The sequence below is a fragment of the Semicossyphus pulcher genome, unplaced genomic scaffold (genome assembly GCF_022749685.1).
Source record: "Semicossyphus pulcher isolate SPU_LCO1_2020_fin unplaced genomic scaffold, fSemPul1.0.p SCAF_4, whole genome shotgun sequence".
NCBI lineage: Eukaryota > Metazoa > Chordata > Actinopteri > Labriformes > Labridae > Semicossyphus > Semicossyphus pulcher.
In genome coordinates, this window is record NW_027211715.1 from 12,710,273 (window position 1) to 12,782,361 (window position 72,089).

The following is a 72,089-nucleotide window of genomic DNA, read 5'->3' on the forward strand; positions in this document are numbered from 1 at the left end:
GTCAATAAAGATAAAAAAATAAAATTTAAAAAAGTATGTATTTAAGGCAGTAAATGTCGTAAAACAAGACTACTGGTGTATATTTTCATAAGCCATATGGGGGTGGAACATGGGCGATACTGGTGTGAGAGTCTAATAATAGCATATCGCTTCCGAGCGACACCTTTGGTTGAAAAATGACTGACATGCCACTTTCAAGCCCGGCATACCGGTCCAGGGACCAGCACATGCCACTGGCCCCCTAGTGGCATGCCATTGGGTAATGGCACATGCCACTAAACTACCGGCACATCAAGATGCCGTGGCATGCCACCTGCCACTTTTCGATCTCGCTGTCACTCATTAAAAATACACACAGCATTCACTCACTATCTGAAAACTGCCTTAAATACAACTAAAAATACACACATCATTCACACATTCTCTGAAAACAGCCTTTAAAACATTCAAAAATACACACAGCATTCATTCACTCTCTGAAAACTGCCTGTAAAACAATCAAAAATATACACAGCACTTTTACTACTACAGTTAGCTTCCTAACTAGCAACACCAGGCAGACTTTTTTTACTCACTGTGTGTCCAAAATGTCCTTGAGTCCTCGACAAGGCTGGTGAAAAATTCTGGAAAATTTGTAATTTTTGTAAAAATGGAAATATATCCTTCTCTCCCTGTCTCTCTCTTTCCCTTGCTCTCTGTGTCTCTGTCTCTCAAATTTGCAGGAAACAAAGGGGACAAACTGCTCGAAGCACACAGCTTTATACCTTCCCTTCTGTTTCAAACCATGTATCAACCAATCACAACGCAGTACAAGTAAAAAGCTTCATATATTATACTTTAACCTATTTTAAATTCTAAAGCAAAAAAAAAGTGTGTTTCCTCAATCACTTTTCAGGCCAAAGGTGTACAATGCAGCACACCCCTCAAACATTAAAGTCGAGCTGAAACGGCATTTCGCGAGTATCTAGCTTCCGTATCGTGACGTATTTCCGAGTGAAACAGGACGTGCAGGCGGGACATATCATTAGAGGGATTTGATTTGATCGTTGATAAGTGGGCGTAAACAGACGTTCTCCACAGTGCAGTAGCTAGCTAACTGACTGAACGGTCTTAGTGCTCTGTGGCTAAATGTTGCAGATTGATTGGTTGAAATTGGTTGGTTCTAGCTTACGTAAGCACACGGGATATTTTTTTTTTTTACAGGAAGAAAAAATCATTGAATTTTGATATAAGAATACGAAGAAATGGATTTTCTGTATTTTTTTTGGCCTATATTGTCAAAAAGATGCACAATATTACCGGGGATGTGATCTAAAAGGATTAAAATGACATTTTTCATTTCACCTCGACTTTAAGTGGTTCAGTCTCACCTCAAGTTAAAATGTGTAGAGACTTTTAGTAAAGAGCTGCATGGAGAAAATACATACAGGAAGTAACAAACTAGAAAAAGGAAATTGTCACAATAAAAGTCTTCTAATAATCTCTTTCATTGTAAATGATTAAAGGTATTAAAAAATAATACTAAAATGCCCCAAAATGAATGGCAAGAATTAAATAAATTTGAGGAGTTATTAGGTTACTTATGTTAATGTGATTTACACATTTAGACATGACATTAAATAAAAGGCTAGACAGAGGACATTATCAAGATAAATGTCCTCTAATAACATATTTTACTGTATATCAGTTAATATAAATAGAAAAATACCATTCATTAAATGCCTGTAAATAAATAGAGAAAACAGATAAACCAAAACAATTGTCACATATAACCACATAATCATCTCAGATTTAGGATTTTCATCAAGTTTCCTATGACCTATACACTGCTTTTCCCACAGTAATGACAAATACTGCCACCTACTGACTTTAAATATAACCATACTAAAACATTTCTAATGTACCTTAACAATGCTAAAGTGGCATTTCACTGATTTAACGTAGAATTTTCTCTTATATATTATTGTGGATAAAATTATTACTGCCACCAAGTTTATTCATTTCATTAAATAATGAATGGAATGGAGATTTTACTCCTTTTTACAATACTTAATGTTCACCTGTTTCTAACTCTTTCCAACAACTCCAAAATTCACCATTGCTTAGAAATAATACACTTACAAATGATCAACAACAATGTAATATAATATTTATTTTTTCAAACAAAGAACAGAACACTTAAACAACCTAAAACAATTTTTCTCTGCCCTCTCCTCTGTCTGGGATGACGCCTCAATCAGATCTACAAATGTAGAAAAACCATGCAAACACATAAATTGTCACACAACAAACATAAAGTCACTCACTCACAGCCTCGTCATTTGCGACATTTCATCCAGAACACAAATGGAGTCAGCACTGGAACATTATTATTATTATCATACCATGACATTCATTACATTTCAAACAGGAAAACAACATGAATACTGAACATCCTTTTGGAGTGCGAGGCACGCCACCAACCCATTGGCCCTCTCCACCATTTGGGATAATTTCCCCTGCATCCGGGCTGCCTCCTGCTCTTTGGCAGTGGCCTTTTTCTCAGCGGCCTTTTTTTGCCTGCTAAATTTATTTATTTATTTGCTAAATTTATTTAGCAGGTCCATGGCCATTGAACCCATGGCTGTGGCCTGGGAAAAGAGCTCAGCCCTGCTCATGCCTTCATCCAGGCACTGGTACTGCAAATACAAAACAAAGTAAATATCATTCATAGCAAACACTTTCTAATACTTTAACCAGACAATCCTCACACATCATACAAAGATATCACATGCTTGTAACAAGAAATCTATATATTTTTGTGGAGATATGCAATTATCGAATTATAATAAATATGTATCAAATAATTACACTCTTTGATTAATATTTACAATAATCATATCAAATATATAGATGTCATTGTTTTCTCAACACAATTACAGAAGCATTTTTAAAAGAAGGGTTCATACATGAATACAAAATCAATATTATTGTCATGGTTAAGGTTTTAAACAAATGGTTGAGGACCCAGATGCGGACTGAAATAAGAATTTATTTAAACAAAGAGGCAGAAGGCGGAACAAAAGGCTTACTCATATGAGGAATCCAAGGGGGGCAGACAAACAAAATCCAATGGTAAAAAGGTCCAACAAAAGTAATCCAAATAAAACAGAAGGTGAAAAATCCAGGGAACACTGAGATCACAGAGAATAACAGGATGCATGGACATGAACAGACGACAAAACTCCAGAGAAGGACGACACAGGACGGACTACAATGAACAGGCAACGAGACAGGGGAGCACAAAGACTAAATAAACTTAGGAGGTGAGGCTAATCAGACACAGGTGAGACAATCAAACAGGCGGGAAAACACACAAAGGCAGGAAGTAAAACAAGACAAAACATACAAAGGGCAAGAACTACAAAATAAAACAGGAAACCCTAATAACCAAACTCAGGACTGTGGTAGCAGAACTCAAGCAGAAAATCTCTAGACAATGGGTCATCAAGACAAGAACACAATATATTAAATACAAAATTAAACAATATGAACTCATGACAATTATAAAGATGATACATGTAACTTTCAGAAAAAACTTAATTCCTAGCGATACGGTCGACTGTTGAGGGAACTGCAGTCAATCTTCTTGATATTGCAATAAGTTGTGGGTCTGTTTTGGGTCTGACATCAATCACATTCCTCTTTGGCCAGAGGGGCTAGATAAAACTTTTTTAAAGTCTTACTCATTAAAACTTAAATTAACTCTAATTACTCAAACACAAACACATTTCCAACTTACGCTCAATAACTGGAACTTCTCTCTCATCTTGTTGGTTTCTTCTTCCTGCCCAGCAGCGAATTTGGCGGGGAAATATTTGGCCATTTTCTTAAATAAAAAAAGGACTACATATAACAACTGCAACATACAACATTTATAATACATTTGAGCTAGCTAAGTTGGTTCAGTGAAAACGATGCAGCATCAGCCGCATGTGTAAACCTGAACACTGAAACACTTGACATCAGTAATCCTAGCCATTATTAATTACATTTCATCACTGCTTTAACAAAAAAACCCGCAAATTATTAGAGTCAAAACCGCGTAGAATTTTAACAATATTATCATATTGTATAAAATGTTAACATATAACCATGTAACAACACTACTTACCTCTTGAATTCCTTTTTTAACAAAGACTCTAGAAAGCAAAAATGATAATATAAATGAAAAATATAAAACAAAATAATTAGAATTCGCATAATAATAATGCACCTTGGGGGCTATACAAATACAAACTGACTAGACATACTTATTTTCGTACCATAAACAGCATACATGCCTGTCACTAGTACTTTGCAATGCTTAAAACTATGCTATTAGTGTAGTAGGAAGGAGGAATCCCAGTGTCCCCGAGACAAACATTTTTGAAACATGGTTTTTTAGGACCCTTAAGGTGTCTACTTAAGATTGTTGCTTGTTGCCCGGGTCAACTAATGTCCCATGAGGGTTTTTTGGTGGCCATTTTGAATTTATGTCCACACTTATGGCGAAAACACCAATAAAACGCCAATTTTCATAACTCCTAAACCAGACATCATAGAAAGACAGATTCTGATAATTTTGACACAAGGAATCAAATGGAAAGGTCACTGAGATGGTAGAACCACTCTTTATCAGATAAAAATGAACTCTGAGTAATATTTTAGTATAAATTACTCAAAAAAAGTTTGGAAATGTTTTTTCAGTCCATAATTTCTCCCTTTTAATAATTCAGGTTGGTGCTGTCTTTTAGACGATGGAAAGACTGATTAGTCACCTTTCCAACGAGGTACAACTTATAAGGATTGTGCATTCATGGAGTGAGCAACAAAGCTAAACGTGTGGGATTGACCAATTTAGAATTCTTACAATTTCAAACACCAATAAAACGCCAATTTTCATAACTCCTAAACCAGACATCATACAAAGACAAATGAACACACTTTTTCTGATAATTTTAACACAAGGAATCAAATGGAGGAAGGTCACTGAGATGGTAGAACCACTCTTTATTAGAGAAAAATGAACTCTGAGTAGTATTATAGCAAATAATACTACATAATTGACAGCCAAAACGGGTCATTATCTTTGTCAATCTCATAATCAATTTGTCCAACTTGCCCCCCCCCCTCCCCACCACGCACACTCACACACTTAGCTTCCCCCCTCACCTCCTCTTGGTCCTGGCCAGGTTCACAGATGTTAGACGTGACTGGCCATACATCAGACCTGGAAGCCCTCATGTTGCTCCTGCACCTCTGGTTTGACCTTCCACTCATCGCCCAGCTGACTGTAAAAAGATTGTTGTGATAATTGCTAGGTTTGCTCTTTTTAAGTGTTGTATTATATTTAATACCTAACATACCAAATTCAAAAATATAAAATAATAATCCACCAACCTGAAGGCCCTTTGGAATTTGGGGTTCTTCTGGAGCTTTTTGAGTGGGGCCACCTTGCCTTTACCCTTAAAGGCACTGGTGCAGTCCTCTCCAGTGAAGACATGAAAGCCAAGCAGGGTGCTGCAGTACGGCTGCCCAAGAGAGGTAGCCAGCTCTGTCTGATCAGCTGACGGTGCTTGCCCGTGCCAATGTCAACGTAGACGGTGAGGCTGATGGTGTGAGCGTGGTGAAGGAGGATGACAAAGATGTCAGTGTCTGGGGTCCACACTATTGCAGACTTAAAGCCCAGCTTGACAGCATGATGTAGGTAGAGGACCACCCGGCTGTCAGTCTCCTCCTGGTTAGAGCGGAGAGCATGGATCTCAGTGACCTCCACCTGAAAAAGCACAAAATACATGATACAATAGCTTGGCAGAAGATGACCTTTCCTAGGTATGGACCAATTAACTTACTTTTCCTCTTGATGATATTAGCTGATGAGCTCTTCCCTCTACAATGAGAGTAGCTGTTTCGCACTTCATCAGCCGAGATGCTGCCTCCTTACTCCCCCAGACCTTGAGCATCAACTGGCAGAGCTGCTTCTTGTTCTCCTCATTGCCCAGAAAGAGTTTGAAGTCCTGGGGCTTCCTTGTAGCTGTACCGTGCACTATAAACTTCTCAGAGAAGCCACGCCTCAGCCTTTCCTGTCCCTTGATAGAGTCATGCTGGTAGGAGTCAGTGGAAAAGTTTTTCTTGGCTACCATCTGGTCTAGTATCTGCAGGCAGATTTCTCCAAATGTGTGAGGCAGGGTTGTGAGAGCATGAAAGAGGGCATTCCCATCTTGGATGAAGATGGCATCCTTGGGGTAGGGTACTTCATCAGTGTTTTCATCTAAGAGGAAGTGCAGCATGCTGGCTTTGTTGGTCTTGGCAAAGAACCCATCAGGAGTGCCATGGGAGTGAGGGACAGGTGAGAGGGAGTAGCGCATCAGTTCATCAAGATCAACTGGCTCCTCCCGGACCTGGGACTTGACAAGCAGCTGGAAGGCTATGTTGCTTTGCTCTTGATATTGGATGAGCTGCAACACAAGAGCAATGTACCAGAGTATTAAACTAAACAGGCGATTCTTATAGGTATTGAGCAAATAATATATCAAAGCATAGAACATATGAATAGCTTTACCATTCCCTCTGAAGACGTGAGTTTGACCAGCTTGTTGCAGGCCTCCATCGTTAATAGCTTCTGCCTTTTGATGGGGTCAACAGATGAAAGAATATGAAGATGATATTAGTGTTATGGAACTGTTTATAAACTGTAAATTACTTGATAGTATAGTTCACACTACCTTTTTATGGGCAATACAAAATGGTAACAATGTACAATAAGGGTACATTAATTAGAATTCTTGATTGTCAAGCAATGCACAAAAATGAAGACCATGGAGGGTGTGCACTAATCCCAACCACTGGTATCAGCTTAATAATAAAATTAATAGCTTAGTTAAAATAAACAGTAAACACTATTAGTAAATGATTAATGCAGACATAAGTTAATTGTAAATATAAAATATAAGCCAACACAGTCCAATTAAGGTTAGGGTTAGCGTCAGGGCTAACCCTAATCGCTAACCTAGCTAGTTAACATAATAGCTAGCTAGTTAGCTAGCTGTCTAATAATAATAACAATAATAATAATTATAGGCCCTAATGATAATAAAATAAGAAGAAGGATACAGATCATTAAACATTTACAGTTGTACAAACTGTAGAAAATACTTGCAGATGTTAAAGTCTACTTGCAAGATGGCAGTTGATATGTGGCAGTTGGTAAAGTAGTTACCATGGCAACTGAGTAGAGGATCCCATTTGACTGCTGGTGTCAAAATCATCAGAAAAAGTGTGTTCATTTGTCTTTGCGTTTTATTGGTGTTTGAACTTCTAAGAATTCTAAATTGGTCGCTCACACACATTTAGCTTTGTCGCTCACTCCATGAATGCACAATCCTTACAAGTTGTACCTCGTTGGAAAGGTGACTAATCAGTCTTTCCATTGGTCTAAAAGACAGCACCAACCGGAATTATTAAAAGGGAGAAATTATGGACTGAAAAAACTATTCCAAACTTTTTTTGAGTAATTTATTATAAAATACTACTCAGAGTTCATTTTTATCTGATAAAGAGTGGTTCTACCATCTCAGTGACCTTTCCATTTGATTCCTTGTGTCAAAATTATCAGAAAGAGAGAATCATTTGTCTTTGTATGATGTCTGGTTTAGGAGTTATGAAAATTGGCGTTATATTGGTGTTTTCGCCATTGGTGCGGACATAAATTCAAAATGGCCACCAAAAAACCCCCATGGGACATTAGTTGACCCGGGCAACAAGCAAAAACCTTAAGTAGACACCTTAAGGGTCCTAAAAAACCATGTTTCAAAAATGTTTGTCTCGGGGACATTGGGACCCCTCCTTCCTACTAGACTATTTGTATGTATACATCATGAATGTATATGTCATGTTTATTCAGCATTCACCATAGCAGAGCTTTACAATAGCTAATTGACTTCTTTTTGACACAAGCAAAACCCAGCAAATGTCCAATAACAGCATACAAACACAGAAATCCTACTCACTCCCATCCATTTTTGGAGGAATTCCTCCTTCCCGTGAACAGGTGCTCGTTCGCGGCACGCCATTCAATGAGCGCCCTGGTTTCATCAGATGACCCATTATTTCAGTAAAAAATGTTAAACTTTCCCAGAATGTAATTACAGAGTAACAGCGGTACGCAAAATATTAATATCTTACAGTTGTGGGCCTGGCTTTCCTCTGCCATTTTGCTGCGGTTCTTTGTGTTACTGTGGGGGCAAGAGGAGACGTAAATGACCGGCCTGCTAGCTAGCGGGCCCGCTGGACCTTGTGGAGCTTCTTAACTCCGAAACCAACTTCTCCATTTGTCGTTTATTTTCGTAAAACCCTCAATGTTCATACTCTCCACCATTAATTTCTCCCCTCAAAAACTCTCAGAAGTGTATTTAATGATAAAATACTATACGAAAATCATGAAAAACGTAGTTGTTTGCTTCGTCCTTTGGCTCTCTGGTCCTGGGCTTGGATGCCGAAATGTATGCTGGGATATTTGTGCTGACAAGTTAACACAAGTCACCAACTGATGCATCCTCTGTAAAATGGGCATGTCAAGAACACTTCGGGAAATACTTACCGTTCTTGACAAAATGCGAACTTGTGTATTGGGACAGTACTTGGGCCACATAGGATGACGTTTCACAGGGACACAAGAAGACAAGAACGCATATTGAGAAAGGCTGTCAGTCGTCCATGATTGTCCATCAAAAACTGGTACATGGACACTCTTCTGCTTGAAACCTTGAACTCAGATGTTCTCATAGAGGGAGAAAGTTCAGTTTTAAGCTTGGCATTGTTTGACAGGGTGAACAGTAACTGCTGTTTCAGGCGCTGCTTCAGAAAACATTTCTCCTTGAAACACTGTTGTGCTGGCAAAATCCTGGATGATGGATGACTGCTTCTTGGCAAACATGAGGTTGGTATAAAATGGATGTAAAAGATATAACATCATTGATCAGCTTACATTTTGAATAAAGCTAAGTCTATATAACAAGCTTTATCCATGGCGACAATTGTTTACCATAGCACCGCAAGTTGTTTTAACTCTCATCTGCTTTTTTGAATCTGATCTAAATCTTACTTGTATTTATCAGTGTTACCACCTAAACAGATCTTCATGCCTTTAGTCACTCATAGTCATACCACCCCTGTTAAGAGCCTGTATCAACTCTCATATACAATGTTCGATCAGCTTCTAATTTCATATGAATGATGACAGTCCCGGCCTGAACATATCTACATATACGTTTTTCACCCATAGTCATAGCGCCACCTACTGAACAGAGCCTGTATCAACTCTCATATACATTGTCCCATCTGCTTTAAATTTCTAATGTATGATGCCAGTCCCGGTCTGAACATATCTAGATATACTTATTTGTTTTCATACTCACAGCGCCACCTACTGGTAAGAGCCAGTAATGACTCTCACATACAATGTTAAAGCATCTCAGCCTGAACCCTCAACAAAGCCAGTCTGATCAAGTTCTTGGTTGACGAATGGAAACGACCCAAGCACAAAGAGAAACTACAAGACAAGACACTGTATTACCTGTGAAGAAGTCTGCTTTAAAATCAGCAAGGAATAGTGGGAAATGGTAACACAGCTCAAATCATCCCAGGAAGAAGCTGACACCTGCATACTATTGCATGCTCTCCATGCAGCAGAGTCTGACTACAAAGCAGTGATCATTACAGTCGATGACTCAGATGTTCTGGTGCTGACTCTGGGTTTGAGCAAGAAAATCCCATGCCTTTTGTACCAAAAATATGGCACACCGAACAGGACAAGATCAGGACATCACCAAACTATGCCAATCACTAGGTGATAGTGTTGCTGGTGCCTTGATCGGCATGCATGCATTCACTGGCTGTGACATTGTCAGTGCATTTGCAGGATGTGAGAAAATAGGAACCCTAAAACAGTTAATGTCAGACAGGACATATCAAGAAGCCTTCCTTCCGTTCGGCCTTGCTTGGGATATATCCAATAAGCTCTTCAAAAAGCTACAGGAGATCACATGTCGCATGTATGTACCTTCTACTGACACTAAAGATGTAAACCATCTTCGATACCAACTTTTTTGCACCAGACGTGGGGAGGTCAAGTCCAGCCAGCTTCCACCATGTGATGATTGCCTATTTATGCATTGTATTTGTGCCAAGTATCAGGCTGCAATATGGAGACGGTCTCTTCAAACGCAGCCATCTGTACCAAGATCCAAGGATCATGGATGGACCACAGATGATGAGGGGCAGCTAGAAATCCAGTGGATGCACGGTTCCCCAGCACCAAGTGCCATCTTGCAGTTTCTCGCCTGTAAGTGTGTGAGGTTGTGCAAACCACCAGAGTGCACATGCATCAACAATGGCTTGTATTGTACACACCTGCGCAAACTACAAACCTGTGCCAAAAAACGCAGTGAGGAAGAGCCGTCTGCACAGCTGAAAGACTCAGATGTGGATGAAGATGATGATGTTGACCTACCTGTGTGGCATGGTGTCTCAGGAAGGGTAGACTAATATTATGCTAAAAGACTGGACATATTTTGAATGCAGCTGTTCATATGCATCTATACTTTTACATGTTTATAATGATTGTTTAAATGAAATATGTTGTATTTTATGAAATAATAATAATAATACTAAAGAAGACTAATACACAAATATGCTTTTTTCACTTTAAAGCAAAATATTTTGGCTCTACAGAAAATGAAATAAGGTATTGAGAAAAACGATTTGTGAACAAGTATCCGTAATTAGAAAAGACTTGGCAATGATTCAGACCTGTAAATCTGCCGAAGGTAGCATAAATATCTGTGTATTAGATATTGTTACTTCGAACAGTACTGAGGAGCTTTCTACAAGTATCTGTAGATGGCCAGTAGTCCAGACACACCCCAGGAAGTGGAGTGAAGGCACCTTCCTGATTTTGAACGACAGCAGTCTACTACTTTGAGAGGTGATAACCACTAATAAGCTGCAAATCAGCAAGGTCTATCATATCAAAACATGATCTAGGGATGTATAGGAATTCAAAAATCACATCTAGAATTTGCCCACCCAGATGGTACCGATATGTTAACAAGTGAGAGAGATACAGGGAGTCTACTGGCACATTTGAGCCAGTGAGGACCCTCCATATCTCCAAGGTAAGGAATAAGTTAAATAATATGTTTCTTTAAATTCTAACCATCAGGTGATATTATACATGTATTTAGTGTGTTTTATGCTTTAGAAAGACATGGGGGTTAAAGGTGTTCTCTGGAGGGAGGCCAGTTTGACTACTACTATTATTGGGACACCCATTAGGTTGTCACACATGATGAAAAGGAGCAACGGAAAATACAATTCTCTCTCTTCTCCACAAACACCACAGTTGTTCAGGTGAGTAAATATATTTTCTTAATGTATTTTACTATTGCTGTACTGATGATTGGTAGTTTGACAACAAGAAGACTTAATATATTAATTTTCTGTAGGTTGCTGATGGAGATGCTATAATAACTGTAAAAGGGCTCGGAGAGTGCGTCAATGGGGACAGGGAGGTCCTGGACGGCGGACATATACCTTGCACGATACAATGAGAAATATTTTTCCCAAAGTTTAAAGATCAAATCCCAGGGTTTGTTTCTCTCCCAGAAGAGAAACTGATTCCCATCTGCTGGAAAAAGAGAGCAGGGGTCCGTTTCACAAAGCAGGTTTATTGAAAACTCTGAGTCTGTTAACTCTGAAATGAGGGAAACTCTGAGTTTTCCGTTTCACAAAGGGAGGTAACTTAAGCTCTCGGTCAGTTACCGTAGTAACAGACTCTATGACCCTAACCTGGTCGCGAGCAGGTTTTCTTCAGGAAACTCAGAGTTTCTCTCTGTCTCCTCCCTCTAGAATATAAAACCCTCATTCGACTTCCTCATTCATTCAGCCCGTCTCACGTGTGTGTTTGTGCTGTGCTGCTCTGACCGCTTTGCAAAAGTCTTTTATAATTATAATAAAAACAATCAAAAGACAAATCTGTATCAAAGTCATCATTTTTAGATTTTCCACCACCACTGCCGAGAGCACTCAGATAAGATACCGTAAGTTATGGGAATTTTTTTATTTATTTAAACTAACAAATTCAGTTTAATCAACATGAATTATAATGTATGTGAAGTCAGCATCATGTTAGGGATAAAGCTAATGCACATTAAAACAGCCACTGAATGATATTTCATTAGTTAAATATGATTGAAGCGCTTCCATGTATGTTTTTTTCTCCCGCTGGATTGCTCCTAAATGAATATAAATTTTAGCTTGCGGTCGTGATTAAGTATTAAATAAATAGACCAGTTCAAACTTGCAGATTTACTCGAGCAGCAGTTTCTTCCCACGCCGCTTCTCTCTCTTTTGCAGCTGCAGCCGTGTTACTTTATTTTTCTAAAAATATGCTCGTATTCGCTGAACGTCCGCGTGAGGATTTCGAGCTCCACTGGTGTTACGTAGGAGGACCTCTTTTTGTGTACCGTTGCCATGGTGAATCGTGGTGTCGGGGCTCCATTAATGCTGGCTTTTTACAGTCAGCCTGCACGCACTTAACTTCGGGTGAACCTACTCAGAGTTGATTGAACTAACTCTGATCAGCTGTTCTGGAACCGAAAACTCAGAGTTTCCTATCTCAGAGTAAGTCAACTCAGAGTTCAGGGTTAGACTCATTGTTTGTTGAACCTTCTTTGTGAAACGGACCCCAGGACACTAGAGCTGTTGTGAATAAATAAAATATTATATAAAATAACAAAACTCCATAATGTTATGTTATACTCCAATGTCTGTCCGACCTAATTTCAGCTAATTAGTGATAGATTTGTGTCCGTTCTAACAGACAAACAAGCGTTTACAAGTTCATTTAAACACAATGTGACGGACAGAAATACATTCCGTCAGTTTTCTCCCCCTTTTTGTGATGGTTTAATGAGGCCAAGCATTAGCATTATCAATAGTTAGCGTTAAATTAGCTTTACCAGTTGCGTTAGCTTATTAACAGCATAATCACATCACAAAACGGAGAGGAGAGAAAATAGATGGAGTTTCATTCCGTTATGTTCGTTTTTTAAATGAATTTTATAAACCGTAATCGTGCTTGTAAACAGACACTAATCTACCGGACACATCATCAGCACTGCACAACAAACGGATACTTCTCATTGAGAAATATTTGTTTATCCATAGAGGAGACCGGAGATGTTGTAACTTCCTGTAATTAATCATGTGAGCTACACAAACCGTGGCATTGGCTGGCTGGCTGCCCCCAATGACGTTTTCACAGAGCATGCCGTGCATCATAACATAGACCCAACTAATCGCTGATGAAATTTGTCCACGGTTCCAGCGGAGTTGGGCTACTATTAAGGACCGGAGAGCAGACCATTCCCGTTGTGCCGTGACAATTAGCACTCCAGTGCGATCATATCCCTTTCAGAAGCGCTGTAATCCAGCCTGAACTAATCCAGGGGCGGGCAAAGAGGCAGAGCGCAAACGAACAGGGACCTATGTCTGAGGACTATGGGCGGGCCACATGAATGTTTGCTACTGAAACCACAAGCCCATTTAGCTCGAAGCTACCAGGCCAGTTACGGATAAGAAGCTAGGCTATGTTTCACAGCGTAGCTAGCGGTTATTAGCCCTCATACCGTGTGTTCCCACTCTGAATTCACCTGAGCTAAAAGTACTTGAGGTAAATTATCCTGAAACTGTAATCCAAACCTGAAAATATGATTTATCTGTCAAAGAAATGTACCATAGACGACTAACAATGATTCCACATTTTTTTTGATGTTTAATTATGGTTACATTTATTTTTGTTTAAGAATTAAACACTTAGTGTAACATAAAAAACTTTCAATAACTACAGTGTAATAAGCTAATTTAACCTTATGTGATATTTGCCGTTTTGAGTTCTCACAAAATAAAAAGGATTAAACGTTATACGGCCCGCCCCTCTTATTCATTTTTTTATTTATTTTTTTACCAATTGAGGAATCATACCAGTCCTATCAAACTGCATACAGTTTTTGTTGGTGCAACAATGGTTACTGTCTGAAAGGCTTGTATACTGCTGCCAACAACATTGTGTTATATTATCTTGAACATGCCAGTTGAGAAGAAAATGATTTCATATTTGTGACAAGATATTTATTATAGAATATTGGTTCATCATGGCATCCTCCTCCTGTGATGACAGCACGCCACCTGCTATAAACAGAAAAAACTGTAAGCATCAGTCTTAGCATCTTTACTTTAGGCAGCTAATATTGCATATTCTGTCTATGAGGGACATGAACAAAATATTTAAAGACTGACATCTATTAAGTTGCTGGTCCCTTGTTCCATTTCATCCTGCAGATGCGACTTTAAGTGAATTGAATATATTTTTTACTGGGCATTAATTTTTCATTTATTTTCCTGCTATAGACACTGTGTGGATCATTGGTGACAGCAATGTCCGTTGTGGTGCCCAGAGCGCTGCAGAGACCATGGGAGGCAACCTGCCAAACATCTGTGTGAGTTGGTTTGGCCAGGGTAGACTGAGGTGGAAAGGCCTTCTACCCTTCCTCTCCAACTCACTGTGAGGACGATCAGCTCCAGACGTCCTCCTCATCCATGTGGGCAGCAATGACATGGGGGAGGTCAGCAGTGTCATGCTGCTCAACCTAATGAAGGAGGACCTCCAACATCTTCATGCTCAGCACCCTTCCTGATTCTCATTACTCTAGGTCTCATGTGTGCCACTCTGTATCCCAAGTGCACCACCGTGGCATCCAATCACAAGGCTCCGTCTCCCTGAGCGAGGCAGCGATCTTGGATCCTCGCTACGGATCGCATTCTGATGGCAGGTAATCGTTTGTATTAAATATTAGCAGAAAACAAGCTTTTAAGCTGTACATGTACTTTAATCTAACTTGTGTTGTCCTATCTGTTCTATTATAGATTATGCTTTCTTTCACAAAAATAAAAAGCAAGTGTCACATCATTTCTTTATAATAATTTGCATTTCCTATTCTTTCTTCTCATCTTGAAGTATTTACTGCAGTATTCTGCTAATGTTCATTCTCTCATTAGATGGAACATCCCACGTTAAGGAGGGCCAGTAACGGGACCCTCCTTATGAAGGCTTCACTTGGGACCCAAGCCCAAACCCCATATATGGCCAAAAAGCCGGTGGAGGCTGAGGCCAGGGCCCAGGTCGGCTCAGAGGGCGGCGATGCCACCAACGCCACCCTCATCCTGAGCCGGTGGGAGGTCAGTACCAAGGCATGACCTTCCACTGGCTCCTTGAGAATGATGTGTGCTACAGCATCAGTCTGGTCGCCTCCCACCAGCAGGAGCGAGAGAGGACAGGTTCTCAGTCCCCGCTGATGGCCAACAAGGTGGAGTCCTTCAGTCTTATTCACACAATACAATTAAAAGAGTGATGACTATTTTAACCTCTCTCTGTGAACTCGCAGGATGCCTTCATCTGCTACTCTTCAGCGTACCCTGACTTTGTGGAGGCAGTCAGGTTCCACCGTGCGCTTAAGGAGGCACAGGTGAAGTCCCTCCAGCCCGGTCAGGAGGGACAGGCCCTTGTTGGCTTCAGGGACTTCAAATTTGAGACCCTGCAGAGCCTGTACAAGTCTGGGGACTCCAAAAAGATCCGGTAAAGTATTATTACAGCATTTGGATTCTAATATAGTTGCAGTACTGATAATTGATGATAAGAATGGTGTCAATTTGTGTGATAATGCCATCCAGTACGTCAAAAACAGAGACAGAGAGAGAGCGAGGGCTGCAGCTGCATCCACCAGCAGCAGCAGCATAGCCTCTCTGCCAGCCGCAAGCCAGACAGAAAGGAGTGCATCACAGTATGTGTTTCACTGTAAAGCTGTCTTGAGTTTGATGTACCTAAATGACCTCTCTGTAGAAGTGTTAGTATTTGTCATGTTATTACATTATAGATGTTGTTGTGTGTCACTATAGGCCTCTTGGGTCTGCGCTTGCGGCCTTCGTCTCTGGGCGGCGTTCTCTGTCTGCATTGGAAATGCAGGCAAAACTAAGGAAGATTGTGGCCCCTCCTAAGCCTGCATGTCCAGGCATGTCCTGCATAATCCTGAGTTTAGTAGTCCTTTTTTGTATTTCTTCTGTTAAATGTTTATTATGTGTTTCTTCTCTCTCATGGTATGATTACAGCCTCCTCCTTTGCACCCTTCGGACCAGCTCTTCATTCACCTGAGGAGCCTTCGGATGAAGAGCGGGTCAAGGCAGTAGTTGTCCTAGAAGTACTAAGTACGAACTAATATCAAATTTTAAATAACTGAGATGGTTGAATTCATTGTTGACCCTTTTATTTATTCTGCTTTTATAAATGTTTCAAGAATCAGGAGAGGAATCGACAGCTAAGTTTTGGTGGAATGAAAAACCATCTGCCTGGTGCACGTCTCAAATCATCAACAGACATGCCGTCTGATCAGCTGTCAAAACATCACGGGTTTATCTGTGGATAACGTTTCATCTATCATCTTTCCCCTAGTAACCTGTAGTAACCTGTATTAACCCCTCAAGCCGCAGCATGCTTGTCTCCCTCATTTTGTCTCCTCGTCGCTTTCTCTCTTCAAAACCACCATGCGTGCTCCTGTAGTTTTTACAGCATGTGCAGCTTGGCTCTGTGTGTGCCTGTCAATCAATATTAACACAACAATTTTATTATTTTGTGTTTCTGAAACATTTTATTTCTCTGAAAGCCTCAGGTGTACAGGCCACACTCTTGTTCCATCAGCAGCCATCTCCTCCCACCTCAGCAGCACCACAGGGGGCTGGGGAGCCCACTGATGAGGAGCTGCTGGAGGCCACAAAGGACCTGGAACAACTCCTGCAACCTCCAGCAGCCCTCGTCACAGACAGGTCACCAGCTCCCTCACCGGCGTCTGCAGCCGCCACTGCCCGCCCGCCCGCCACCTGCAGCCACTGTCGCCCGCCCACCGCATGCAGCCACTGTTGCCCGCCCGCCGCCTGCAGCCGCTGACGGCCCGCTGACAGCTGAGGAAGATGGTCAGGAGGGGTCGCCTGGGCCAGCTTTCCTCCCTCCCCCATCGCCTGCTGCTCATGCCGAGTCAAATATCAGGACTCAGATGTCACTGCTGCCCTCCCCATAAAGTGATGTCCTTAGTTATTAAAGTGCTCAGCTTGTTCCTCTTATTGTCTCCCCAGCTGCTGCCTGGGTCTTGGCGGGCAGCTCTCACGGCAGAGCAGCAACAGTGGATCGGTCGGGTGCTGTTTTGCAGGGACAGCTGGGGGGTCCTAGACAACAACGGCTGGTATCTCATGGTCACTGAGTACCTGGAGTGCTGTCGATGTAAGAAGAAGGTCGCCGGATGGTCACAGGGCATCCTAAGGCAGCTGTAGTGGCTGAATAAGCAGGTCAATATTAGGAGATTTCCTGTGATGCTTCTCTGCTCTGTCTCTTACTCTGCGGCTGCTGAAAGAGGCGACTCAGCTGAAAGTTTGGCAAAAAAATACATTTATGTGCATCCTCCGGGTCTTTAGAAGCCATTAATGCTAATGAACATTCATGAGCTCTAATAAGTTGTCGAGAGGGACGCGTGCCAAAACTGAGTAGAGAGGGAGCTGGAGCTGCTTTGTTTACCTAGACAATATTGGTCTCCTGAAGAAACACACAGACAGAAACTCAGGAGCACAAACACAGACACAGGCAGATACACACACATTTCCCCAAAGTTTCTAAGCCTGGAAGAGGCTGTTTAAATCAAATACCAGCCAGGCATCTCTCTCTCTCTCTCTCCATATGCTTTTGTGTTCAACACTCAGCAAATCTCCCTCCTCACTGGCAGGCTGAGAGATGAGGGAGTGATTTGTTCTCATTCGAGCTGCTTAATTAGACAGAGTTCCTGAAGCAACTGTCATTCTCTTCTCCGGAGCAAAGGAAGAGCAGGCAGGAGAAAAGACAGAGATTATGAGTGAGAGAAAGGAAGCTTCAGAGCAGATGCTATAACAGATGTAAAGAGAGACAGAGATGGAGAGAGAGTCTGAGTTCCACTGTTCTGGACATTATGGTTTAAACAAGCAGCCTGTCTATGGAGATATTTACTGAATTCTAACAGCTTGTGTTAACTAAGCTCCGGTATCTGACTGCATCCAACACTCAAAAAAAGTTCAGTCCATAACTGAAGGCTATAACCAAGCCAACGCCAAGCGTTGAGTCGCTGATTTCTCCTCTGATAGAGGCTATTCACTTCTCCACATGTCCTGCCCACGCAGCAAACTTACTTAACCATCAACAGTCTGTCCTCTAAACAAACAGAGGAGCAGCTAAACCTGAAATGATCAAACTTCCAACAGTCAGAATCAATTCGACCCTAAAGTAACAAAGCATAACTGGGATTTAGTAACCATGATGTAGTAACTAAAATTCAAATTGTAATGTCCCACACTGGTCCTCGGAACTACGGTGGCCCTGAAGTGCAAATCACAACGGCAAAACAGAAAACACGACAAATCAGAAAACACTACGGCAAAACAGAAAACACGACGGCAAATCAGAAAACACAACATTAACCAAACCGGAAAAGGTAGGTACCCTCGGGCGACATGAAACGTCGCTGATTGGTCCCACCTTTGAACCGGAAGGACATGGTTTACATGTTATGAAAATATGAGCGCCGCCAGTGACAACGTACTCGCTGCTATAAAAGTTTACTTTGAACATCGCAGCGTGTTCCTTTCTTTCCGTTTGACTACCTACCCTTTCCGGTTTGGTTAATGCCGTTGTGTTTTCTGATTTGCCGTTCAGGGCCACCGTACGGAACTCACCGGCAATTGTCTGATGATGATATGCCTCTGGGAACAATGGCCAGCTTCTCTGTATTTCCGGTGTAGCCGGCAGTTAGCAATAAGCAACTGTTGTCAAAGACTTCATTTTCCACGTGCTGCACTGTTTACAGTCCAATGAGCTACTTGAGAAGCAACTGAGGGCGGAATTCACGAAAGGTTTGCACGCTTTTGCGCCTCTTAAACCTGTGCAAATGACACTAAAAGACTGTGTCATGTCCGCCCATTAGGTTAAGTTTTCTTTTATTTTTCCTAATGTTTCATGTCCGGTATTGCCTGTTTTATATGGAAATCACTCACCCCTGTCCCTGTTCCAGATCTGTGTCCTGCCCTTCCCCCGTTGTGTGCTCACCTGCTTCTGATTGTGCTCTCCCCAGCTGTGTCTCATCAGCCCCATTACCTCGTGTATTTTACCCTCTGTCTTCCCCTGTACCGTTGCCAGTTCGTTTGTAACTCTGTAGCATTCCAGCATTCAGTTTCCGAGCTCTTCCTTGCCTTTTTTTCTGCCTCACGTTTTTGGTAACCTCTGCCTGATCTGACTGCTCATCTGTGTACCGAACCCTACCTGTCATTAAACAGTTTCTGAATTTAGATCTCCCGTCTGTGTGTTTGCATTTGAGTCCTTCCTCTTGGTCCCCGGTTCCTGACACTCCGCCTCATTCTCCAAGCACACGCAGAGGATTAAATGCACCCTAAAGTGTGCTGCAGAGCAAACAGCGTCTCGTGCTCCGGTGCCCTTTGTGTGTATTTAAATTAGTCATTATGCAAACATTTGGGGAAAATGTGTCCCCTTTCTATGAGAATGAGCCTCGTGGCAAAAAGCACCTAATTCACAAACATCAGCGCTAACAGCACCGCATTGATAGAGTGAAAATGTTATCGTCTGCAGAGAGCTGGCAGTATTGAAAGGGATTTGATGCTCAGAGTTTCCACTGATCATGACGTCAATTTCACAAAATGTGTTTGCCCGTAAATATAGTCTGTAAATAATATATTGTCAGTATTATTATAATTGGGAGATCAATCAGTCTGGGGCTGTGCGAGGCTCAACCCCGGCACACGGGCACACTTTGTCCACATGTGTGGAGACGGTCTGGAGCTGTTACGCGTGACAGGGATTATTATCTGGACAAGCTGCCGTTGCGCGCTCGTTTACAAAATGAAGCTGCATTACAGACAGTAAAACTAACACCTGTCGAGTCTGGACTTTACAATAAACTGTTAAAAGAGCTGCCCCCCGATCAGTAGGTGGAGTTGAGATCCGTCAGTGTGCACTCAACAAATGCCTGAGAGCGCAGCACCACGCAGCGCTGAGTGGAGGTGCAGACAGCTTCTTTCCACAATCAGACACAAAACAAGCAAACTGCACAGATCTGCAAAACTTTATGGCCGTGTTTGTGCTTGAATATCATCAGTGCAATTCGCTTTGTGAATCGGACCTTGAGAAGGAGCAGATAGCGGGGGCAAATGATACTCAATTTATGGAGCAGCTGCCGCAAATCATTGTTGATGAATTCCCCGCTGAGTGTTCAGATCAAAAGCAAAGCAATTTCGCCCCTCCATATGTGTCAGCAAAATAAACGCTGTCATTTCTTGGTTCATTAAATCCCCAGGAAGAGCGCCCGTTCCCGTACAGTACCACTGTAAACAGTAAGTTACACACAGGCTTCACTCTGGCTAACTACAGCGGTATGAACCTGAAAAAGAAACCAACTTTCTTGTGATTTACTTGTAAGTAACAGGTCTTAAGTTTACAGAATTTACAACATTATGATGTAGATGTGTACAAATAGATTTAAAATTAAAAAGTAGTTACATTTTGTAGTTCTATGCTAATCTACTGCTCTCTGTTGAGATTCAAAAACAGTCATTCTCCTGTCAAACTATAAGTTAGATAAAACTAACCATAAATATCTGATCTGTTCACAAGTAGATCTTTTTTTTAAATTCCTAGTTTTGAATCAGGCTCTTAAAATTCCTGAACATTTATTTCTGCACATATTGGAACAAACAGGGAAACAACCTGGACTGATATAACTAACACTCAAAAGGCCGAGGATAACAATATAGACGGATACTGTGCTCATATTCAGAAGTAGATTACCGTCCACACTGTGCATTGTGAGAGTAAGTCTGAATAGGAAGTTACACCAGGCTAATCTTGTCGTTGAGGCAGCAGTTCTGACCAGTGAGCCAATGAACCACCAAGAGGAGGCTGCAAGTGTTACAGTGGATAATTGGGTTTCATGTCATTAGCGTTGGGGTCGTCAGGTTAAATCCCCAGACAACCTGGATAATTTTGTACAGGCAAAGTAATTTTTTAAGCAATTTTCTACATTTACTTTTACAATAGTCGACACAGCAGCTTACATCGATGCTCAGAGGACATGAATACTGTAGATTAAGAACAGAAGTGAGGCAGAAGTCCAGTCCAGTATTATCTGCATGCATTTCAAGATTGTTTTGTAAATGACATCAAAGAAACAAATAGGAATATTAAATTATTGTGTTCTTGCTAGACCCAACATACTACTGCAAAAAGTAGCACGACTAAAGCAAAAGACTGAAAAGATGATTCACCACTTGTAGTTTGTGTGTATGACAGATCTTGGTCTCTATTGAAGTTTGATTTCAGACGCCTAGGTCAGTGTCCGAAAAGTATTGTGCTTTTTGTTAATTTACCCGACCTGTGATTCTCTTAAACTGGGGGAAAAGTGTTCTTCTTTAAAAAGTATAAGGACTCTATTTAGACAGCAGAAGGCACACAGTCTAAAGCGCATGGTGCTAAGTGATTTGGGGCGTGCCTGATGCACTTTTGCTAGTTAGACGGCGCACAATCTGGGCGCAAATCGAGGCGCATGGCGCAAAGAGGTTGGCTTAAATCCCTGAATTATTCATAGGCGTGTTTTCAGCCTAACATGAATCAAACCAATCCGAGTGTCAGCTGTTATTCACTTCAAGAGCCCTGTCAGCCTTTCAGTCATTCTTCTTATGTAAACTGGACTCCAACCGCATATTTAACTTTAAACTTTAAATTTCTTTCCACTGTGTCCTTGAACACAGAGAAAAAAACACAGGTTACTATACATAACATGTCGAATCACGGATTGATGTTAAAGCCACTGAAGCAATCCCACTGCCCAGCAGAAATGAAAATGAAAAGAGGCATGCAGTATACATTTATGCACGAGGCACAGAATTAATTATTTTAATCTCAGGACAGACAGGATCTTATGTTTATTAAAGTTCTGTGTGCTGACCGTCAAAGAAAGGTAGGCTTTAAATGTTTATTTACTCATTGTTGCTGCTGGATCACGTGGCTGTATCGTCTCCTGCATAATTGACTCTGGGCAGTGTTTTAATATTATTATGTTTGAGTATGGTAATTAATTTACCTCTTAAGTGTGTGTGTCTGTTTCTGCCGGTATTAGGCTATGCAGGCTAGGCATTAAGGCTATGTTTTAGAGTACTTGTATGACAAAAAACATTATATATGTATACGTGTGTAGGCTAGTATACACGCGCACGTATACTAGCCTACATTACTACTGATTGATAAATCAGGCCAGCCTAGGCTATAACTCTGAGAAAGTTACAACATTGTTGGAAGTTGTTGGAAAGACAAAAAAAAGAGGATAAAAGAAGTCCCTCATTTTAGAAATTTTGAACTTTAAAGTTCGTAACAGCTCAACTGCTAAATGTACCAGCTAAAATACCAACAATCACAACAGAAAATTGTAGGATAAGTGACTCTTTTATTTTATTGGGTTTAGGGTTTATTAACTGGAATAAATAACTCAGAATATGCTAATTTGCATTTTTGTACTTCAGGTTACAACAGAAATAGTGGAGGGACTACTGGCAAGGGGAAACATTTTTGACGGACTGAAAAATCAACGAAGAGTACAACAAAATGTTCAAAAAAGCCAGGACAAAATTCGGAAAAGGAAGCTGGAAAAGGGTTAGGACGACGACTTCGAGGTCGGTGACCTTGTCCTAAAAAAAAAAACAGAAGAGAGGAGCATTCCTCATGTTCGATTCAGACTGACCACAGTGGTCACAATTGCCATTAGGGTGTTTACCTATTTTATGTAGTGTGTTGTTCAGTCCTGTGTACCCTATCCTGAGTCGTTTGAGGACTGCCTCTTCCCTCCGGCTCCTGCCCTTCCGTCTTACCACCCCAACTTGTTTTTGTATATTATAAAGGTGTCTTCCTGTATCTTGAAAGTCCCAGTATTCTTGCCATACTTTTCCCACATGTTTCTTAATTATTGATTTACCCTCTGCCCTACTTAACGGAATTTCTATGTCTACCGTGTGTGATTTAAGTGTTTGTTTGGTCAGAATATGTACCTCTTCATTTCCCTCTATTCCTACATGGGCAGGAACCCAAATAAAGCAGACAGTCAAACCCCTTTTGTGTATTCTGTATAGTGTATTATGTATTTCGATTATAAGATCTTGTCTACATGATTTCATGGTTTTGATGCTTGTGAGTGCAGCCCAACTGTCTGATGCTATTACTGTATTCCTGTAGTTATTTCCTTCTATCCACTCCAAACCGAATATGATAGCTAAAAGCTCAACTGCATACACTGATAACTGATCTGTGGTCCTTTTCTTAATGTGTATTTTGTATTGTGGAATGTAGACTGCAGCTCCAGTTCGTCCAGTATCAGGGTCTTTTGACCCATCTGTGAAAATCATTGTGTTGTCTGAGAAGTGTTTTTCCAGATAACTTTCAGCTACCCTCCCGGGAGAGACTTGCTTATTCTTTTTCAGCTGTTGTTGTATTTCAAAATTTACTGATGGTTCTATGAATAATCAGGGGGGAGTATGTGAGTATGGGACTGTCGGCCTGAATTGTATTTGAGCCAAACCTGCTTGCTCTGCTTTTATATTTCCTATCCAGCCAAAGCTTGTAAAAATAGAGTCATTATGCTCCCGGTATTCCTCCAGGATGGCTTTAGCTGGATGTGATTTATCATGCCCTTGAAGATTTACCCAATACGCTAACAGAAGTTTCATTCTTCTGATCCTTAACGGTTGTTCACCCATTTCTACTTGTATGGCTGCTACTGGAGAGGATTTAAAAGCTCCCCTGCATATCCTTAGTCCCTGTGCCTGCTGTACATCCAGTTTTCTATGATGGCTTTCTGCTGCTGATAAATACCCTATACATCCATAATGTAATGTTGCTCTCATAATGGCCTGATATATGTTCAACAGTGATGTTCTGGTTGCTCCCCAGTCTCTACCTGACAGGTATCTTAAGAGATTGTTGACCTTTTTGCACTTTTCCCTTACTATTTCTAAATGATGCCTCCACGTCAGCTTTTCATCCATCCACATTCCTAACAACCTTATGACCCTGACCTGCTCAATTGTTTGCCCGTATAATTTCAGGGAAATATCTTTGTGACGTCTAGAAAAACATATGCCTTGTGTTTTTGTAACTGATAGCTTGAAGCCCCATTCATTTGCCCACTGCTCCACCTTCACAATTTCTGCCTGCAGTTTCTTCTGTATATATTTCTTATTCCTCCCTCTTATCCGTAAAGCTCCATCGTCAGCATACAATGACTTCCCTATGCCTCCCTCAACATTCCCAAAAATATCATTGATCATAATGTTAAACAGAACCGGACTGCAGACACTTCCCTGAGGTGTTCCATTCTCCACTTGATAACTTTTTGAATACTCTGTACCCACTTTGACTTCTATTGTTCTCCCATACAAGAAATATGATACCCAATTGAATCATTTCCCACTTACCCCTAATTTATGAAGTTTGATAAGGACTCCCTCTTTCCACAACATATCGTATGCTTTTTCAACATCAAAAAATACAGCTATCGTCATTTCTCTGTTGGTCTCTGCTTTCCTTATTTCTGATTCTAGACATAATACACTATCCATCGTCCCTCTTCCCTTACGAAATCCACTTTGATAAATTGAAAAAAGTTTTTTGCTGTGCATTATTGTGCATTAATCTCTCTGTTACCATCCGCTCCGTCATTTTTTCTAACTGTGTCGTAAGTGCAATGGGTCTATAACTAGAGGGACTGGATGAATCTTTGGGATAACCCTCAAGCCTCCTCTTTTATAAGACTGTGATGGTACCAAGAGTCACAATTGACAATTAAACATAATTTAATTAAACAGGACATAAATACACAACAAAGATATGTCCTGAGAAAATACTGTTTACCAAACACTTTTGAGGTAGGTTATTATTCAGAAATTAAATTCAAATAACATTATTTATTTGTTGGCATATGAAACACCCCTCCACCTCTACCATCATGGAGCCTTCCATCGGGAACACTCCCTTCTTAAGCCAATCACAGGCTTTCCCTCTGTTTGGCACTTCCTGGTGGTGAGCATGGCAGAGGAGGAAAAGGTATCAAACAATTTGTATGACAACACGTTTACACTGAATAAAATACTGTTTTATTACTTACTGTTAGTAATGTTTGGTCTGCTTTTGACATAAAGTAACAAAGGTAATTATTACAATGCTAACATATAGCACAGACCTCCCAGCCAGCTTGATGTAATATAAAGAGAAGAGCTGCGTAGTATTTCTGCATGCATGTGTTCAGCTACATTAGAGGACACAGGGACAAGACCAGATACCCTTCAGAGGTGCCAGAAACTTATAAGGTAAATGGCTCTTTTATTTTATCTTATTTTTTTAAGTTGGGGTTTATTAACTGGAATAAATAACTCAGAATATGCCAATTTGCATTTTTGTACTTCAGGTTACAACAGAAATAGTGGAGGGACTACTGGTATGGGAAGGCGTTTTTGACAGACTGAAAAATCTGGCGGAAACCCACCAAAGAGTACAACAAAATGTACATAAAAGCCAGGCCAAAATCCAGAAAAGGGTTGGGATGACAGCTTTGAGGTCGATGACCTTGTCCCCCCCAAAAAAAGAAGAGAGGAGCAACGAAAAGGTGGCAAGATGACGGAGGATATTCTGGGCCCTTTCAAAATTACAAAGTTGTTGCTCTGGAAAACAGCTATTCAAATACTATAGCTAATCTTTACCTGAAGCCTGAAGACAATTCCGGCAAAGATAGCAAGGCAAGCAAGCCCCTCTCCTACACCCCTGCCCAACATGCAATCACGGTCTTGCCTCTCCAGCCCTGCCAAACAAAAAAACAAGTCATCTTACCCCCACCAGCCACAAGCCCAGAGGAGAGTCAACTCAGCCAAATGGTACATACCCTTCATCAAGTGTAATTTGCTGTTAAATCTGTTCAAACACTGAAATGATTTTAATTTACAGTTGTAGAAGACATTTGGAAAATGCCAGGAGAAATTATATGGGCCAAATTTGGGTCTTATAAAGTTTTGTCAGATTTTTTTCTCTCTAAAGATTCACATGTATTTAAATATTTTTCTATGTAGATTATCAGCTCTGTGAAGATTATCGACACGTGACGAAGCGACAAGATGACGGCTATTTGGGAAGACACATCAAGGGGGATGCGAAAGGTAAGGAAAGTAGTTTAAAGGTAGTAGTGACAATTACAGTGTCTTAAAAACTGAAATCATCACTTGCAGCTTGATGTTACTGAGTGGCACCATATTATTTGGGGCTGTTTGCAAAAAACGACATTGGACTGTTGTGGCAAGTGCACCTTTGATAACTGAAATTTATGCAACTATATTTCCAAATCTGACATTCTTGTTAATTAATTATCCTGTTTGTACAAGTTTATGTATCCCATGGAAGGACGGATCCACTTCAAACCAGAGTAAAGTGGATTCAACAAGGTATGCAAATCTCGTGTTTGATTTCTTACACTAGCCAAATATTTTTGATGTTATGTAAATATAGCTAATAGAATAATTTATTGCTTCAGGGCATTAATGCTAAAAAAGAATGTGAATACATAAAGATGAACATGTGAAACCATCTCTCAACCCTGCCAACAAGATTCAACATCCTGTGGAGTGTTGGTCTGCAAAGTAAAAATTTGCACCCTACACTCAAAAAAATCAACTCAGTAGTTCAGTTAAACTAACGCACCTATACTGAAATTAATTAATTTGTCCATGTAAGTGTTTTGAACCCAAGTGACTTTAGTAGGTTAAACTTAATCTGAAGACTTGTTTATGTAACAAAAGCCTCTTGATTTGGAACAATAATGATATGATAATAATGACCTAGATGAGCTCCTGTAGGATAAACAATTTAGCATGCTCGGAAGCTCACTTCAGTAAATCAAGGTACAGAGGGTTGCGCAAGCGTGAGGTGGTACAACCGTACAACCTTATTTATACAGTCTATGCGTACAACCAAGCGGCAACCTCCGGTGAAAAATGAAGCCAATGCGGAAGTGCAAAAATTGTTTTTGCAGCAGAAATAAACGTGTTTGCAGCCTGGTACAAAAAACGGTTTTGTTATAAATAGCTAATTTTATTGTTCAAGTTAACTGTACAGGGAGTGGATTTTTTTTATAACACACCCGTTTGAATTATATTAAGCCTTAAATTATAGGGGCCGGATCACTTGATTGACAGGTGGATCCTGCTGGCTGTCTGCTAGACGTCAACACAGACACACAGACACTGAGCTTAACTTCACCTGTTTGTGTTGTTGGAGCCTTTTGGGGATTTTTTCATTCAAAGTTTGGACAAATAATCTCTCTGTGTGGGATTTATGGAACTGTATGGCCGTGCAAGAAGTCTGAGCTCTAGCTTTTCGGTGAGTAAAATGCTAGTGTTATTGTATTGAAATATTTTAGCACTATGTAGCAGGTATACTGTTCTTGCTTTAGCTGCTTGTTAGCCTGTTCAGTGTAGGTAGTAGCAGGTGTTATTGCTATTTCTTTATTTGAGCTTAGAGTGAAAGGCAATGTGTTTCATCATGTGTAAAGAGTGGAAAAAATACTAATGAGTTATGCTTGCAAATAAGTCCCAGTGTCTAGAAACCGGCCGGAGTGCCAGCATGGATGCTAGGCTATATGCCGCTGCAGATACGGCCAATCTTGTGCCCCCCTTTACCATGTTTAAGTAAGTTAACTGGACATTGATATGTTAACTAAATCCAGGCTGACCAGATAATGTTGGTATTTCCTAATACAGTCATGTTGATTGTATTTAAGTAAGTTAATACCATCTTAATAAAACTAATAAATTAAATCTAACATAACACAGTTTAGTGGAAATTGTTGACATAACTGAATTAAGTAAATCCAAAACTATTTTTTTGAAAAAAAAAACTGGATGATTTGGTAGGAGGACTATCAATTGTATATGTTCAAATGCCTAGTGTGGAGGATATCATAAGACCTTGAGGCAATCAAATGTAAAACAAAATATGATAGATGAAAGTTGTAAATCAGTCAGATTTGACCCAAACACGACAGGAGGGTTTTTAATCTCACACTGAAGCAGCTGAGCGACGGTGATAGCGGAGTAGTGCTGTTGTCTCTTGACTCTCATGCATTTTCTTACGAAGTTGTGAGTTTGACTCCCGTATAATTTTTTTTAAAATGTTTTTCTTCATATGTTCACTCCAAAGATGAATTAGTTTATTTAAAAGGTATATTAGATCCAGACATTCACAGGAAAAGCACATTCTTCGCTTCCTGTTTTCTACAAATCAAGCAGCATCCAAACAGAGTTTAAATACATGACACATTTCCACAATCAAGTCTCCAAAGACGAGAAATAAGTAGCCTATACATTGCCTGACATTGTACTGTAAAACTGCACAAAGAGGCGTTGGTGAGGGCAGCTACATACTATCTTCCTGTTTTCAACAGCTGCTGTCGCCACAACATAAAATTTGATTGATTGATTGACAACCACATTCATCTGAAAGTCGCCAGTTAACATGGCCACTCGTTAAACCGAAACACCGGTTCCACTGCAAGTAGTACACTTACCCCTCGTTCCTACAGGATCCGTCTCTGGCGCGTTCCGTCTACGCCGTGTTTCTGGTCCGTCAACGGCGCAAGCCCTCGCCCACAGGAAGCGTGTCTGGTCCGCAGCGCAGCGGAGCGCTGGCCCAAGCAACTGGATTCACTAAATCACAAGATTGCGGGAGAACTACATAATTAAGCGAGAATTGAGAAATCACGCGATAACATCAATGTTAGCAGAGCAACACACAAACTACAGGTCAGTTTGCACATCCAAGGTTGATTATCTGCTCATTTGGAAATCATTCTGTGATTTTTGTGCTTCTACCATGGATGAGTACACTACTTAATTAAATATGTTCTTTCTTCGAGATTTCAGTGTGTTGATCTTAAAAGAAATGGGAAAAAACGGGAGTCTGTATCGGTCTGAACAGTGTGTTTTATTTTGAAATGACCGGATGCTGTATGTTACTTTCGTGTGTGACTTCCTGTTTGGAACGATCTGCTCTGTTGAGCTTGACGCGTGTTTGAAGCGGTCTCCGTCAAAAATAGACCCATCGCGTATAGTCAGCGGAGCAGAGTAGAGACAGGCTTCTGGGCTGTGCTGTGGAATCAGTGTCATTGACTTGAATGGGCGCCATCGACTTCGGAGGTCGCGGCGCACACGGAACGCGCCAGAGACGGATCCTGTGGAATCGAAGGGTTACTATTGATAAGTATCTCATACAACCCCAGTTCAAACAAACCCAACTATCCCTTTAAGAGTATGAGAAGCGCTTACACTCTCAATGCAGTATGAAAGTTTCAAGGCCCTTATTTCGTATTAAAGTAAAGAGCTTTCATAACGAACTCCTCTCCTCTTCTTCTTTTCTCAGCCAAAACTGATCTCTGAGCAGGGCCCCATACGGCCCAATTTGCACCACCCAATTTACTGGTGTGTCGCTTCAGATTTGTTGGAGGAAAAGCTGAGGCCTTTTCCCTGATCCTGATACTGTAGGGGGGAAGGGAGGGGGTAAGAGAGGGTGAAGATGAGGGGAAACTGGAGGTGGCTTAGCTGACCGGGAGCCTGAAACACATCAACTATACATACACTTAAACATGTCCAGATACACACACATCTTTGCACATATAGAAAATCCAGAAATGGAACCAAAAGTGACACACAAACATCACATTTGAAAGGTACAGCTCACAATCGCACCACTAACTCCGAGACAGATGAGGGGCGGAAGTTGAGAGAGATGAGGGGAGAGAAGGAGCGAGGGATGGAGGGAGGGAGGGAGTGCAGACTGCTGACAGGACTGTGACAGGGCTTCATTACCAAGCCAGCGCTGTGCACTGGAAGCTATTTCTACAGCTTTTGATTAAAACGCCCTTTCACTGGACTAAGCTGTCTCACCGCTCGTTTGCCTCTACTGTGAATTTTAAATCAGAAGAAGAGACACACAGAGAGATGAAGGGATCGACTAAAAGAAAAGACTACATAACTGGAAAGGGCACAAAAAAGAAGCAGAGGAACAGCAGGAGAGCAGGATGCAAAAATCTTCATATCTGGCTTCTTAGTCCTGAATCCTCCTCCTGCTTTCCTGTTCAATGTTATTATTCCACTGCATCTGTCACTGTGAATGTTAAACAATAAAAGAACGCCACTTTTCTCTTTCCACATGGATTTTCCTTTTTCACATATCTCCCTCTTCCTTCCAGGCCCCCCCTTGTACACCTGCAGACACTGAGGGCTGTGGTCACACATGGAGGAAGCTCCACAGCCACTGCTACAGGTACTTCAGATACTTAACTATGAATCCAGAGGGTATTCATCATTTAGTTTAAATTATATTCCCTGCATTGCTAAAGGCTAGCCGAGCAGGTTGAAGCTAAGGATCCCAATTTATATAAACATATGAAATCAGTGAAGTTTCAGGTTCTGGATCAATGTGAGATTTATCCAACAACTATTGTATTGTTTTTGCTCCCCAGTGCATCAACAGTCAATTGTACCTCTTTTAAAAGGTTTTTTATCAATAACAATAGCAGCAGATGATCATAGTTATTGTACCCGAAAGCCATCCAACCAAGAAAAATCAAAAACACACAATGGGCCTTATTTTACGAACAGTGCGTACACACAAATCTGTGCTTGAACTGTGCGCACGCACGTTTGACGCACAAATCTTGGATTCATCAATTTGTTCTTACCTAAATTTCTTCGTGCTCTGCGAACAAATTTAGAACTCCCTCACACCATGCGTACGCACAAATGATGAAAGAAATGTCCTAGGAAATGTTAACACACACCCTTTTAACTAAATGCATACTATATTAAGACTTCATTTATTGAAAAAAAGGCTTCAATAGACAACAATAATTGAATTTCCTAATGTATGGACAAAACGTAAATGCCGTGTCATCCTCATAATTTGTCATATAATTAAAATCTTCCATTATAGCAGTTGAGTTAGTTTATTAAGTTTACAATAGAGTAGACCATATGAAAATGTTCATATTGAAATGTAACACTTTTGTTACAATTGTTTCTATTTCTGCTGATGTGAAATTTTTCTTTTTTCCTTTTGAGGCCATCTTTCACGTTCTTTCAGCTTCTCCGTAACACCGCTCTCTTCATGCGGCACCAAACAGATGTCCTTATATAGAGAAATAGAGGCGTGGCAGTATGCTGATTGCAGATCGCAGACACGCGCCTGTCAATTTAGAATGGTTCTGATTTACTAACATACGCACGGTGGTGAGAACAAAATTGGCCTGTACGCACGTCTCATAAATCCGACGGTGATTTTGTGCAAGTACTTATTTTTTGCGGAGAGTAAGAACATTTCTGCGCAGATATTAGTGAATGAGGCCCAATATCTTTTAGCAACTCAGTTTAAACAATCTGAACTGGCCACCAGGTCAGATCTACAGAATGGTTGAACTATCCAGGGGAATCTCTTTCCTTGTTGCTGCATCATGAAGAGATGTGATTTTATAAGATACTTATGAAATCATCAGCTCTTCCTACTTCATGTAAATGAAGACACATGTATCTCAGTCAACAATCACTTTAAAACAAGTCACCAATCACTTGAATCAGTGACAGTAACATGGCTTTTATAATCTAACCACTTAAACTCTGCTGTCCTCATACACACTGCTTGTACAAGCTCCTGATTGATTTTTGTCTTCTATCTTATTATCACCATCCTTTACATGGCAGCACTTTGCTCATGTGTATTCCATAACTCAGTGATAAATGTCGACTGCTCTGAGCGGCCCTTAAAGGTTTTATTGTCCTCCCAGCTGAAAACTCCCTCAGGAGCCGAGTCTGTTCAGCCAAATAAATGTGTCATCATTTGTTACAATGAAATGTTGCTACAGGCTCTGACAAGTGTCTGTGACAGAACGTTTAATATGCTATGTTTCTTTAAGATGTGATTTGTCTTAAAACGGGCGATAAATCCCCACTGGGTGAGGTAACTGCTTTTGTCCGCATATATCAAGACATAATCTGCACTTGATTTTGGTCACACTTACATTATAAACATCAGATTTTAGTACCCATTGTTATATTAATTGTCTTAGTATAAATTAATTCCTCCTGTCTGGTATTTTAAGCATGCTGTCCTGAGTTATTTTGGCACAGCAGAGCAGTAAGAAACACAGCTGCTCTTAAGCTTTACTGCAGGTCTTTTTTTTAAGTCTTCCTCTGGCGATCATCATGGATTTACATATTTGGCCACAGAGAGCAGTTAGTCTGTGCCAGGCAGCATTACCATGCTAATATCCACACAGTGTTTCTTTGGTGCCTCATTATTAGCTTTTCACCCATGTGTTGTAATAAGGCCAGATCACCAGCAGAGAGCCGCTGTTATATTAAATCCACCTTCTGTCACAGACAGATGTCAGGACAGCAAATTTAATCTATCAGCGTCTTTCTTATTCACGAGCACCCTTACCAAAAAAATGTGTTTAATCACCTCAAAAATGGACGTCTCCACCCCTGCAATAAGGAGCCATTAGGGAGATTAAAGTGCCTGCTGATGATGTTAATCAACATGATTGAAATTCCATTACATGTGTGCAAGTAGATACACACATGCCTGTACAGACGTGCACTCAGATGCCCACACACACATATGAGTTCAACCCAAACACCATTACTGATGTTTCCTTTCACACAAACAGAAATCTCATCACTGCATAAAAACAGTCAAACTACATTATTGTTCATCTCTCAGCTGAGGCCAGAGAGGGAAGATGTCAGAGCTGTTCCTGCTGCTGTTCAGCTCCTGAGTCAGGCCTCATGAGTGGAGCCTGTGGCTCAAAGAACAACATGTTACATTAATGAGCACTGTACTAATTTTACACTTACAGTAATGGTCAGTTTACCAGTGCTGTGAAAACATGCAGTGTTTTCTGTGACTCTGTACATGATGATGTCATCAGGGGTTATTAACAGACAGCCTGTGGTGGGCGGTGGATAAAAGATGTGGGCATTTAGGCACAGATTGACTTAAATTATGCTCTTAATCTGCGATCCATCTTCCTCAGGTCTGAGCCATGACAACACCTGGATCGGGTTAAATGATCGCACAGTGGAGGACGACTTTCAGTGGACCGACAAGATGGACCTGGTGAAGAACAGCTGTGTGTGTTTTGTCTCTCAGTCATTTGTCCGTCCCAGAGGAGTTTACAGCTCCAGAGAAACTGTGTCAGTTTATAGGTGCTCTTTATCACAGCTGGAAACATCCTGGGGGCTGCTGAAAGAAGGAAATATTTACACACAAACTCGTTTTTCTATGTATTTTCAAACTGAATATTTTCAGAGGAGAGGAGAGGAGCGTCTCTTTATTAACCAATACTAGGACAAATAAAAAAAACTCAGTCCCCTTTGATCCCTTTATCCCTGACAAAGACCGCAGGTTCAGGACTGACACAGAGTTGGTAGGCTGCTACTTATGTAGACGCCAGCCTCATCAGATGGCCAAGTGTGGTGCAGACAGCCTCTCTGAGACTGAGTCACAGGCTGGCAGACTGCAGTGTTCGAGTCCTCATAAAGTTATTGGAAAAAAAAGGCCCCTCAAACACCCACATGCTCGGAGTCTCATGTGTAAGCCTACAGCTAGCATAGCACAGATACCTTTCACAGAGCAGAACTTCAGCTAGTCATAAATAAATACTTCCTGATTGACGAACATATACAAATGCCTAAATGCTATAGGTGACATTTAACAGTCTGATTTTGCAGAAAATCTCTTTTATACTGACAAACTGTATACTGGGCACCTTCTGACAGGTGGCTCTCTGTTGCCACCGTTCATAGTTGTGGGCACGATGACATACAACTGATACATGTTCAACAACTTATTGTGTAAAATAAGAATAAATATAAACATATGAACCAAATATAACATAATAATAACACATTTTATCTGTGACATGTAGCAAGTATAGTGTTAAAACTAAGTTAATAAGGATAACATACTATGGTCACCGCTGGGTCATTTGGCCTAAATCACAAAGTGGTGAAAAAAATACATAAATGATCTATGAAAACATTATTTATATGAGTGAACTCTTTCTCAACAAGTTTGTTTGTTCTACAGTCAAAGCAGATTTCCAACGGTCTGTCTAAAACAAAGCAAGTCAAACAAACAGACGATTCTTCATTCAAACTTGGCACTAACAGTCAGACACAGTCCTTAATTTTTACCACACACTTTTACACTTAATCTTTAAAATATTGCTAATATTAGTGAATGCGAATGTGGGAGTTCAAAACAGCTCATGGGCAAAACATTCAGAAACAACATGAGTTGAGAAAGAGCACTAATCTTACATTTGCTGTGAAAAGTCCTTTGGTCAGTGGCAGTCGGTCGTAAGTGAAGGTCCAGATGAAGAAAGTCGTCGTTTGATGTTTCCTGTTTCCAACAAATCGTTGACTTAAGGCAGCTTGAAATGTGTGTGTGTGTGTGTGTGTTTCTGTCAGTTTGAAGGTTTTGTTTGTGTTTAATGAAGATCATTGCAAAATGATGCACCTGGTAACAAAACTTAGCAACCATGGAATGTTCTGGTCTGTCCTAAAACCATGTCTGTTCTAACGCTCACTTATCTCACCTGAGAGATCAAGTCCATCACTATGAAGAACTTTTAAATGCTGACTACCTGTCCTGTCCTCTGACAGACTCAATGGATGGCCACATGTTGAAATAAAAACAATGAAAAAGAGCCCTCCTGGAATCCCTTAATGATTCAAGAATCTAAATCTTTATTGAACACATACATGTAGGGTGTGCAGTGAAATAAAACAAAGGCACACAGAACAAAAGCAACCAAAACTATTTAATGGAAATTAAAATATTTATTTACAAAAATATTGATATATACATTTATATTGTGTTGTATATGTTTAAATATGAACAATTAAAAATAAATATACAGTATGTTGTGTTTTTGTGTAGTACTGTATGTGTGGGTGCAATGATGATTAGGCTTCTCTTAAAGGAGCACTGCGTGTCTGAGGCTGTGGAAAGGGGCAAAGCAGAAACAACGTCACCGTGCTGTCAGATCTTTAGTCTGAAATCCTCTGAGGACAATCATGAGACAGAACGTGAAGGAGAGAGACTAAATGTTCTTCAAACTTTTTATGTAAAGCAGCTGACAAGTGTTGCAGCCTCATCCTGTTAAAGCACAGAGAGTGACAGCATGAACCCTCAGAGGATTGTGAACATCCTGGGTATGTCATACTTTACATTATACCTGGCTCTCTGCAGAGGAACACATTAGCGCTGAACCTCTTCACTCAGTCCACAGTTACACTCATTACTGCTCACCAGCACTCTTTCTTCCATCTCCCGTCATCCTCCAGCTCGTCTTTAAAAAGTTCTCCACTTACCTCTCATATCACGGCTTCTTTTCCTCTGACAAATTCTGTTTCAGTAAGCATGTCTGCAGGCAGAGGAAACTAAATCACCTGATAAATTTGCTTACCTTTTTTTGTTGTTGTTTTTGCCGAGTTTAAGTTTCTGTATACGTTGTTACCTCTGCTGCACGTCCTCTTTTGCAGCTGCCCCTTCTTTGTGCTGAAGTTAGGTCATCACATTCTCCCCGGAGAGCCTATTAGAGCTTATTTTTGCCACACCTTTGCATACAGGTCAGACTTAAGACCAATGCAAAGAAGACAAGCGTATTAATAGTGAGGTGAAGACACAAGAAACCGCTGGTGGCTGTTTAACCAAAACTTTCCCTGGAGCTTTTCGACAGGATTACTGTTTTAGTCGTAGATCTGGCTCCTCATTTATTAAAAAGCTTAAAGTTTCTTACTCACAAACAGAATAATTAAAGCTATATATCATACTGACTGCAGAACAGAAAAAGAGGTGAAGTCACACTTTGTGCAACATGTTTTTAAGCTTTTGTACGAAATATCATCGGCTGTGATGAATCATTTATTTGCTAAAGCAACTGAGATTATGTTTTAGCCCACATTTGGCATTTATTTTATTCACTATCACTTTATCATCCATCTCCATTCTGTGCAATTGACACTGAGCTACTAAATTCTTTCTTTAATGCACAATAACAGCAGAATTGCCAACCACTTTTTGTTGTAAGAAAGTTGCCTTATTTTGATAGAAGCTAATTATTTGCTTCAGCAGATGTTTCTACACTTGTGGCCTCAGATGACCCACAACAACAACAACCAGCACGTCATCTCAAACATCCACCCTGATCCTGTATGAAAGGGAAGTTATTTCTCTCACAAACAGGGTGTTGCACCACCGTTGATGCTCACTGTCACAAGTCCCCAGCATCCAGCCCACCTCTGACTGTAATCAGTCAGTTACAATCACCGCCATCTTTTCATCTCCCCTTCTCCTCCCCGTCAGCCTCTTCTTCACTCTGAGTAACCCCATGTAATGTCTGGTCTTATCAGTGGAGTTTGTCAGCTCCATGTTGTGTATTCTCCTCCTGCTGCCACCGGCATATGGTAATGATAACCTTTTAATATGACTGAGATGAGATGAGACTGTCATCTGATGAGACAATGGTCAAACTTGGGGGGAAGAGAACCACACATTATTTGATAAAGAATACACAGCTTGTATGAGGTGGTACAAACAATTTTGGAACCTTTTGAAACCTTCTGACTTCTGTGTTTCAAATTTCCACTAAATATTATCACATATCCAGCAAAAAGTTTGTATAAAGTTCTAAGTTATGTTTTCTTTTGCTTTAAAAATCGCCTCATATTGTAGGCACAGATCAAGTCTTACATTTTGAGCATTGTGGATAAAGACTGACACAGTCTTCCTGTGAGCTCAAGAGGGAATTTGCCCACAACAGGACATGTCTTATAGAATGATTGCAGTAGTTTGATGGTTATCATTCACAGAGGCAGGAAATCTAATTCTGCGTGACACCCTCAGAGCGCTCTCAGAGTGCTTTGGGAAATGATCGGCTGTTGTCAGTGGCTAAAGTAGTTAATGTGTGCAGTGGTGTGTGATGTAATCATTGTTAGATACACATTGTGCGGACTAAAACTGACATTGCTGAAATGCACTTCAGAAACCAGGGGGAAACTTTGTGAGGTTTTGTTTAGAGCTGCGTCCCTGATGGCTACAAATTGTCGGATCCCCTCAAATCAGTAACATGTTTGTGCAGAAGTTACTGAGGGGAGAGTCTAGCGAGGTTCACCTGGATGTGAGGAAGCCACAGGGGAAGTGTTTGTTTTTGCTAGCTGTACACACTCTCCCTTTGAGCTTATACAGCAGAACTCTTATTCTCAATATGATTGTCGGTATTCTTCAATTAAAGTTTTTTTTACCTCATGAGTCTGTCCAGTCACAGAGAAGCAGGAGAGGAGGGAGAATACCCCCACCTGAGCAGCCGCAGACCTCCTAGACATTGCTGCTACAGGTAGTTACATGCTCCACAGGGAGGTGTGTTCAGGGACACAGCAGTCCATGACCCAACAGACTTCTGAGGAGCTGCTCTCTCACTGAATTAAGCTGTTCACCAACTCAGACATGCACCTCCAATGTTGAGCAGCCTCGTCTCATCTCAGTGCCATGGCTTACTGACCCACCTTTGCTGCCTTCCAATGGAAAACATCACTCATGGTTTACAAAATGGGAAGTCACATACACTTCAGTGACTAAGATTTCAGAAGACAGCTGCAAGGGAAAGGTGACATGGAAGCTAAAGATACAGTCAGCGTCCAGAAGCCACAAGGACTCTTCTTAAGATGATGGCAGCGGTGAGGGTCATTCAATCATTCATGTTATTACTGACACCAGTGCTCTTCTTTCTACTGCAGTCAAACATTTTGCTGTGAAAAAGGCCTGCTGCTTCATGCTGATTGAAATACATTTGATAAATCCTGCTTTATACCTGACACAGTGACAGAAAACAGCACCACAAACAACAAGCTGTTTTCAAGTCCAAGGCTAAAGCACACACATAACCTGCACGGCGTTACTAATAAACTGATAAGCAACCCACAGCAAGTCCATGTGTAGATATTGTGCACAGTGTCTGAATTAAATTGTGATGAAAATAACGTACACTGTTTAAGAATCAAGAAGCAGCCTTGGAGTATTATGTTGGCTCTATAGCCGACAACATACTCCTTTTCTCTCTGTAGCAGCCTTGCACATATTTAAGGCTTTACTTGACAAAATACCCATAATTCACAGCTCCATTTGAGTTTAGTGACATTTGCTTTGCCTCCACTGTGAGAAATCATTCAAGTGTACATACTGTAGGTGAGAGCAAATGGAAAACTTTTAGCCTCCATTCGTGTTGAGTCATTGATCGCCTTAAGGGAGACTGACACCCTCTGACAGGAGAGTTAAACAATCTGTGAAGTTGTTTGAGTGCCTCCCTGAGGCTCGTCCGTCCCGTCAGTCTCTGACCAGAGTGTCAGTCCTCTCTCCGTCTCAGCTTGTGTAAACATTTTTCTGATTCCGCCTCGACTCTTTTATGTGTCGAAAACGCTGTTATTTTGACAGCCGCCCACTCACTGACAGACACGCTGTCCTGCAGAGCTAAATCCACATTTTGAGTTGTGGTTTGTGCTGTGAGAGGTGTTTGAGATCTTTATGCTGTGCTTGTTTATCAAGTACACTAATACAGTGAGCTAAAAGTTATTATGCTGTATTTATATGTTTAAATATATATATATATATAAACTGATAAATATTGTGTCTCCTGCTGTGTCTGTCCCGGTCTCCACAGTGCTTTGCGGAGCCCCGCCCACTGTGGAAAACGCCTTCCTGATTGTTCGAAAGTGTTCCCACTATGACATCCACTCTGTGGTGCGCTACCAGTGCGGCTTAAAAGTGATAGGGTCTCCTTTGAAGTGTTTTATGCTTGAGGCGTTCCCTCCAGGTCCTTTAAAAAAAAATGTTTGCAATCCGTTGACCGTTCATTAAATAAAAAGGATTTGTGCAAAAAATGTAAATGTTCGACCAAACTGAAAGAGACTTTGGTTCACAGGAAGCACAAGGCCACGGCTACTTCTGAACCAAAAAATATCTCCTTTCCTTTTGTACTTTGCTGCAGACTGAACTTTACCTGTTTTCCAGTCATCACTTCCTCTCGCCCCATTTCTACAACAATACTTCACATCTTAAAGCCTAGAACTCTTTGTCTAGGCCCCCTCCCTGCATCGCACCGTGCTACCCTTAGCTCCACCCCTGGCTCTCTGAGTCAGCCTTTATCATAGCGAACTCAAGCAAAGCGCTTCCAGGCATCACAAGGACAGTAACAACACTCTTGTGTACTTTTCAACTTTTCTTTCTCTGTATTATAGGGTGGCCCTGAAGTGCAAATCACAACAACAAAACTGAAAACACAACGACAAATCAGAAAACACAACGGCAAATCAGAAAACACAACGACATTAACCAAACGAGGGTACCTACCTTTTCCAGTTTGGTTAATGCCGTTGTGTTTTCTCTTTTGCCGTTGTGATTTGCACTTCAGGGCCACCATAGTCTTACTTATTTATCTGAACTTGTCCTTCTCTGACCTGCGCTCTATCTTGATCAAGTGACTCTCCCTCTGAGCTCAACACTGGACTGTTTTTCAAGAGCCACGACAGACATTCTTCAGAATGAAGTGGATTAGTACACCCATAGGGATGACATCACTGAAAATACTGTATCAAAATCAGCCGAGTCCAGGAAGACATCCATGTTGTTGACTTTCTCCTTTTAAGACATCATCACTGAATTGCTTTACTTTGAATCAGAGACGTTTGTGATTGACTTATTTGATTGTTAGCGTTGTGTGTTCTTGTCAGTGTAAGATAGTAGATCAGATGATGAATCCCCAGAGGAAAATGGAAAACACATCACGTCTCAATTCAGTTTCATCACATCAAACATCAGTCACTTCAGACTGTTCTTGTTGTGTCAGACATCCATCCGTCATAATGATGGTTAATCTGAACCTTTAATATCAGCTTGTCTCAACACAGATCAGCATTTACATGTTTGCTTTGCACGTTTGTTGCTGTTAGACAGCTGCCTTGTTTTTTAAGTACTAAAAGTGACCTTTGTTAATATTTTTGTGACTGACAATTTTTAGTTGTTAAGCCAGTAAGAGCTGACTTCTCCTGTTAGCACAGAGAGAGACTGTGGTTCACATCTTGTCTCTGTTTGGATGCCACTGACAAAGAGGACATGTTGCTCTTAGAAGAACCTTAAATCTGGTAATGTCTCTGCAATGGTGGGTGATTTTTTAACAGTGAAATAACGTTGACTTTTGTTTAACATGTAAGCAAACAGCCAGCAGATATGTAGCAACACTCCTGTGGCAGGTTGGGACCTTTTTCTTCTCTCTCTGCCTCAGACTCTTAATTATCACCAGCTGGCTTCAATGTTCACTAATTAGTGGGGGGGCAGCACAGCTCATATCTCTGTGTGAGTACTGCTGCTCTTCACTTCTCTCACATGGCTCCTGGCTGTTGTATCTGCTTACGAGCCCACAGTTTGGTGTGGTATGTGTTGCTCAGTTCCTGTCAGTGGGTTTTCCACCAAATGTAAGGTAGGCATTTTTAACAGCTTTCTGTTCTGCGTGTTGATGTTTATGTGTGGTGTTGGCCTTATATCGGCCTCCGCTCTGCTTTGCAGTGTTGTTTGCATCATCCCTGGTCTTCTGTTCATGGTGACTAAGCTGCAGCTGTGCGGCCCTCCTTCTCCTCCTCCTGCTGCTGGGTGGGAAACTGCACCTCGGCTTTCTGGTATGTGTCTGTGAGTCCACATTACCTTTAATTAATTTTGCTATTTTGAATTAAACACAAGATACTTGTGCCTGACTGCACTGACTTTTTTCAGTAGGTTTGATTAGGAGATGTAAAAACTTCCTGGGCTTATTGGGGAACATATTGGGCCTTGATAAAGGTGGTTTACATTAATGCTGAACAAAACAGACCCCGAACTTCTGAAGTTAAGTTGTTGGCAGCTGTATCTATCACACGTGTCTCTGTGGGACAAATCAGTAGTTAATGATAGCTGTGGCTAATGATTTAACACAAGCTCAGCTGCCTAAAGCCACACACACCATTCTTTTAAAAAGTGTGCAGAAATTTGGGGAAATAAAAATGACATGCTTCGACTTAGTAGTCGTAAATCATTCAGTTAAAGAAGACAACATTTGGCGTTCTTCAGGGTTTAACTAATTCTATTAAAGCAGGGAATGGGCAGAAACATGTGAAATGTAGTGTAAAAGCAGCTTTGAGTGATCGCAAAGACCAGAAAAGCGCTATATAAGAACAGTCCATTTACCATTTAATTAAATCATTAAAAAGCTTCGCTGCCTTCATTACAAAGCACAATCACTTGTAATGTATTCACTCACAATGAGTAGTGACTGGTTTTGTTTGATGTCCCTTTTTTCTTTGTTGTTCTTCCAGCGAGGGTAAAGGTGGACATGCTTTATTTCACAGCTTTAGTGAAAGGTTGATGACTGGAGGATGATGGAACTCTGGGGTTACTTTGTGTTATGTTAAAGATGTTTTCTAGCAGGACTATAGAGAGAATAAACTGTAAATTGGTAGATATGAAAGTCATGCATAGACAGCACAAGCTTAAAATTGTCTTAATTTATTAAGAACTTATTTACTAAGGCAAATTGAAGCAACTAAACTCTGCCTGAAGACAATAGGCTGCAACAGAGCATGTAAGAACTGCAAGTCTTTTGTTCCCTCAGGCGTTGCATCCCTGTCATAAGCAGCACAGCGATGGGCTGCTTCATGCTCCATCAGCCAGAATCCCTGCTCGCTCATGATGTGGTCGGAGGCTCACAGGAGAACCCTCGCTCAGCCCTCTCAGCCTGCAGCCTCACTACAACAACCACCTGCTTGGCCTCTGATATCTGAGCGAGGAAATGAGCCTGTGGTGATGACTGGAGCATGAGCAGGCGCCCACAGGAGACCTCTGTGTGAAGAGAAGCAGCTTAGCGGTATGTGGTGAGGTCATGGGGATTTGTCATGAGGAATAGAAGGGGATCTCATGGTTGAGTTTTCACAGATTATACTCTAAGACTATAACAATAGAAGAAAAAATATTGGATTAGCAAAGCTGTGACATTCAGTTGTTGTTAGAGGATGTTGTGTAGCAGTGACATTTCAAACAATTTTTGGTGGTAGATTATAGCCATTTTCATTGTTCTTTGAAGTCTTACACATCCTTGACTTCACCTTTCTTCGGCTTTAGCTGTCTAGACGAGGTAGAAGAACTAATCCTCATACTCTGTATTCCAGCCGGCAAGCCCAGCTGCATGCATGACCCAACCTCCTGTCCTCTTAATCTCTTTGTCATCACTTTATTCAGAGCAACACACCTTTTGAGCATGAGCAGCCGAGCATCTGAGTTGCACTGACCCTCCTCCTCGTTCTCTCAAGGAAAGGAGAGGCAATGCACTGCATTATCAGAGATCACCCAACTCTATTTGTCACTTGTTAATCATGTCAAACTGGATCATTTAAGGCGGTTATAGGAAGATGGGATTTGATTTCCTATGCTTGGTGTGGGATGAAGCAGAAACACACATCCCTTTACATTCTAATCACTAAGATGCAGCAGGTAAAGACTATCTGAGGTGATGGCGAGGGAGGTGGATGTGGTTTAAGTCAGAGCCTTATAAAGAGAGTTAAGACACTCCCATAAGCCTCCATTGTAATTGTGTAATGCGGAAGTTGAGCGTGTCGTGGAGCGACCAATAGTTCCAAACACTGTATAGTTCCAGCGTTGACTGCCACTCATTTTCAGGGGTTCCGCGGCTCACTTGCTGGTAAATTGGTGAAATTACTGGATTTTGACAAATTATTCCAGAGCTCTCATGAATTGAGTCAATAGTGGCATTTGTGTAGCTTTAGTTAATATTTAGCATTTATCATTATATTATAAATGCAGTTAATGTTAGCTAATCAACACTAACGTAACAGAAGTAACACTATAGCTACCATAACCAGATTTCAGATTGCCTTAATTTATCTCAGATACAGCGCATTTATTGTTGTTCCTCGGAATAACGTATCTTCGGGTAGCTTATTACTTCACATTTTTCTTTTGCAGAGCTGACGTGTAAAATCACGGGAGACTAACGTTGATGACAGCAAAGCAGTCAAAGGATCAAAAAGCAAGGTATGTACAGGCAAGGTACAAAAATGTATGTCATTGTCAGTCATTATATCTGTTCTTGATTAGTTTAAGATGTTTGAAGATACAGTTGGACACTGACACAATTTCTGTGCTGGTGAAGAGCTGGAGAGACGAGTGGAGTGATAACCAGGTTGGTGGAGTGTTGGAAAGACTGTAGTATTAGATAAGGTGAAATGTTATTGCCTGAAATCACTCAGAAAACCATTTTCCCGAATGATTTTGTTTTAATTATGTAGCACCTATTAGTGTTCTTGCATAATTCATATTAAACGTGATAAAGCACTTTACCGTTTGTGTACTAGGAGCAATGGCTGGTGGAGCAATAGAGGTTTGCGTAGTGATGGATGGCTGTAGTATTAAAAAAGATGGAATGTTGTCTGACATCAGTCAAATCATTTTCTCAAATGATTTAGTCTTAATTATGTTGCACGTAATACTGTTAGTTTATAATTAATATTAAATATGTAGCAACTTACCATTTGTGTAGGAGCGATGGAGAGGCCTGGTGGAGCTTGCCATTCCTGGAAGTGGTGGAGCGATGATGAAGCAGGTAAGTGGGGCTATTGAAGTGGTAAAGTTCTGAAGCTGGTGGGGTGAAGGTGAGGCTGCAAGATTAAGATAGAATTGAATATTGTCTGAAATTAGTCAGTAAATAATTTTCACAAATTATTCGGTTTCTGTTATATTAAACTATATCTATTGAATTAATTATGCTGAATCCTGAAGCAGAAAGAGCACAGAGACACACAGGGCAGTGCTAAAAATGTGCAAGGCAGTGCAGCCCCAGGACAGGGGTTGAGAAACACATGATATAACAGCATGTATACTCAATGAAACTAAACATAAGACAAGGGACCAGAAACACAGGCATACCTTTTGAAGCTTTAGCCACGCTATGTGATGGAACATTTGTAGGTGCAAAGGTCAGAGCAACTACCTCCATGGCAACGATCAAGGGGTGTGGGAGGGTGCTGCCTGTTGTAAGCCTTGATGTTGCTTGGCTTTGCTTGTTTTTTTTTGCCCTTTTCATTTGGCTTTTGCTTCCAAGATGCCCATCGTCAGACAGCACTGTTTTTCTTTCAGCCTGAATGTGCTTGGCTTCAATTCTTAATCTCAGCCTGATGTATCTGTTGGTTATTTTCTTTTTTACATCATGGCATGCGGTAAGCCTGCTGTCCAACATCTTAGCCTCTCTCTCAAGCAGTTCTACAGCATTTGGGAGCTCCATGAGGGAGGCACTGGACCTAGTTCGGAACAGCTCCTCAATTTGCAGGACAAGATCAAAGGCCTCTTGCCATGGATGACATAGTGCACCTAAGATAACATTAGGATGTGAGTAATTATGATAACAGAGGCACAATAGTAAAACACGTCTTCTGTAGCTAGCATGTCATCGTAAGCTAGCCATTTCTAGACTAGCTCGGTGTTAGAATATTGCCGCTTCGTGATTTAATGTAATAAAACACATTTATGTAAATACAAATCATAAATCATATAATAATTCAGCAGCATTCACATAAATCATTGAACACAAATGTAGTCGATAGAAATTAAGCTTAAATATTTACCGAAAATTGCTCTATATATACTAACTAGTTCAGTGTCCCGCTGAAAACTAACAAACAAGTTGACAGCGCAGGCTTGTTTGGAACTATTGGCAGCTACATGAACCACGTGATCACATGGCGGCGAGACCAAAGCGTGTCATAACTCTCTCTTTATACGGCTCTGGTTTAGAGTATAAGGACTGGAGGCAGAAGTCCTGGGGATTGGGGCCTGAGGTCCATCACCAAGGCAACAGCATCATTGTCTGGGTCGATTCACTTGATCTCAATCTGGTCAAAACCAATTAAGAGTCTTTCTGAATGGATTCCAGTGGCAGCCATAAGAGCCAGATTTTCATTTCAAACAGTTTCACTTTCAGTTCTCTCCCATCTCAGGGCTGAGCATAATGTTCTCCTCTGCTCTGGTCCTCCTCCTCCTCCCCCAGGTACACCCACCACACAGGAGATGAAGTCAGCAGACAGGTGCCACACCGCTCAGAATGACTATTTACCATTTGGAAATCAGCCTCTGGCTCCATTGTGTTCTCTGAAATTGAGTTAGTCCATCAGCAGACACTCAACAACTCCCTCCTCTGCTTACTCTCTCTCTCTCTCTCTCTCTCTCTCTCTCTCTCTCTCTCTCTCTCTCTCTCTCTCTCTCTCTCTCTCTCTCTCTCTCTCTCTCTCTCTCTCTCTCTCTCTCTCTCTCTCTCTCTCTCTCTCTCTCTCTCTCTCTCTCTCTCTCTCTCTCTCTCTCTAATGCATTGAACAAGTAATATACTCAGACAGTATTACCTGATTTGAGCCCCCGTGGCACATTTTCAAAAACCTGATTATTGTATTTTTCTAGTTTGTTTACAGGCTGGATTTTTTTTTTTCTTCCACTATGCAGCTGCTGGAATCTAAATGCAATAACAGGAGAAGTGAATGGGAATGTGTGAGGCCAAAGTAATACATCAATGTCAGGCAGGACTGAGATCTGCTGCTGAAATACATGATTTTCTCTCTCTGTAGAAATAAGTTCACAACTCCGTAAAATGAAAATAAACTGCTATATTTGCAGCTACGGCCCATTCACCACATGGAGGATGTGGATTGAGGGTAGTTTTTTTTTTTTTTAAAAAAAGAGGAAATTATTTAATGTATCTACAGGAAGTAGTGAAGAATATGTTTGGTCCACTGCGAGGCAACGACATTACAGATGGATCAGGAACTCCAGGCCTCCATGTTTTACCTGAGAAAGACATCAGAAAGAGATATTGGATTTTCAGTTTTGTCCCTCTTGTGACTGAGATTTATTCTTCAGTTCTTTTTGGAGGTCTTCACCGGTCGAAATTTTTGAGCCTGAACCCTGAACCCCGTAATTGTGTGACCTGGAACCGAACGGGACCCATCTATTGTTTGAAAGCTGGGTCCTGGACCCGTGCAGAACCGAGAAATGCCGGACCTGGACCCGTCTATTATTTTAAAGCTGGGGCCTGAACCCGACCTGGCGAAACGGACCCGATCAGCACCGACTTCACAGTTGATTACTGTTGACAAGTTACCGTTAGTCAGCTGTCAAAACAAAACTTTTTGTCCTACCCGTGTGATGTAGCCTTCTCGTCTGGCCGTGCATATAATCCATCCTCCGCCAAGAAAGTTCATAAAACACATCCAGGTTTCAAGCTATCCATGCTGTGTTGATAAAAACACTAATGCTAATCAACTAATCATTTCAGATTAAAAGTCCACTTGCTGTCATGCAGATGTATGACAGATGTGCAGCTCGTTTAGAAGCCACAGTTACACTTAACTGCGCTTACTTTCTTCTTTGTCCACAATTTGCATAAACAAGGTTTTACCTCTTTATATTCATATTCTTTTTGCTTTTTTGTCTCCATCAGGGAGGAAGGTATCCATCATTACCGGCTTTGGCTTCAACTTTTCTCTGAACCTGCAGTCACGTGACACGTCACTCAACTCGTTGCTCTTTATGTTTTTTTCCCACTTTATTTACCTCACATTGTCATGCGAATGTCACATTGTTGCAAGTTAAAATACACACACAGACGCACACAGCACTTTAATCGTGAAAGCTTTCTAATCACGGCCAGGTCTTCCCGGATCCATTCGGGTATTAAACATAATGTTGAACAGACCCAGAAATGAGGATTACAGAACGAGTCCCCAACCGGAACTATTTGACCAGGTTTCAGTGGAGCCGTGAGGACCTGTAGTTCTTTTATACTTCAGTTCAGAGAGAAGTGACATGTCTGGGTTTTTAGTATTAAAAAAAAACAAAAAACAATTGCTATCACTTGAAGGGTCATGTTGCTGCACAGAAAAAGGGTAGGTGAAACAGATTTTGTTCGAAGGAGCACCACATCCTCTTCCTTTCATTCCCGTCTTTCTCTCTCTTGCACGGCACTCTATCAAATGGCACCAAAATGCCAAAAAACAGAAACTACCCAACTGCTGTCAAAATTGGAGCTCAGAGGAAAGTAATGGCTTTTTTTGTACTTTTTGGCTCAAGTCCCTCATCGCTTCTCCCCATTACCTTAAACACAGGCCATTTCGCCTCATCGTGTACAACCTGTAAAAACATTGGAGCTCTATTAGCTGAGACATAGTATCTTACTGAAGAGCATCGATTCCAGTGTTTAGTCTGCTCCTCTCAGTGTGTGGGTTGATTAAAATGTCACCTTTCTACAAACCTTTAATGGTTGTTTTTTGTTATACTGACAAACACCCTGAAGCGTCATTATAAGAATAGCTGTTACTTCTCTGTTACAGACAGAGGTGTTATTGATTATGCTAATGTGAATGATTATGCTAATGTGAATGTGGTCAAACACTCAGAAAAGGAATGACATTTAAAATCTATCAAATTGCACAAGTATGTTTTTTTTAATAAAATATTTTGAGATACACAGAAATGCCCTCTTTTAATGTGTGTTTTTCTTTGTGCATGTTGGAGCTGTGATTTATCTAAGCACTTCAGTAGTTTGATCATGGATGTATATATGCAGTTTGATGTGGATGGTTGTGCTGCAGTGGATCTCCTTTAGCTCCAGATTCATGCATATGGATTGTTGAGATCAGTGGTTGTTTTCAAGCAAACATTAGAGTTGATGTGCCCACTCACTGTGTCAATGCATACATAATGTGACTGAAGCTGTGATGTGTAGCTAAAACACATATCAGAGCTACTATATTATGATGCAGGGCGGTTGTTCTGACTTGATCTGAGTGCTGCAATGAGGGTAGAAATGTTGGAAGAAAAAAAGTTTCAGGCATCCTTAGTTGACTTTCTCTACAAACATCAAATACGCAGAGCATTGTGTGAGGTGGCATCTTGAAAGAGACTTCATCTATAATTTCACAGAAGCTTAACTGTGTGCTGTGAATGGTTAAATGAATTAAGCATAAATCATGAAAAAGGTCACATGATAAGAGGACAGTCATGGAAAAGAGGAGAGCGAGTGTGTTGGTTTAAAGGGTGGTACTGCTTCTGACAAACAATTGTCGGGAACAACAAATCATCAACATGAGAGAAACTAATGATCATTGTTATATTCTGATCTCTAAGGAACCTTATGTGTTTAATTACCCCCAGCGGTGCAGCCAATTAAGATTTTAAGCATGTAAAGGACAAAAATCAGCTAAGGGACAAGAGGTACAGCTTTGTCCACAGGGGGCGCCAAAATCAACACAAACCAAAAGTTCCTCACAGGAGCTTTAACAGAGGAACTGTAACAATGACTTTAAAGCTTCTCCTCTTATGTTCCTGACAGGCTGATTCTCCATTCAATTTTACTACAACTATATCACATCACGGCTGTCTCATTTTTCAAGCAGCTGATCACCAGCGGAACCAATCAGCTGCTTCATCAACTCTTTCAATCGTAATAGTCATGCTGGTTTACGGCTGCAGCTCTGAGATTTTCTTTGCCAAGAAATGAAAAATTGTGACTGTGGTAGTGCAAGACTAATTGGCTTCTGGCAACTTGTCTGTGGAGTTGCTGCCAGTATGTGAGTATGAATGATAATGTTAGTGAGCACAATTACTGTAATGAGGTTGTCTTGTTTTGTGTACTGCCTTAAATCGACTGGATTAAGAAGCACCTTCATTAACAGCCAACATCTCGCCTGTTTGGCTGCTTGATATTCTCTCTCTTTTACTGCATCATGCCTTCATGTCGTGGCACAATGACAAGGCAAACCATTGGCTCATTAGACTGAACATCCTGCAGAGGCAGCACTTGCAGCATTTCTAGTTGTTGGTTTGTTGTTGAACACAGCAGATGTACTCGGTCAGCTGCTCAGAGGAGGGCTGCAGTAAACTGGCAGTGATTTTGCCAATCACAGCCTCAGACACAGATCATTATGGTTTGGATATCTCACCATGCCACCATGTGCACTTCATTAGCCAACTACCCTTGTAGGGGGCAAAGGTTACATTAAAAAAACAGACCCATGCATAAATAGTGCAGCTGCTATGTAGTATTTATCCACTCTCTGGGAGCTGGTCCTGAAGGCTACTACAAATACTAATGCTAGCAGCAAAGCTAACGCTACCTCTGTCCTGTTGAGTATGGAGAAGTTTACAATCCAAAAGACCCCTAGCTGAACTTGTTGCTCCTGATAGTCATACATTACTTAACCTGAGAAATAAAATATAATTATTACAATTTCAACAGTGAAACATATTTTACTATTTCACCTTTTCAAGTTTTTAGCTAACGGGTTAGTTTAGAATAAGGGCAGGTCTATACAATGGTCTAAAGAGGTTATGTTATTGCAACTACCAACACAATAATGTCAATACCTGTACACTATCTCAACTTATAATGCAGTATATTACCTTTAAATCATTTTGTGTCAGTCAGTCCTGGTACTCAAGCCGTGTGATTTTATTTCCCTCATTTGTATTCACCCTGACAAACACCTCATGTCAGACCCCTCTCCTGATTATTACACAATGCTTATATGTGCTGAAACACAGTGTGAGGAGAGGGCTCTGCATGCAAGATTAGAGAAATGAGAAAGCAGAGGTTGTCTGGAGTTTAATGTGTCAAGGACTGTTTCTTTTCCCCTTTTTACTCTCTCAGCTCCCATTGAGCCCTTCTTCTTATTCCTCCATGTCCATCTTTTCTTAAGTTCTGTGCTACTTTCACACTGCAAGTCTTAGTGCTCAATTCTGATTTATTGATCAGGTCCGATGTTTTTCTTTAGCTTATTTTGAAAATGTGGCCAATATCAGATTGCAGGATGAACTGATCACGGTCCTGAACTGATCCGCATGTGCAGAAGAACAATATCAAAGACCATGCGCAGCACACTGTCGTATGTAAACAAACATGGGTGCCAGGGAAGTCAGCATTCACTGTTTCATTTATAAAGTGATGTGCGGTGGAAGCCAGCAAATTCAACAGCAGTTGATAACGATGACGAGGATGAGGAGAAAGAGCCATATTTTTATTGATGGCTTTTTTTGGAGCAATGACTGCTATTTCAGTACGGAGAACAGTTTCACAGAAACAGTTTTCATCCAAATTTTCAGGATGTCAAGGGCGACTTTTAACTTGATCTGTGACCTAGACCTCCTTAAGACTCTCGCGGCAAGACACTCGGTTCAGGCGACCCATCTCCCTTAGAAAACGCGTCCGAGTTGGGTTGTATTGGCTGGCAACAGGGTCGGGCATGCGACATGTCCTCATGCCTCACTACATCAAGGAGATGACCTCTTTTTGTCTGACTTTGTTGGTACTGGTATTAAATCTGGTTGCTCCTCTCTGTTTACAGTAGCTAATTCTGCTTGTTTTACACTGTCCTACATGATAATTGTAAAGTTGATCTACAAATATTGTCTCACTGCAATATTGCTTGCACAGACAAAAGTATGAATGTTCTACTCTACTCTACTATTTAATGTCTCGTCAACAGTTTCACCAACATCTACACTGGATGGCCTGGAAGTGTCCACGATGCCGGGGTTCTTAAGAATTCTCACATAATCTGTACATCTGTACTATAATAAGTACCAGATACATTTTAGTTCAATGACAGACTGTAGCGGCTTTAAAGGGATAGTTCAGTTTGCTTGGAGTGGGGTTGTATGAGATACTTATCAATAGTAAGTGTACTACATACAGTGGAATGCCGGTCAGCACGGCCCTGGTGTTTAGGAACCGGCCGGAGTGCCGGCATGGAAGCTATGCTATATGCAGCTGCAGATAGGGTCACTTTCACACGTAATTTATTCACTTATAAGGACATCTCACCTAAAAATCAATAGTTGTTTCATTTGTACGCTATATTTGAATAATTCACCGCGTTACACTTTTTAGTAAGAACGCCTCTTTATTTGGCACTACTTTGTGTGGACCGCAACACATACGTGTTACTACGCCTACAGTGTGCAGTGTATTGACCGTAATTATGTAGCAAGAGCTTCTATTTCACAAGATTAAGAGTTATTAAGAAAATATTATATTGCCCCTGATACTGCACGTGGTACTAATAAATAGGCGGAAGTACTGCACATGATTATGCATTCTATGAATATCAACATGAATACAGATATAAATATGGCCAGAAAAAAATATTGCACATAATAAACACAATATAGCCAGATATAGTAAAGTATTATTGCACATGTTAATAAATAAAAATAAAGCCAGATGTAAAAAAGTATTTTTGCACATGGTAATAAACATAATATAGCCAGATGTAGAAAAGTATTATTCCACATGGTAATGATATATTATAGCTGGATATAGAAAAGTATTATTGCACATGGTAATAATATAATATAGAAAAATATTATTGCACATGGTAATAAACATAATATAGCCAGATGTAGAAAAGTATTATTGCACATGGTAATTAACATAATATAGCTAGATGTAGAAAAGTATTATTGCACATGGTAATAAACATAATATAGCCAGATGTAGAAAAGTATTATTCCACATGGTAATGATATATTATAGCTGGATATAGAAAAGTATTATTGCACATGGTAATAATATAATATAGAAAAATATTATTGCACATGGTGGCCATCTTATAACCCGATATTGATAGTGTTATTGCACATGATAACAGATGTTGCACATGGTAGTTAAAAAGCCCCTTCTTGCTCCATTTTTCCTCCTGCTGTGCTAGAGGCATTATACAGTCTTATGGCCACAAGTAGAAAAGACATGTGGCACAAGGTGCTCTGGTCGGACTCCAGTGTGGTGTGCAGGGGGTGAGAGGTGTTGTCAATGATACTGAGGAGTATCCTCAGCATCCTCCTCTCAGACACTTCCACCAGAGACTCTAGTTCCACTCCTAGGACAGAGCCAGCTTTCCTGATGAGTTTACTGAGTCTGTGTCTTTGGTCTGCCGTCCCAGCACACTACAGCATAGAAGATGATTCTGGCCGCCAACGAGTGATAGAACATCTGCAGCATGGTTCTGCAGATATTGAAAGATCTAAGTCTCTTGAGGAAATGCAGGCGGCTCTGACCTTTCTTGTAAACCGCATCTGTATTTTTAGTCCAGTCCAGTTTATGGTCTATGTGGACGCACAGGCACTTGTATTCATCCACAATGTCCGCCTCTGCTCCGTTGATGGTGACTGGATTTGGACTGGTCCTTCATCTCCTCAAGTCTACCACCAACTCCTTTGTCTATGTCACATTTAGTTGAAGGTGGTTTGGTCCACACCACTCCACACACCCATCCACTACATTCCTATACTCAGCCTCCTGATTGCTGCTGATACAGCCCTCGGTGGCAGTCGTCCAAAAACTTCTGCAGGTGACAGGACTGTGACTGGAACCTAAAGACCTAGGTGTAGAACGTGAACAGGAAGGGAGAAAGGACCGTCCCCTGTGGTGCCCCCCTGCTGCACACTATGGCGTCTGACATGTTCCGTAGAATCATACTGTGGGCGGTCTGTCTTCGGTGGCTACTCTAAAATTGTCCCCTCTTGCTGTGGTAAAGTAATTTACACCTGCGTTTCCTGAAGGTGTTTATTGAAAGAGGATGGCATAAATCCCTCCCTGAGAAAGTAGAGGGTACACAGCTCTATCCGTCAACCTCTCCCCCTGCGAGCGTCTGAGTCCTGATATTTATTCTCAAATGAGATCATTAGAGGAGGAAGAGCTGGAGGCGGCCATATGGACACGACTGCTGCTCAGCTCCGTCCATTATTTAAACAAAGGCCCTGGTAGATACCAGCAGGAGGCTCTCTCCATGTGCTGGCACACATAAGGTGGGAACAGTTACATTTGGAAAACAACCATAGCCAGTATTATTATTATTTTACTTTTTGCATAAATATTGAAGAAAAAATATTGACAATGTTCCAGCAACAGGTGTCTCATTGAGTTTCAGGGCTATTTCTCCAGTTAAAAAGATGACACCACAGAGCAAAGATACAAAGAACTGAATAACAATGGCATGCAATTCTGGTCCAAGAGAGCACAGTCACCTTTTTTAGAAATGCTGTGAATAGACAGACAGAGCTGTCTGAAAGAAAGAAAAAGAGACAGCTCATTTAAAGATTGGTTGTAGCATTCGACATTTTCACCATAATGGAGCCACTAAAACAACAGCTTGGCAGCACTTTGTTTCATTTGACTCCAGAAGAAAAGGGAAAGATCAACATGAGAAAGAAACAGACTGGTTCGGCCCCAGGCTTTCTTAGTAATGCTGAAATATGCAGAGGAAGCTGTGATCATTCTGCCTGCCTCTCTCTGTGGATACTAATGGATAAAGATTATTAGCTGTTAAATAAAGGGCACCTGAGGATGCTGGTTATCAGTTTATTTCTATGACTGTAGAAGAAATATATCCACTCTTTTTCTGGCCTCCATTGTACAAATTGCTTCCTGAGCTGGTCTATCTGCACATGCTGTCTTTTCAGATAGCCAAAACCAGGGGGGCCGGAATGGTATGCTGCGCTTGGAGGCCTGATTATGCCGAGTGGTGGGCTGAGGGAGGCTTTTGGACGCTTCAGACGCTTCAGCAGACGGATCACTGCTGGACCTCTTCTCGTTGTGTGTTTGCCGTCCAGCAGCGGAGCAGCACCGACAGAACTGCTTCCTTTTTGATTGCAAGACTCAAACGCCCACCATCCCTGAAACGACTGAGCTCTCTGCGGGGAGCAGGAGAAGATAAGGATGGAAATGGGTCAGGAGAAACAAAGGGTAGAATAAGAGACAGAAAAGTATGCATAGTAGAGATGAACACACAGTTGGTTGAAGTATTTTAGTCAAATACACCATTTACTAAACAAAAAGCAGGTTCTCCTTTGATTGTTCGATTAAGTTTTCTTGCGTCCAACTGTGCTACTTCTGTCTTTTCAGAGCTTTGAACAGAATTGTGCCTTCAGTCTGATTCTTAACTGTCAATTAGAAGTTTTCTTTCTGTCATCACTTTCCTGTCCTGTTCCTAATCAGAGTCATTGCCGTGTTTTTAGATGAGTGTTTCTGGTACAAAACGGTGACAGTCGTGCACACAGTCACACAGAACACTGGTTGTCAATAACGATGAGCTGGTGAAGAGAGGCGGAGGAAGAGATGAGGTGGTGATCGCTGCTTCTCTGTGTGAGTCGATAATGGAGAATATATGTCATGTGCCATTACATATAGGCCTGTATGCATGAACCCATGTGCTAATGACACTGATATATGCCTCATTGTGTTAATTTATAACAGGGCTAACTGATGCTGCTGGATGATAAGACACTCAGTGAAGCTTTGTTCCATTGTTAAAAATTATTCTACATTTTAAGGGTTCATGGGGATAAATTTGTATCATAAAAGTTTGAAACTGAAGCACTAAAGTATCAAACCATTGGTCTTTCACATTTTAGCCCATTAACTGTAAATCATGTTCACTTAACATCACTGCTGGACATTTTCTAAACCATAACTCTGATTTCCTTCTTTCCACTCACTGCTCTCTCTTCATCCCAGTATTAAATGTAAATTAGAGACTGAGGCAATCCATCACAGTGAACATGTTGTCACACACCTTTCTTTCTTTGTCAAACTCTGATTAGTTTTGTATTGTAATTTCTTTTGGAGTATGGGCCAGTTTAAAAACTTTTTTTGGAGGTGCTTTTTAGGGAGACTCAGACATTTAAGACCTAATTGTCTGGTAATAAACTATACACCTCCAAGCCAAGGAGATGTCATGTTTTCAGTGCCTTTTTTCTAGTTGTCTCGTAGAATGTTTAATGTTAGTCTGCAGAATTACAAAAAAATACACAAACAAAACTCCCTTTTCCTTGATTTTTGACAATTGTCAGCAAGATTAGTAGAAAATGGTCTAAAACTTGAACTAAACTGAGATGACTTTACTTCAATAACAACAGCTGTTCCTTCGAAATCCCTCAGGAAAACATTTTGTACCAACTGCCAGAGAATGCCAACTGATTGTACAAATGTTTCAAATGTTTTAGCAGCAGGCTGCATTTATGTAAATGATACCAGACAAGTGTGTTGATCGTGAGTGAAGTGAAATTTGAAATGTAGCCTGATCAGCCAGCTTCCAGGATTCACAGCTCAGGTTGACATGAAGCTGCTGGCCCTCTGGACCGTGCCAGACACACTAACAGCTGCTGTTACACTAAACTGTTCTCTTTAAGGGTTTATTGTAACTGTCAGTACCTGTGCATTTGAAGGCTGTGTCGGCTGCTGGAGGATGAGGAGGTCCCGCTCCTTTTACTGAGGTGCTTGTTTGGGTGACAGGGCAGCTTTTAAACAGGAAGATGAAAGCACAGCCTGTAGAGGAGGAGAAATGACACAGAGCGAGGATATTGTGTTCTCAGGAGAGGAAGAGGTCTCTGGTGTCAGTGCTGACAGGGCTGTAGGATCTAAGCATCGTCTGCTTTAGTTTGTAATACAACCAGACCTCAGGACAAAGTGTTTGATCAGGACGTTTTCTCTCTGATCACAGAGGCTGTTAGAAATGTAATTTTGTCTGTAGCAGTAAACAGAGATGTGTCAGTTATAGACTGATAATTGTATTGCGGGTTTGTCTCTTATTCCAGAGTTTCTTTTCTAATCACACATACAGTCTGTTTAAAGGGACTCACAGCTGAATAATATTGCTGTTATTTATGCACATGGTCTGACTTACTCCAATCACATGTCAAAGCTGTCAGCTGAAAACACGGAATGTGTAGAACTGTCGTTACAGGCTGAAGACGTCCAAAAAGTGGTTCCAAAGTGATGCTCTCTCCCACTTAGTACTACTCATAATTTTTTATAGCCTTTGGTATGTGATAAACTTTACAATTTTGTGATGTGAGCACAGTGTTAGATATCGCCAGCTAAAGCCGGTCACTCATCACAACACCTGCCCAGTTCTCCACCGGTTCTGATTACACCACAACTGGCACATAATTGTAAGCCTCTGGTCTGTTGTATGCAAATTAACAGTGTCCTTATCTTCGCTGACAACACTGGCATTTAGATTTATATTTATTAAAGTTAAACCCGTCTTCAACCGACGGGACTCCCTTGTGTTACGTCACATCTGGTTGTCTGTTTTGATGCAGAAATACAAGAAAATGTAGCCATCGTAGTGTATAAATCCATATATTCCGTTGAAAATATAATTACTAAATCATTTTCCGACACATTGATGGATCACTGGGGTCTCCAGCCTGCAAGTTGCTCTTTAAATGACACATTCAACTTTTTAATGCAGCCAAATTAAGTCATCAGAGACTTCAAGCATATGTTTGAAAGACGCCTGCTGTCTGTTATCCTGAGGACCTTTTAATTCCTCAGACATAAAACAAGCAGCAGTTAATTTGGTTATGTACTAAACAAATATTTTATATTCATTATAAAGGAATGTCATGGCTTTGTGGTGCATTGTCTTGGCTGTATTCACATGCATTCAGGATGCACGCCCACATAATTCATAGAGACATTTTACTGAATTAATGGGGATGTGAAATTCTATTGTTTTTATAAAAACTGAAGGCGTCAAAAATACGGGCGTCAGAATTGAATCTTTGTGCAAACAGAAGCGCAGCCCCTGCCTCAGAGGAGGAGTAAACTTTATTTATAATCCCCTCAGGGACAAACACGTCTCTGTGCTGTGCCTCATTATTGCGTTGGGTTTCAGGGCGGCTGGACAGTGTTTTAAGAAGCCAAATCTCCATTGATTAATTTCTATCATGGTTTGTCCCTTTTAAGGTATTAACAAAATGTTATAAACTCCTGCCAGAGGATGCTTCTAAGCAGCTCACATCAAATATATATTTAATCGAAGTATAATATAGTGGCTACACAGGATAAACACATTTACCCAGTGCTGTAAAGCCCAGGGATCGATATAAGCTTTGTTTGTTTACTCTCTTGTTTGTAGTGTGATGCCTTCTGGTCATTCTGTGAGGTGGAGAAGCAGAAAGAGCCCTTACAATGTGAAGAATGTGTGTGTGAAGAGATGTGATCAGCACGAGCTCAGGGTTTGTGGCGCTGGAGTCTTTTTGGTGTCAGAGCCACTGGAGAGTCTGTGAAGCTTCAACACTTCTTTAAAGGATAACTTTGAGATTTTTCAACCTAGACCATATTTCCCATGTGTTTCTGTGTAAGTGACTAGTGGAGACAACAATGACTGAAATCGATCCAGTATTCAGGGAGAGAGCACCGGCCGGCAGCCGCGAAATTAGATACAATATAACTAAAGGGGGCACCGTGTATACGCCAATATACAGCCACTAAAAGCGCTTGTTTTTGCTACTGACAGGCTCAGATCGTTATAATAAGTGTCTGACAACACTGTGGCAGCGATGCTACTTTACCTTATGCTCTCTGTTGTTGTCTGTAACCAAGTCTCGCTCACGGAGAAGTCTCACTCACGGAGAAATCTTGCGCGAGACCGTAGTTGTTGCAGGAAGAAGGAGAGAGGAGAGAGAGAACACGAGAAGACGCATAAGAAGAAGAGACAAGTACCATTTGTTTGTTGTTGTGTTGTATATATAATATAAGAGAAACAACAGCAATGGTTCGTATGTGTTCATTTCTTAATTGTGGCAACAAAAAGAATAGCTACACTTCTAAAAGCTTTCATTGACTGCCGTTCTCCGATGTGGACACGCCGAAGTTGTGGCCAGTTGTACTGCAAATGGATCACCACACTCCTGTAAATACACTGTAAATACAAAAGTTATTATTTTGACCTGGCATGCGTTACGTTACACACGATTCATGACAGGATTACGGCAAAAACCGTCACTCAGAAAGCCAAAAAATCAACTTATTCATGACTGATTATAAAATATCTGTATAGATTATTTTCTTCCTTTCAGCAGTTGACTATCATAATAACTGATATCAACAACCTGACATTATCTGGGTAATACTGTTGCCAAAGTGTGTGTGTGTGTGTGTGTGTGTGTGGGTGTGTGGGTGTGTGTGGGTGGTGTAAAAATGTCATGGTTTTGCTTAGGTATTATAACTGTAAGACACCTTGTATGCCTTCTTTCGCATATCCTATACATTAGGACATATCATAGAAACAATCTCTGGCAGTGAGTGAAGATGTCTGTTATTTTGTGAGCCCCTATGCAGGTTCTGTTATAGTAAGACAAGAACATCTTTTTTTTATTATTCCCACAAAGGGGACATTTGCACAGCAAAAGAAAATAGTGTCAGCAAGATATAATAACAGTAACAAAAAAAGCAGAAATATAGTAAGTACACAGACTGAACAGTTCAATGATCAATATTGCGCTTAGGAATATTGACACATCCATACTATTTTGACTTTGAAGATAGGGCCATAGCTGTGTAATTACTTGTTTCCCTAAATTATTAGGACCTGTATGTAAATTATTGTTAGTTGGAGGTGTGATATACGAATGTGGTTCATACTTATGTAAAAAACCTACTATTTTACTTTTTAGAGAACTCATGGTGGTGATGATTCTCCCAAAGAAACTGAATTTGCTGCAGTACCACAATCCACTCCTACCAAGACTCAACACAAGTCAAATCAACCATCCGGATCAACTGGTCGGAGTCACTTCTCTAGCTTGACAATTCTCCTGTCAAGTCCACATCAGACCATGCAACGCACCAAGCCATCCTTATCAGGGGCGTATTACTGGAGAGATGCTCAGTGTCTTTTTTTTTTTTTTTGTGTACTAGGCCCAGACTGCAACTCCCTCAACCTCATCTTTGACTGTACCGCATGCAGCCAGTGAAGATGTGTCACAGGTGTCTTGAATGTCTTGACTTCTGTCATCTTTGTAAAAGGAAAAAGTGGCTACATCATACAGCTATGAGATCTGCATAGTACTATCGCTGATTTTACATTGAAAATCCTTTATCCTGTCTCTTCAGATTCAACAAGATGCAACGGAAACTGCAGTGTGTGACATGAGCATGAGCTTCGGGGAGATGGATATCTAGATCCCTTAGACACCAGTTTTGCACCACCCAGCTCCTCCTCGCAATCCATCACAGGATCTGTTTCTAGCTCTTCCTCAGGAAGCTCCCATGGAGACACTACAGGAGGGTGGGCTGAAAATAAGTGGCTGGTGAATGAGTCAAAGCTCATGGAACTTTTTAAAAAATGCAACGAATGTGGCTGTTCAAAAGAAGAGAAAAAACCACAAATTCCAGCCAAATTAAAATCCAGTGGGCCTGCCTAAATGGACACTCAGACAACTGGGCATCATGTCCAGATCGAAGAGGGATGGCTGAAAATAATCTGCTGAAATGCGCAGCTACAGTTTTTACTGGAGCAACACACACAGACATAGCAGACTGGGCTGAACTACTCAATATACATATTCCTAAGCAAACCCTGTTTTATGCCATTCAATCGACCTACCTCATACCTATCACTGAACATGCATACAGGGATCAACGTGAAAAAATGATGGAGTGCCTCATCCAGGAAACTGCATCTGGAAAGAAAATCGTACTCAATGATGATGTCAGATGTGATAGCCCAGGTAAGCTATTTACTTGTTCATCAAAATGTAAATGTTTATTATTGTCATTACACTGTGAAGTACTATCAACTTTTTTTTGTCTCCCCAGGTTACAGTGGCAAGTACTCCACCTACTCTTTCCAAGATGATGCAACAAGGGAAATCGTTCATTTTGGTCGAGGTAATTGAGCGTGCAGTATTAGCCTATGTAGGAATAAGTACCACATGTGATTGAAACCCTACTTTACGGATTGTCAAATACCATGGATATGCCGTATTTGATGAGACATTGTTATGGTCCAGGTCACGGAAGCATCCAGCTCTGTAGCGATGGAGGTGATGGGGTTCGAGAGGGGGCTGAACCACCTGCTGTATATGGGAGTGGATGTAGGTGTTACGACCACAGACAGATCGCCATCCATCAGAAAAATCATGAGGGATACCTACAGCAACATCCACCATGAACTTTTACCCTGGCGTGTCAACAAGAGTAAGTGAGATATTTGAAGAGACAAACAAAGTGTACTACAACAATGCACAGCGTCTTTTTAATTCATTGACTTTCTGTCTGACGTTACATACATCACCCTATTCTAACTTCAATTCCTTTTTTGTTTGATGATGACTTTTTGTTGTTGTTGTTGTTGTTTTACTTAGGTGTGAAGAAGAAACTTGTGGCTGCGTCAAAAATGAAAGATCTCCAACCATGGCTGAAATCAATTTCCACTTGTATTTGTCATGCGAGTCAATTAAAGGTGTTTAGGAGGTAATATTGAGATTATGTAGCAATTACAGTACACTACATGTGATTACAGACCATGTTATAATCGATGTCAGAAAAATGATGGATAGCATAATCAATAATATTTTTTCACCCTGGTATAATCCAAAAGGGAAAATATTATTCATAATCTGCTGTCCCAGATACATACTCTACACTTGCTTTACTTTCCTATACTATGATAAATGCATCACTTAGAGTCTGTTCTCATTATTGTAGGATTGTGTCCGTCGGTGGAAGTCGCTGCTGCATCACATTTGTGGCGTGCATAGATGGGAGGAGAACAGTGTTAAGAACACCTGTCATCACCCTGCCATGACAGAGGAGCAGACGTGGCTAAAAGCAGATTCACCTGCTTTTCGTGCTCTCAGGGCAATTATGACGGACAAGAATCTCCTTCAAGACTTGAAGCAGATGGCATGTTTCAAGCACACTGGTATGCCTTGTTTACACAGTCATATGTTTTTCATTCAATTTCAGCTTTTTTGTTCTAAAATGACAAAGTAAATCTAAATGTCCCCTGTTGTGAGAACTAGCACCATTGCTCTACTGTCTACCCCACACTTATAGTAGTAACACGGTACTACTGCTCTAGTGTCTATACTAAATAAAGGGTACTAAAACTACCGCTGTACTGGCATTGCTGCTAATATTACACCCAGCTAGCAAACTCTCAATTTCTCTATTTGTATTTGTACAAATATTTCTAAGAACTTGATTATTAGGAAATGTATCATCTGTGGTTTCTGAACTTGCATCTTTACAGGATCTCTGGAGGTGTACCACTCTTAAATGTTGAAGTATGCTCTGAAGAGGCTGCACTTCGGCTATGACTGCATGAGGGCCAGTACCCAGCTGGCAATCATGGATCACAACGCCAACGTCAATATCAAAGCATCCAGGTCAGAATAGTGCCAGTATCTTCTCTGGACTTTAAATGTCTTGAGTCTGTAATGACAAAATGGTGAAGAGACTAACAATCTGGCTCCAAAGGCCCAAATGCAAAGTCTGGGGGTCGCCTGGAAGATAAGTTCACATCTCAATGGAAGGATCAGAAGAGAGAGTCTGTGGGACTCTCGGTAGAACTGAGCTTCTGCAAGCCTTGGGGGGTGTTCAAGGTGTCGTCCCCTACTAAGCTGGGTCTATTCACACCAACCCTCCAGACAGGGTCTTGTTGTAACACAGAGTTTACTGTCATACAGGAATACACAAAAGACAATATCAAAATATAAAACTAAAACTGAGAGATATATCTTCTTCTACAGTTGAAATCCCATGAACATCTGATATCCCCTGTTAAGTGTCTGTAAGATAAAGAAAAACCATTGTGTTATACTTGCCGCTGTATAGAACATGGAGAAAGACCAAAACACAGACTTACTTAGACATACTTGATGAAGTTGGCCCTGCTAATATTGTTTATACTTTAGTGTGAAAAATAAAAAGAACTAAAATATGTTCTTGACTGTTTATGGTGTTCATTGCAAGGCCACATACACCTCAAACCAAATACTGAATTCACTGAGATAGTGAACTAGAACTAGCCACTAATATTGTTTTTTTGTTTCCCACTTTGGACAGTCCCGTTACAAATATGCATTCTCAAAACAGAGTCAGCAATGGGTTGCAAAGCCCATCTACGAAGACACCGATCAGGCCTTCCGTCGTGACCTCATGGAACGTGTCCTGGAGAGGAGAGAGGACCCGAGTGTTGTTTACCCAGAGTCTTTGCCTGGTCAAAAAATACACAGAAGAAGACTACAACACAACATCGCTCCTGTACCAAGGCCTGATAAAGAAAATTTACTACAGCGCCATTCTTCTCGATTCAAACAGTGAAGCTGCAATGGCCATCCACCACTTCTTGTGAAGTGATTGTATTGTATTAGGTAGTTTCAAATAAAGAAAAACAAATACAGTTGTGCTGTTATTGTTTTTGTTTTTTTATTATTGTAAATGATGAAGTTTTACAGTGTTTGGCATCAATATCTAAAAATTTGCAATTACCCAAAAACTCAAACATGGCATAGGTAGGTATATTAAATGATGAACAAGATTTTAGATGCTCAGCAGCACAGTCAAATGTACAGTTATTGAAGAGTCACTTGTGAGATTGATGTGTATACACACTTGTATCACATAATGTCCTCTGCCTCCTTGAACCCAATGTAAGTGCCGGTGGATGAGGGGTACTTCCTTCTGATGCCATCGACAATGCAGCTAGGCAACACTCTTCTATTGCCACGACCAAGGCGCTCTCCTTTTAGTGCCCACTCCAGCACCACACGGTTGAGTTGATTTGTGAAAAATATGAACCAAAACTAAAATATGCAACAGTAATTACTTATCAATCACAAACATTTCTATGTAAAGAAAAGACATATAAACATGTTTGATAAACTTACTCAGCAACGCTTGTCTCCACCAGTCACTTACACACAAACACATGGGAAAATAGGGTCTAGGTTGAAAAATCCCGAAGTTATCCTTTAATACTGAAGACGACCTGAAGCACACAGCCAACAATAGCTCTCATGAGCTGCTTGAACAGGACGGGGAGTTCAGCTGTCCCCACAGCACAGCAATTACACCACCAATGAGCTGTCTGCAAACGAACCACTTAGTACTCGCCGTGTATTTTCTCCCAGCAGCGATCATTAGAGTTGTGTTTCATGTATTTTTTAATATCTTTTTACATCCAAAAATGTTCCCAAATGCCACTCTACTATAATATAAACTATGCTATCTGCTGTATGGTTGTACTGTTATGGACACTAAAGTGTGGATTTTTAGCATCATTTTCAGTATGCATTGATAATTGATGATGCTTGCCTAAAAAAGGGTTTATTATACTGGGATTATCTAACTTTGATGGTCCAACACAAGCTGATGAGCTGTATCGGTTTCTACAGTGCATTTTAATAAAAGGATGATATATTACATTTCACAGTGCAACTTTTATTTTCGACGTAACAATAATTTATTAGAAGTAGATGTTTTGTGTGAACACACTATTATGTTGGTGACCTGAAACAGTTCAGCACCTCGGACAGCTCCTCAAGTGTTGAAAAGGAGCCTAAATGTACTTCTTCTCTGCCCTTAAGTGTCCTTTGCTACAACATTCCCACTCAAGTTATTAAAGTATACTGCAGGTGTATGTCATAACAATACAAGGTATTAAAAAGATTGTATTGTTAAACCAACCAACAAAAATATAAGCAGCAAAAGCAATTAAATTATACATGTCTGCTGAACAAAGCGTTAATCTCCCTGCAGGCGCTGTGGTGTCTCGTGGGGAATCATTATTCTTTATATGCAACAAAGCAGTGGGTCGCTCACACAATGTTAACCAGCAACACTGTGCAAACTCGTCTATATGCCTGCAGGCTTCACTTTCAAATTGTGTTTTTTTAATAAGCATTATATTCATGATTTTCATGTTAACTGTCATGCTAAGACTACAATACCCAGAAGGCTGCTGAAGCCTGGCGACAAGTTTCTGGAAATTTATCAAATAGACAGGTCGGGGTCATTGTTATTCTGTCTCTAATGTTATTCATTACAGTGCTGCATGAGACAAAGGGCAAACAGTGAAGCACAATGAGAGTGTCTGAGCCAATGTTCAGTGACACTGAACCCCACATTACTCCCGGTGGCATAGCCAATGTGATAACTGATTGACAGTTGACAATGTATTTTAACATTATAAGCGACCTTCATTTGAACTCCTCATGCCACCTAACTTAGGGTAACGGGGTTTTCAGTTAACAACATAACATTTGCTTGTTGTACAATCAGCTGTTTTTTTTTTTACCATAGAGTATGACTTTTGTAATTTTTCTTCCTGTTTGCATGATATCATGAATGTCCATGTATGCTGCATTTTAAGTAAAAATGTCTTGAGTATTATTCCCTCTTTTCTTTTTAACTTTGGGATCTACTTATGTTGAGCAGCTTAAATAGGTGCTGCACACTTTAAAGAGTTTTTTTGAGCTGTAAGCTAAATAACAAGAGTGTACTGTTAATGTCACTGAGCAACACCTACTTAAGGCATCCAACCTGTCTCTCATCAACATCTTTCCAGTCACAGTAAGATCAAGATCTCTATGACCAGCATTCCACCTCTTGCTTCAGGAGAGGCAGATAGAGACAGAGAGAGCTGCTGGATGGTTGGAAGTCGATAGACAGGGAAGCCCAGCCGTCAATGCTGTCAGCGAACCAAAGAGAGAAACCTGTGACATTATCTTGTATGGCACTTACACTCTGCTGAATGGGTCTCTTTGTTATGGAAAGTTTGCAGCTGCACAGCAGCACCTCCAGGCTACACAGCTCTGTGGAGGAGGTCCAAGCACGGCGACACATCAGGCACTGCCACACAGCTTTAGTGGGCAATCTCACAATAATGGATATTGTAAGCATATGTAAAGGGACATTGTGTGATTTGCCGGTCACCTCTGTATCCAGTTCCTGAATGGTGTTAGTGAACTATGAGCCTCTTCAGCTCCTGTTTCACTAACAGGATCTGACTCCACATTAAACTGCTCTTTAAGTCATTCTGCAGCTTCTGCTTCTTCTTGCCTCTCGCTCTCTCATGCATATTATAGAAGGTCTCTGTGTTTGTCTCTCTGTCTCTCTCTCCTCTCATCACTCTCTTTCTTTCTCTCGTCTCACTCAGTTTACTCTCTTTTACTTTTGTGCTGGATCACAGGCTCTGCTGTTTAACCCCATTGTTCTTAGAAGAGGTTTTTCTTTTTGTGCTATTGCCACTTCACTGCCGCTATTTTCACATTTCCTGGTTGATGAGGCGTTACAATGGATGAACAGTATTTCTTCAGAGAGGGGTTCACTGCTTCTTAGTGGCTCTGCTCCAACTGTGACAGAAAGAAAGGAGGTATCAGACTGGGACTGAGTGGGAATTTTCCAGAATTATCTCCTCTGTGCATGAGGCTGCGTCCTCACATATTTCCATAATGTGTCTTCTCTGCGTGGCTGCGCTCAGCTTAGTGCAGACACTTGGGCGGGAATTCAATTTTGCACTTGACTAGTGTCCAAGCAAGTAACCAGGAAACAGATATTTTGCAAACATAAGACGTTAATATCCATACAATGAACCCTCCTGCATCACTAATAACACAAAAAGCCACCCTGGCTCGGGATGGAACAAAGGGAGAGCAGCCAAGTAACTGCTCAGTATCAGTACTGAGGATCTGGCTGGAGTTAGGCGCTTTGACGGTGAGGGTCTCCAGATACAAATGCTGTAGTTGGAAGTGTGTGGTGCTATGATCAGCTGTGATCCTGCTGTTGCTTAAAGCTGCTTTAATCATTTTTATTCTACAATGGAAGAAGAGGTTCATTACTGTGGTTCAATTTCAGTGCTGAAGGCTCACTGTACATGTTACAAATGGATGTAGCTGTTTTGGCTCTAGTGGTAGACATGGCATGCAGGAATGCTGGAAGCTTCATGCAGACATAGACTAATTTATAGACTTAGATAACCCTGATCCAATTAAGCAGTGGATACACACACAGCAGCCTAAACACACATTCAATTCTGTTTGAATCAAAGATGGAGAGAGAGTGTGATGTGTTCTGTCTGTTAGAGTTCAGGTTTGTCTTTGCACATGTATGTGTGTGTGTGGCAGTGGAGCCTGGCACTTCCTGTAAAATGTTCTTTTGAATGTCTAATTTAAAGCTGTACCTTTCCCCACCAAAGGATGTCAATCTGCTTGATTGACAGCTCTGTGTCCTTCCACTCCTCCAGCAGGACACCTTTGAGTAGATGGAGCAGAGACTAAGTGCACTGCTGCTAGCTTTGCCTTGGCTAATAACATAATAGTCTGGCATTAACCATATTAAACTAAGCACAGCACCGAGAGCCAAGCAAATGAGCAGCACAGCTGGGCCATCGAGGCCAGTGTCAGAGCAGACAAGCCTAGGAGGCACAGAGGCAGAAAAAAGGTAGATATCAACAACCCCTGCAGAATCAGCTGTTGAATATTCATCAGTTACTTCTAAAGAGTGATACTGTTAAAGATCTCGTTTTTAGTCAGAGATGTTGCTTTGGGGTTGTCGTATAAAAAAAAGGGATTTATTTGAAGGTAGGAAAGTAGTGCAATCAATTTTATTCAAATCCGTTGCACCCACAATCTGATTCTCCCTTCTCTTTGTTATTCAGACAAACAGCATGAAATGCCTTAGTGCATGATTACTGTAGAATAGTGTAGCTTTAAAAGTTTGTTGTTGGTTTATTTAGAGTATGCTATGAAAGAAAAAATCTGTTCTCCTTTTTATTCCATATACCAACAGAAAAACGGGTGTCTCTAATCCTCCTGTGTTGCTGAAGGCACTGAGCTGTGAATCATATTTTTCATAAAGGTTTTTATTGTTGTGGTTTAACTGCCTTTTAATGTTTTTTTTGTTTTTTTAAATATGCTGCTTTATACCAGAAGCAGACGAAAATCAGATGTTTTTTTGCCAGCAAATGTAAACTAAATATGTTTATGTCGAATCCATTTTTCAGTTGAAGGAAATGATGACTGGAACCTGGTAAATAAATAAGATGAGAGAGAAACATTGTATGTGTCACAGCCTGTTGTTAATATTACACTGTGGAGCTTTGAACTAAACGCCAGCAGCAGAACTAAACAGGAAGTAGCTGAGGCTGATGGGAAAGTCAAAAGTTTTGTGGGTATTTGGTCACAAACCAAAGTATTTTGCAACTTAAAATTTGGACTTGATGATGAAAGAGTGTGAAAAGGCCTTTCCTCTGTGTGAGTCATGCATTAGTCCATCATCTGTTAATCCCTTAGTTGTGTCTTTTTGTATGTCAGTGTGTAAAAGTCTGCAGTACACACATCTGCTTTCCTCCCTGTGGAAGCTTCCCGTGTCCTCCTTTCGACTCCACAAGATGGGCGCTACCCCACAATGAAATTCAGCCCCTTGTGTCCTTTTTCCCGTCTACTTTCATGGGCTTTTCCCCTCAGCTGTAATTAAGGAGATTGTCTGTCTATCTGTCTGTCCTGATAATCACTCATGTTGAGTGGTGCTGGAGCCCTCTGGTTTGCTCCTGGACATCTTTGATAGATTTGGCAACAACTCTCACAACAGTTGTACCTCTAGTGACTGTGGATGCCTCAGACCCTGTGTGTTTCTCTTTGGGTTTTCCTGTGTGTGCATGTGTGTGTGGGGGTGTGATTGAGACGTTTACGAAGAGCTTTGACCTTCCCATGTGTCCTGCTCTGTCCTCAGACTGATTGTAAATTGATGGATCACTCTCTGCACTGGACTATTGGCTGAGCTGTCGATCTCTGACTGCTGTCTGTAACTTTGAAGCGGTTACTGCACAGTGTGACTGTTTATTGTTTCAGTTTGACTCGTTTTATCTGTGTTTACTTGCTCAGTCCAGCTGTTACATGAGTGTCAGCTTAGTGAAGAGCAGCAGAGAAAACAGAACACCTTGTTTTTTTGTAGTGAAACCCCTCTCTCTGCTGATGTCCTTTCTGTGCTTAAATGTACGCTGGGATGTGTGCTTTCATTATGCTTGACTGCTCCCTTGCTTAATGATTTTGTCATGCACATACTAAAAGCACACATGCAAACACAAAAAAACTAACACTCACACATTGAAAACAGTCTCTTCTAATCTGCAGGCACCTGATGTTACCTTTCCTCCTCTCTCCTCTCCTCTCCTCTCCTCTGCTCGCTCCTCCTCTCTGTGGCTGAACAGTGGAGTTTGCATGTTCCAGCAGCCATTAGCTGCCTCCCAAAATGTTTCCAAGAGGGTCAAAGCTGTCTGAAGCTGTGGAGCGGATGTTTCAGCTCTCGCCTCAGTGGGTCGTTTGTGGGTTTGTTTCTGTGTGTGAACACTCGACTGTATGTGTACTTTGCTTTTGTGCTGTGGTAGCACAAGACGAGCAACAGAGAATTACAAGATGCTCCAAACAGCGAACTGCCTCCACATGTGTGATGTGATTTAGCACTGAGCCATTAGCAGTCAAGCTGTGTGTACTTCAGGTGCTCTCACAGGGCATGGAGAAATAAATACTCCCCACTGCACTGCACACTGATTTTAAAGCTCCTTGTGATTTATTAGGAAAACATTTCTTTAGACCACCTTCACTGCACAGTCTGAGAACTTATAGACAGAGTTTACACACACTCAGTGCTGAGGCGGCAGGAGAGCAATTTGGAGTGGATTTAAAGTGGGCACGGGAGATTGTTACAATGTTACAATTTCATTTAGTAGACGCTTTCGTCCAAAGCCACGATTCACAGTTTTTCACAATGCGAGAAATCAGGAGGAAATCACTCATTTTTCATCCCTCTTTAATCTCGTACTTTTACATTTTTCTGAATGCAACGTGTCAAGGTCACATTTGTCACGTCTAAGAGGCCAATCCAGCAATCAGGCTTCTTGACTGTGCTTTTAATTCTCAATCAGGATCTCAGACAGGACAGGAGCCCATCAACCCATCACCTCACACCGGCGCAATCACAGCGCTTCTCATTTCTGATGTATCACAACAAACAGCCTTAATTAGCTGCATGTTCTCTCTCAGCCTCCCTGCTGCTGCTGCCAAAGAAGAAGCTGCTCAGGATTAACAGCACTTTTTAATGCAGACTGAAATTGGCATAGTAAATGAATTCTCATTTATAGGTGGCTGCAGTGAAAGTGTTTTTCAGATGAAGATGCTCTCGTTAACTTGTTGATGTGTCTCCTGCCCCAGCTCGTTTCATGTCTAAGTTCTCTTCAACCGTGTGATTTAAAATGTTTGGAAAATTTTCATTTCACACTGACTGTAAACTGTCCAAGCATCTATTTCCTCTTCCTAAAGCCAGGAGCTCAGGCTGCTCTCGTCACAGCCACAGATCTGACTGCCAGCTCCTCCGGTCTCCTGAGTATCTGCTCTTTGGCTGCCAGATAAATGAGGTGTTTGCTTTTCTCCGGCAGAGCGGCACCTTTAAGGTCAGAGAGAGCGGCTTCACAGGGGTAAGTGAGCTCTGTTGAAGCGGCTCAAAACTCAGCTCCTGAAAGAGCCAGTAGTTCTAAGTGTCTGAGGCTGTTAACCACAAATCATAGACGCTTTAGGTTTCCACTGACCTGTTCCCAAAGCCAAGTATAAATATAAAGAGATTTCCTATCTTCCACCCAGCAAGTGGTCTTAGCACATTACAGCTACTGTACAAATCTCCACAAAGGTTTTCAATTTAAGAGCCACTAAAATATCAGCACTGCCTTTAAAACCACCATGATTGGATAGTTTGTCTTCCAGGCTTGATTGAATAAAAACAAAGTTTCCTGATGTACCACCTTTCAGGATGGCTACGTCTGTCTGTTGGTTGTTCAGTCTGTCCACTGATTTGGCACAGAGTGAAATGTTTAAACTCAATTTGATGAGACGCCTTGAAATGTTGAACAGATGTTTCTGGTCCTCAGAGGATGAATTCGATTGACTATGTTGATCCCCTGAGTTTTCTTTTGTTGCGACCAGCAAGCAAACATTTTTTTCCAGTTAGATATCAACAGTTGTGGTCCGTGACTTTAACTCCAGAGCCACGATGGGGTTTGTCAGCAAAGTTTTCATGGACTGCGTTTGCTTCAGTTTTACATGTTCCCATCAGGATCATTAGAAAAACATTTGTGATCTCATGACTTTCCATTTGGCGCCATCATCAAGTCAGAACTATAATCTGTTTAATGCTTTAGTATATGACCAAACACACTGACATAAGCATCAGCCTCAAGTTAACTCTGTGTTTAATGCTAATTAGCAAACGTAAGCATATAAACACTGTGAACTGAGATGTTGAACATGTTTAATATTATACCTGCTCTTGTGTGACAAAGGTCTCTGGCTAAACTTGAATGTGAGCATTATCTTAAAGTCTACGATTAAAACTGCACTCAAGAGCAGACCTTTGAAAGGAGAAGAAATATAAATTACAAAACTACAAAATCATTTGGGCGAGGGAGAAATCTTGTTTGCCAGTGAGCCGACCCGGATGAAGCTTGTGCCTTCAAACAGAGAATCTTGCACGTCTTCCTCAGTAAATAGATATTTTATATTATTTTATTTCTCTGTGCTTCATCAACCTTCCACTGATCCACAGCTCCACGTTTCCTTCCTTGTTTTGTTTCCTTTTAATTAAACCTTCCGGCTGATCATTTACTTAACAAAGCTCCTCCGGCCCCCCGTCGCTCCCCTCGCCCTCTGCATGGAAGATCATTTCAAAAACAAAGGTTCTGATTGGCCAGAAAGGAGTGCAGTGAATCTGCACTCGATTGCTCTTCCTCGTCAACCGGATGTGCGTCTCAGTAAACTCAAAATGAATTTCATTCACTGAATTTGAATGGCGAGAACTGAATGAGGAATTTGAATTTTCAGAGAAACTGAATTCAATTTCAGATCATTACATTCAGATTCAAATGAATACATTTCATTTTAAATGAGCTTAACAATACAAATTCAAATTTATTCAACTATTCAAGTTAAGCAACTCAAATTCAAATATTAATAATTCAAATTCAGTTTCTACTGACTCATATTTGTGCCCATAGCTTCCTCTGTGACTCATTATGTTGCAGTCTGAGCTTTACGTAGCCTGGGTCATGAATCAAACAATGTCTATTTAAAAAAGAGCATGTGAGGAGCTAACATTAGAATCCTGCTCCTTAGCTTCTGTCTCACTGCTTCTTTGAGCCTCAGACCAGTAATTTACCACGAGTCTGTTACATCACACAGAACAGTAAACACAGAAGCTTTTATTTCTCACAAATATCACATAATTACAAAGTAAAAGTTGGTCGTAACAAACCAGGAGATATATAAAACCCTAAACCTCATCTTTCTTTCTTCCCCTTCTTTTCCCAAATCTCAAACACACTGATGCAACACCACGTGTTCCCAGACAGCCACCTGCATTATTTTGTGTGGACACACTGCACACCATCTATACCTCAGAGAAGTAGTGTTTCCCTTGTCCCTCAGCTGGGCACATGCAGCTCCTGCAGCTGGACTCCTGTCAGGTGACGGCAGGTTTTCTTCTGTGATCTCGTAGCTGTCACAGGAGGAGGAGGAGGAGGAGGAGAAAGCTCATATCTGGGCTGTTCTTTTGATATTATAAAAGATACAGTTCTAACATAAAATATGCTGCCTGTCAAGTTGTAGTTGGAGAATAGGAGGACGAATCAAATGAAGTGAAACCCAGTTCAGTTCAGCTCTCCAAATTTACTTTGTGATTTTTCTGATATGTCGAAAGAAAATTAAAACTGGTAAATATGAAATGAAATAAAAAGTGCATATTGTACATTTCACATGACTGACACCAGAGTAATAAGAGAGAGAATGAAGAAAACATATAAATTGTACAATG